Source organism: Lemur catta, chromosome 8 (genome assembly GCF_020740605.2).
Source record: "Lemur catta isolate mLemCat1 chromosome 8, mLemCat1.pri, whole genome shotgun sequence".
NCBI lineage: Eukaryota > Metazoa > Chordata > Mammalia > Primates > Lemuridae > Lemur > Lemur catta.
The window spans coordinates 16,881,751-16,936,983 of record NC_059135.1 but is presented as its reverse complement, the minus strand read 5'-3'; the positions used below and the strand labels follow the sequence as shown (position 1 = coordinate 16,936,983).

General features: G+C 55.4%; 3 protein-coding genes across 9 annotated transcripts; all 3 read right to left on the bottom strand.

Annotated features, from left to right (window-relative positions):
- Nucleotides 1-388: 388 nt before the first annotated feature.
- Nucleotides 389-3,876, bottom strand: FEV (FEV transcription factor, ETS family member). The gene is made up of 3 exons (XM_045560051.1): nt 3,684-3,876; nt 2,881-2,955; nt 389-981 (listed from the first exon to the last, which is right to left on the bottom strand). The coding sequence occupies exons 1-3, from the start codon at nt 3,733-3,735 to the stop codon at nt 389-391; spliced, it is 720 nt and encodes a 239-aa protein (XP_045416007.1). The 5' UTR covers nt 3,736-3,876.
- A 4,496-nt stretch (nt 3,877-8,372) lies between these two features.
- CRYBA2 (crystallin beta A2) lies at nt 8,373-11,630 on the bottom strand. Its single transcript, XM_045560050.1, has 5 exons — nt 11,588-11,630; nt 11,243-11,407; nt 10,328-10,469; nt 9,040-9,182; nt 8,373-8,582 (listed from the first exon to the last, which is right to left on the bottom strand). The coding sequence occupies exons 2-5, from the start codon at nt 11,401-11,403 to the stop codon at nt 8,435-8,437; spliced, it is 594 nt and encodes a 197-aa protein (XP_045416006.1). The 5' UTR covers nt 11,404-11,407; nt 11,588-11,630; the 3' UTR covers nt 8,373-8,434.
- Nucleotides 11,631-20,920: 9,290 nt separating this feature from the next.
- Nucleotides 20,921-54,502, bottom strand: CFAP65 (cilia and flagella associated protein 65). Of its 7 annotated transcripts, none has more exons than XM_045560043.1 (34): nt 54,410-54,502; nt 53,119-53,257; nt 52,580-52,812; nt 50,571-50,755; nt 46,633-46,735; nt 45,981-46,147; nt 45,595-45,794; nt 45,168-45,313; nt 44,447-44,669; nt 43,810-44,078; nt 42,724-42,924; nt 42,151-42,510; nt 40,543-40,680; nt 38,937-39,182; nt 38,122-38,346; nt 37,097-37,255; nt 36,756-36,906; nt 36,220-36,348; nt 34,904-35,117; nt 34,460-34,588; nt 30,217-30,393; nt 29,866-29,932; nt 29,578-29,688; nt 27,549-27,740; nt 27,291-27,449; nt 25,950-26,093; nt 25,657-25,770; nt 25,367-25,474; nt 24,085-24,129; nt 23,662-23,864; nt 23,083-23,211; nt 22,051-22,557; nt 21,194-21,331; nt 20,921-21,098 (listed from the first exon to the last, which is right to left on the bottom strand). In XM_045560043.1, the coding sequence occupies exons 3-34, from the start codon at nt 52,733-52,735 to the stop codon at nt 20,978-20,980; spliced, it is 5,616 nt and encodes a 1,871-aa protein (XP_045415999.1). In that variant the 5' UTR covers nt 52,736-52,812; nt 53,119-53,257; nt 54,410-54,502; the 3' UTR covers nt 20,921-20,977. The 7 variants fall into 7 exon arrangements, with proteins under 7 accessions (XP_045415999.1, XP_045416001.1, XP_045416000.1 ...); XM_045560045.1 differs by having other exon boundaries at nt 54,461-54,500; XM_045560044.1 differs by lacking the exon at nt 54,410-54,502 and adding an exon at nt 53,506-53,548.
- Nucleotides 54,503-55,233: the final 731 nt, after the last annotated feature.

Sequence of the window (55,233 nt, the reverse complement as noted above, 5' to 3'; positions counted from 1 at the left end):
CAGTTCCGGGGAGGAGAGAAAAAGTGAGAAAAGATTTGGAATTCAAAGAAGAGGGGTCATAATGAAGGGGGCTTTGGGAGCCAGACCAAGGTGCCAGTGGAGGGGAGAAAAGGCAGAGGAGGTCCCAGAACCCCTTTCCGGGATCTGGAGACCTAGAGGAAGGTAAAGTTAAGGGGTGGGGACAATCGCACTCCTCCAGGGATCAGAGGGTGAGACGGGGGCAAATCTAGTGTTAGAGGGGGATTGCGGAGGCTTCCGGTCCCTTACCCCGGGGCTGGGTGCTGCAGGTGGAGTAAAATCTGGGGTAAAGTTTGGGGGAGACGCCAGGCCTCCTCCTGGGAATGTGGCCCGGCTGGGCGTGGCTCTGGCCTGCGGGAGGCCGCCCCGTCTAGTGGTAATGCCCCCCCAAGTGCGAAGCGGCGGCCACTGAGCCGAAGGGCCCGGGCGGGGGCTGCAAGCCCGGGCTGGGGTAGAGCGCAGCGGTGGTGGCGGCGGCGGCGGTGGCGGCGGGGCCCGGGCCAGGCCAGTAGGAGAAGCCGGCGGGCGCTACGCCGGCGGAGGCGGCCATGAGGTTGAGTTTGGAGAGGCCAGGGAAGGGCAGCGGGGCGAGGCCGGCCGGCAGCTTGTAGAGCGCGCCGTCCTGGGCAGCAGCTGCAGCGGCGGCGGCGGCGGCCGCGGCGTGGGCGTGTGCAGGCGGCGGCTGGCAGGCCTGCGCCAGGCCCTGGAAGTCGAAGCGATAGGCGTAGCGCTTGCCGTGCACCTTGCTCATGATGTTTTTGTCATAGTAGTAGCGAAGTGCGCGGCTCAGCTTGTCATAGTTCATGTTGGGTTTGCTCTTGCGCTCGCCCCAGCGCCGCGCCACCTCGTCGGGGTCGGTGAGCTTGAACTCGCCGTGGCCGCCCTCCCACGCGATGCAGCCGGCGTTCGCGCGGTCCGCCAGCAGCTCCAGCAGAAACTGCCACAGCTGGATCTGCCCGCTGCCTGTGGGGAGGAGACGGTCAGCCACAGGCAGGAGGGGGAGGCTGAAACTAGGGAAACGGAGTCGGGCAGGGAAAGGGCGCGTCCAGCTGGAGCGGCCGGACAGGGAGTCACCGATCAGTAGAGCGTCGCTAGCCACTACTGCACTTTTGCACAATGGAAGCTCGGCTTCCACTGAGGAGGATGCAGCCGCTTGACACATGGTGTTGTGGGAACTAGGGGGAGAGGGGGAAGAAACGTTGCCTCCTCCACCTGAATGCACCTAGGCATTCGGCTATCCAAGGTGAGCAAGGGCCAGGTGTCAGCCCCTACTGCCACCTCGGTGGGGCACCCTTATTCAGGAGACAGCAACCGCTGGACCACCACGCCCAGAGATCCGGAGGGGAAGGGGCAGGTCTACAGTATGACAACCCCGGCCACTCCTGGATGAGGCCCAGCCAGTTCCCGGTCCCTAAATGCATACAGTTGGACAGGCCCCGCCTGAGGTGGGGTGGCGGCTGACTTCCTTGCCATACCACATCGGACAGGAGTAGGGACAGTACCACCCTGTACGTGAGAAATGGGGCAGGCTCCCAGAGGCTCCCCATCCTAGCCGCCTTCAGGTGCGCAGAGCTCTGCACTGGCGCTGCTCGCGTTCGGTCTTTTTTCTCTTTTTTCGGAACAGGCGGGATTCCCTGTGTGCAAAGGTGCCACGATTCCCTGGGGCCTGATGAACAGCTCCGAGGAGGGGAGATAGGACGGAGAAGCCTTTGTGCTTGGCTTCCGGCCTCCTCCCGGCCTTGGCTGATATTCCTCCGGATTTTGGGGTTGCTGGAGGCGGCAAGGAGGTTTTTCTCCGATATTGGAGTGGTGAGAGAGTGAGGTCCCCAGAATTCCCTCTCCACTGTCTTGGAGCTTCAAGCAGACAGGCAGAGAAAAATCTTGATACAAATACCCCCACTCCCTTTCAGATGAAAACAGGTTTTCCTCAAAGTTGTCTGGTTACTGCCTCAAATCGAGCCTAGTGAATCCCACTCCCTTTTCCAACCACTAGTTTAGAACCCAGACGCAAGCTACCCTCTTCCATAATTACAATCCCAATCTCTCCAAGCCAGCCCAGCAAGGAGCTGCATGGCTCCAGGTCACCAGCCCTTCAGTTGGGTCAGAAGCTAGGGAAAATTTGGGTACAAATGTGCACCTGGCGCTGACGGGGATGTGACATCATAGGCTGGGAAACCTGTTCCTGTTGGGCCTCCTTGTTTCCTTCTGGATAAAGCAGTTGCCGATCTCGCTTTTTTTTTCTTTTGTGGTTACTGTAACTTGGTAAGATCTAGGGTACCCACTGGTGGGGCTGTGAGGAGGCGTTGCCTGGAGGGCCAGCCTCTAAGAGAGTAATTCAGCGACCCTCCAGCACCGGGCGGTGAACCTGGGAATAAACTATAATCGCTGCGCAGACTTGGCCGGCAGAGTTGGCCAGCGCAGGAGGGTGCAGCAGAAGGCACTATATCGGGTCTAGTAGTCGGGCAGCCTCGCGTGGCTAGGGAGTAATTTTCTGGGTCCTCTTGCCGGGTGGCGCGTACTTGCGTTCCTATTGCCCGCAGGGAAAGGACGCCAAGCACCTCAGCCTCGGCCCCAAAGCCTGGAAAACCACATGCTGCAGAAAAAGGGATGGGATCCTCTCCCTCTGCCTTGGACTGCAAGTTCAGCCCTGGGACTCGGGAGATGCAGTAGCCCAAAGCCAAGTGAATGTCTCCCCAGGGCCTCCCCACAATCAGGCCAGGACCCTACGCTTCCCAGAACCGGGGCTGCATATCACTCCCATTTTCTGCCCGGGTGGTGGTGGTGCCCATCTTATTAGGATCTGTGCCCCGGACCCCATCCACTGCCCTCACCTCCGCCTGCCCAGTGCGACCGCCTGCTCACCTTTCTGCACCGCAGGGCTCAGCGGCCCCCAGCCCGGGCTCTTCCCTTCCTTGAAGAGGCTGTCTCCAACAGGATCTGCGGCAGCAGAAGAACACGGTCAGGCGGACCCAGGCGGAAGTTATGGATTTGACCGAAAGGGCCCGGGGCCAAGGCTCGAAGGGGGTGCCAGGGTCCCCAGGCGCGAGGCTGGGGGCCCGGGCCACCCGGCTCCTCCTCCCGGAGTCCGGCCCCGGCGCGCGCCTCACGGAGCCCCTCGATAGCGCCCAAGTCAGGAAACGCGTCCAGGAAAAAGGAAATCCGCTTTCCGAAGGGGCCGGCTGGAGCCTTATAAAGCCGAGCGGGGATCGCGCCAGCCGAGCCGGAGCGTGCGGAGCCATCGGAGAGAAGAGGAGGGCGCCTGGAGGGCCGGGCGGATGCGAATGCTCGGCGCACGAAGGTGAGGGGCGGCTAGAGCGCAGGGGCGACGCCCGGCTGACCACAGCCTCCCCGCAAGGCCGAGCACCGAGTCCCCCACCACGCCTAAGACCACTGCTACCCCTACCAGGCTTTTTCAGGTCCCTGAGCCCCGGCTCTTGGCCTCCCAGGCCCCAATCTGCTCACTTCGAATCCCTTAAAATCCACTCTGAAACCCAGAGCTCTCTATCTGCCTTTAAGTTCCCCCTAAATTGTAATCAGTTTTCCCCGGCAATCCAAATCTCTGGACCGCGTCCCCTTCCTTTGGACCCCAGCACCCCTTTGCCATGCCCGAGCCAGACTTCCCGCCCCAGGTCCTGGTGCCTCCAGCCCCCGCTGGTCCCTGGTACCTGGCAGGTACATGTTGATCAGCAGGGGCTGGGAGGCGCCGCTCTGTCTCATCGCCGCCGGGGACTGGGCGGTGGGAGTTGGGGGGGACCGGGAGGGGGGCGCGTCAGGCTTTGCGCTCCGGGGCACCGATCCCCGCCCGAGAGGACCGCGGGTGACAGAGAGGAGAAGACGGCGCCCGGTCGGCAGGGCCCGGCGGGAGGGGGCAGTCCGGGTGTGGCGGGGGATGAAGGGGGGTCCTGGAGCAACGCTCCCAGCTACCCCGCTGCTTGGAACCCTCCGGCCCCGGCGCGGGCAGGGGCCGCAATTTCCGTTTTAATTAAAGCGCGGCCGCCTCGGCCTCCGGGACCCCGCCCCCGCCCCTCTTATCGTCCCATCGCAATAAAGTCTCCAACGCGCCGCGCCACAGCCAAGCGCACCCAGCAGCCCCCCGCGCCCCGCAGCCGGGGAGACGCGCGGGGGATGGGCCCGGGCCGAGCGCTCGGATGGGGGCCGGAGCTTGTTTCTTTTCCGCCTCCCTGACTCTCTGCAAACAGTGACAGGGCGGGTGTACCCGGCCCCACCTCGGACCCCAGCGGCCCCAGCCTCCTCCCCAGAGCCCTTTCCGTCCGCTTCGGCTCCCCTTGCCGCTCACTCTCCTCCCCTTCTTCCCCCCACCCCACCCCCACCCGGGTTGCCGTCTCTAGGCTGCGTTATCTGCATCTTCACTTTTAAATTTCCGCTTCCCTCCCTCTCTCCTGTCGCTGCGCTCCGGGCCCTGCAGCCGTTGCTCCCTTTATCTCTGCCCACCCCCACCCCGCATCGCGCCTTCTCCCTCCTCCCCTTCTCCCACTCTCTGCTCGTCCCTAGAGACCCGAATCTCCTGCTTCCTGCCTTTCTACAGCCCCCAAGCCTCAGGCGGGGTGCTGGGGCATCACCCCCGGCAACTTTTCTAGGGTGGCCCCCCTCTTCTGGCCTCCCCACCCCTTTCTAGGTTTCTCCTTATGCCTAGTCTCAGCCTCTTTTCTCTCCTACTCCCATCTCCCTCCCCACCAGCTTCCTCTCTCCTTCTCCCTCTCCCTCCACTCCTTTTGTCACTCATTCAGTCTCCACAGGTTAGTAGTGGCCCGGCCAGCTGCCATGCTCTGAGGACATTGAGAGTCTGTCCTGGCTTTTCCTGGTGGCCACTTCCACTTCCCCTCCGTCTATCCTGCCTGTCCTTCCCCATCCCTATGATCCCAGTCTGCCACCCAGCCTCACAAGCACTCCTGTCCTGGCTCTCCCTGAGCCAGGGAAAAGGGTTAAGACAGGACTGTGTACCATACAAGGCTGAAATCCACTCCAAGAAAGGTGCACCTTTTCATTACTCATGCAAAGATGTTGATGTCCCAAGGTGGCCTAGAGTCTCTGGGTACCTGTGGGACTTCCTGGCTCTGAAGAGGCAGCCTAAGGAGGGATGCTAGCTGAAAATGAGGCCCTGGGCCAGCACCTGGTGGCTGCTGTCAGGACTCTATTCCCAAGGTCTTGCTGTCTCACTGCTTGAGCCCAGGGGTTGAGGAGGCCTGGGAACGGGCAAGTCTCCTGCAAGGTCTCTGGTCCTGGGGTACCTGATAGAGGATGGCTGGAAAATCCTACTCCTGGGGGTCTGCAGGGCCCTGTCCACCCTCATTTGCTGTAACTGCTGGAGTGTTCATCTTTGCTGGTGGAGGGTGCGAAGGAGCAAGGAGCAGCGGTGGGGGGCAGGATGTGGGAGGCAGAGTCGTGGGTGGGGGGAGGATGGGCATTCCCCAGAGGACCCTAGAGGCACAGAGCTGGGAGCTTCAGGATGTGGACATGGAACCTGGTGGGAGCAAAGACAAGAGGTTGGGATATTCCCTGGAGACCAAATTCAGGGCTCCGCAGGAGGGGAGGGCTTAAGTGTGGGGCCAAATCCTAATCATCCTCATTTCTCTTCCTGCTACTCCAAGGTGCTATCAACAGAAAACAAGGAGTAGGAGGTAAGAACTGGGAGAGCTGGGAGGCATTGAAATTCACCCAATTAATGCTCTCAGCAGGAGGCTGAGGCAGAAGGGACAGGTACTCTGAGAGGGGATGTACCCAGACATCCCAGCTCTGAGCTGGCCAAGGGTGGACAGCGCAGGCTTTGTGCCCCAGCCTTACCGAGAACTCGGTTGCTGAAGGGATGAGGCACAAAGAAATGTTTGCATGGGGTAGGAGGAGTCCCCCACCCCACCTGGTTCTTGACCTTCTCCATCCCCTCCTGCTGCCAGTGCTGCCAGGGAGGCCAGTGGGAGAGTCCTTGGCAGTTTCCCCTTCATCTCCCTACTACCCAGCTGCGTGCTGGTCATGGTCCCATGGCAGCCTTCCCAGAATGGAAGGATGGGAAGGTGAAATCATTCAGGCCCAAACTGGCTGGTGATGCCCACTCCCCAGCTGCGGATGGGTGTGGCAGCAGAACCTGGCCCCTAGGTCTAGGAAAACCTAAAAGGTTCATGCTGACAATGACTGTCCTCGACTTCCTTGTACAGATGGGGAAACTGAGACCCAGACACCCATGCCCTTGTCAGGGTCACATTTCTAGTTGCTGAAGCCATCTTGCCAACTCTTCCCAGTGACCAGAGATCCTCCTGAAGGGAGGGCAGCTCAGCCAAGGGCAGACACCAGATCTCCCTTTGTCCCTTGCCTGCTCTCCAAAGCAGAAGGTGGGGAGATGGGCTATGGGCTCTGAAGTCAGTCTGTCTTGGTTCTAGGTTCAACATCTGGCTCCCTCACTTCCTAGTTGTGTGACTTTCAGGGAAGTTACAGAACCTCTGGGGCCCACAGAAGGCTCTGCTGAGGCTTGAGCTTTTAGCCACAGCTCTGGCCAGCCTCCACTTAGCCTGGCTTTGGGGCCAGGAGCCCTGGGTTCAAATCCTGGCTTTGTCAACAATTAAGTGGGTGACCTCATAAAGGCTTCTCCTCAGAGCCCCAGTTTGATCACTGGTAAAGTAGACGAGAAACTGAGGGTATTAGGATCAAATGCAACAGACCCCATGGGCTCTAGAGCTCATTTAAGTGTGAAATAGAATTCATACCCCACCTAGAACTCCATCCATTGGTCCCCGACCCAACCCTAAGGTCCATGGGGGGAGATTGGGTGGGAGGAGAAAGGGAGGAGAGAGGAGAAGGAGGGCCCTACATTGACTGTCCCAATACTTTTCCATAACACCACAAACAGTTTCAGAAGTTTCTCACTGAATCTTCCCAATAACCCTGTGAGACAGACAAGGCAGGAATCAATAGCTCCAATCTACAGGTGAGAGAATTGAGGCTCAGGGATGCTGTGATTTGGTCCCAGGTATTCTGATGTATGGCCCAGGGCTCTTCCCAAAGGAACAGCTGCCTGGCTTTGCACAGCTGGACCCCTGGGGACTTCCCAGGTCCAAGTCTGACTGTTCTCCAACATTGCCCTGCCTTGCCTGGGCTAGGGCAATGATCTAGGCCATGCTTCCACACTGATATGTCCATTGGGGGCTTGAAAACACAAGAACTCCTGAAGGACAGACAGGGTGGGGGGTCTCAAGGGCCTTGGGAGGATCCACCTATATAAGAGTAGGGGTATCAGTAACTAGGCCAAAGAGGAAACTGGGAAAAACTACACAAATGCCAGGGGCTCTGATCGCTGCTACCATACTCAGCCCCACCATGGCTGTGGGCCTCTGCCACCTGCCTCAGAATCCAGGCTCACTCTGTCAGTGGCTGAGAGGTGGCTTCTACAGCTCACCAGTCCTCTGAAAAGTAGGGAGAGAGAGGAAGAGTGAAGACGGGTGTGTTTGGAGCAGCAGAGAGTAGGGGTATGACAATGCTTTGTACACCACTCAAGGGATTATTATTCAGGCAAAGGCGCTGGGCTCAGAGAGAGGAAGTCTCCCCCTTGGAAGGCCCTGGGAGGCAGTGGGACTTCCCACCAATGTCCCTCTTGGGAATGGAGGAAAGGGGCCTATTCAAAGAGGCTCACAGGCTTCCCTGGCTGGGTAGGGAACCAGGGGGAAGATAAATGCTAAAAATGCTCTGGGGGTTAGAGAGGAACACAACAAAGCTTCTGCCTAGGGTTAAAGAAGTTTTGGCTGTTCCAGTGGTAGTGGGTTATCAGAACTTATTAACATTAGTGTCACTAAAGCTGGTATACAACCCCACTGCTAAATTTGGCTTTAAAAAAAAAGTTTTGCCCTGCATTATGGTACCTGGTCCAGAGGGTGTGTGGAGATTGAAATCCAGATAGAGCCCTGCTGTGGGGGCGTCCACCCACCTAGAGGATGGCAAAGGTGCAATCAGGGCTAGCAGTACCTCTGGCCCATGTTGGTGGCCCTTTACCAAGGAGAGGGCCTTTACCAAGAAGTGTGAGACTGGTGGTATTTAACAGGATCCACAAGATTTTTCGGGGTCTCTCTCTGTCACCCAGGCTGGAGTACAGTGGCGCAATCATAGCTCTCTGTGACCTCGAATTCCTGTGCTCAAGTGACCCTCCTGTCTCCTCTGCCTCTAGGATCCCCAAGATTCTTACCAGCAGTTTCCTCCCAGCCACACCAGAGCCCACCTACATATATCCTAAGCCAGTTTTTGCTTGATAGTCAAGGGTCCTGGAGCCTGAGGGGAGGGTCAGGCTGGCAGAGAGGGTCCCTCAGAAGGATGAGGACGGAGATCACAAAGCAAGACACCAAGGAGGCAAGAAGGGCAGGCATGTTCAGGAGCCTTTATTGAGGGTTCTCAGGGGAGGTGTCTGGGGCCGTGGAACCTAGTGCTGGACTCTCCGAATGGACTGCAGCTGTCCTGTGTGGGCCTGCGTGCCAAACTCGCTGTAGGTGCGGAACTCCCCGCTGTGCCGGTCCCGCTCCAACACATACTGGTAGCCTCGGTAGCCTGGGTACTGGTAGGCCACCCACCTAGGCCAGCAAGGGCACAGGGGTGATGAGTAGGCTCTGTCCCCACCGGCACCTATGTCCTCATTAGTGGCCCCTTTTCTCACCACCCAATCCCAGCTCCAAAACCATTACTTCAACTTTTCCTCTGTGGGTATCTCTCTGCCCTGCCTACTGCTCCCAGTCTTCCTGTCACCCTCCTTATCTTGTCTCCTATTCCCACCCTTCATAGCCCCCTTACCCATGTTTTCAATCCTTTCCTCTATCCCCAAATTGTCCCCCTGCCTCCCCTTCTATCACCTCCTCCCTTTCTCCCCCCCAGTCTTTCTCCATCATCTCACTTCCCCTGGCCTCCAAGTCCCCAGTATCTCTCTTCACCATGTCCCTTAGCACCCCTCCATCATTTCTCTCCACGCTCCTCCTTGGTCCCCACTACTTTGCCCACTCTTCTCATCACCCCTGTTCCAATCCCAAGACTCACGCTCCAGAGCTGACTTTGAGGGAACCCACATCCTTGCTGGCCCAGCCCATGGAAGGCAGGGATGGGTAGTCATCACTGAGTTCAAACTTGCAGCCCTGGAAGTTGTCACCCTCAAACAGTGTCACACGGCTGTCACTGTGGTTCTGAGGCACAGGAAGGTGAGGGTGGAGAGGTCAGGCCCTCCAAAGGGGTGTTAATGGATACATACTCAGCCTCACTTCCCCTGTCCCACTGCCTAACACAAGCTGTACAGCCACTTAAGCCCCACATGCACTCCCAGAATTCGCCCCATCAAATCCCTGGCAGTCTGAGAAGCTGAAATTCTCAGAGTCTCCACTACCCAGACCCTCCCATGGCTTTGGGCTGAGGTAGTGAGACTAGGGGGTTCCAGCCACCCTTTCAGGACAGGGCTAGAGGGCATCTTTTGACGTGGGCCTGATTTGTAGGAGGAAAATTAGAGGCCCTTAGAGAAATCTGGCCCATTAACCAAGATGGTTTCCTTAAGGGCCTCAATGACTACCCAATCTCCTGCCCAGTACCCTGGGCACAGCCTCTCACAGGGTAGGACCCAGCTAAGGGGTACTGCATGGCAAAATCAGAATAGACATGTCAGGGCATCAGTATTGGTTGCATCTTGTCTTCCTAGTCCCAGGGACTTCCTTCTGAAGCCTTCCCCAGCTCCTTGGAATGGAGAAGCTGGGCTGGACTGGCTCCTTTGCCCTCCAACCCCCAGCCCAAGTACCTAAGTCAGCACAAATGGAACGAGAGATTCTCCCCTCCACATTGATTCATTTAATTCATTACCAACTCACCCCACATAACACACAAACACACACTGAGACTGACACTTTCTCAGCCATGCTCCTTGGACTGAGTTCTAGTCTCATCTGTGTTAACCCTTGTGACCCCAGACAAGCTACTTTGTCCTTCTGAATCCCATTACAACACCTGCATATGGGGCTAATAGCAGTTGCCCTGACCTCACAGGGCTGTGTAATGACAGAGGTGCTCACTCACACGTGTGGACGACTGGATTTGAGTGGCTGGTGGGCACGCAGGAGTGGCACAGGTTTGGCGCTGTCCGTGGTGCTGATTCCCAGGGTTCCTGCCCTGTACCCACAATCCCAACTTTCGGAGACCCCCTGGTTCTGGGAGGTAATGCCACCACCACCTTCCTAGGAGTTTGTTACTGACCCCATGGAGTGGCTGGGGGGCCTTTCCAGGGCATGGTGGTGGGGCCAGGGCCTGGAGCTAGGAGGCAGAGGAGGAGGAAGAGGAGGCTGCTCACCGCACAGAGCACTGGCCGGAAAGACAGCAGCTGGTTGCTGTTGTGGCCACTGCTGCCACTCCAGGCACTCCAGCGAGGATAGTCCCCCTTCTCTAGAATGAACTGCTGTCCCTGGAAGTCGGGATACTCAAAGGCCACCCAGCTGGAAAAAGAGAAAGCTGGGAAGTATCTGTCTGCCCCAAGGCTCACTCCCTCTCCCTCCCTCTTTGTTTGCTGTGTTTGAAAAGACTGAGAAACACAATCTTTTTCTCCAACCTCAGGCCCTTCCCTGACACACCCATTGCATGGCAATCCAGGCCCTCTAGTGGCTAAACACCCCAAACCTACTGCTATCCTGGGTCTGAGGTGCTCAGGCTTTCTGCTCAGGGGCCCTAAGTTGGAAAGAATTTTCTAGGTTACAAAGACCACCTGAAGATCACCTAACAAGTGGCTCCTACCTCAAGGATTTAGGAGCCTGCAAAGGGAAGCATCTGGGACCACCTGCCTGCTATAGCAGCTGTGGGGACCTCAGGTCTCCTCAGGGCTACAGGCTGGGCTCTAGGATACCAGGCTGGGGCCAGTGGGAGGGGTTTGGCTTTTTTTTGTTGTTGTTAAGCAAATTGTAGAGCCTTCTAACTTCACACAGAGAAAAACTTTGGGAAGGACATAACTACACGGGAAATCCCTTTAGGGGTCCCATGGGGACCCACAGGGGTCTCTTCTCGCCTTTGTCTCCTTAGCTCTGCAGGCTACATTCTTTTCCATGATTCGTCTTTGCTATAGGTGGGAAGTTTGGGAGAGGCAGAGGGGTTTCCCATGTTGGAGGTTCTGTCTCAGGGCTCACAGGGCTGGGAGCTGAGATCTCAGGCTCTAAATTGGGCTGAGCAAGCCCACTGTCGCTCAACCTAGCCCAGCCGCGGCCAAGAGACCACTCACACGCCACTTTCCACCTTGACCGAGCGCACCCTGCGCAGGGCTCCCCGCTCGCAGACGTTCGCAGAGTCGCTCAGCAGCCGACAGCGACGGCCCTGGAAGTCCTCCTCATCCCAGAGCGTGAGACAGGCGGGCGCTGGGCCCGGTGCGGGTGCGCTGCTCATGCCGCTGGGGACAGGAAGGGCGAGACCACACGCTTAACGTCTGAGAGGCCCCTTTCGAGCCAAAGCCTGCCCAACCCGGGTAGGGGGTGAAGGACCCGGGGCCTGGACCCGACCTGGCTTTCTACCCAGGCTGCCATGGGCTGACCCTCAGCTCGCCCTCCCCCGCCCGGCACCGGGTACTCACCAGGTGGGTGAGCGTGGCACGCAAGGAAAACGGAGAGGCTGCGCGCGGGCTGGGCGTGCGGGGCTTTATACCCAGGCCTCGCCCCACGCCCCGCACCCTCTCCAGCTAGGATGGGGGAGCTGAGTCAGCAGGCAGGCTGCAGCCTGCTCTGGTCTCCCTGGGGAGCTGAGGCCTTTCCCACTGCCGCCGATCTGGCCCCAGCCCGCGGGGATTACAACAGAAAGTGCTGAGGCGCACATCCCGCGCCAGCCGCAGGCCAGGCTGACTCCGCGCTTTCTTTCTTTCTTTCGAGCCTGAGCCAGGCTGGGCGCACCGGGCCTCGGGGCAGAACGCGCCCTCCATGGCCCAGACCCTCTGGGATGGAGGTAGGTACCAAGGTACCAGGCCTCCCTGAGGCCTCCGGCTAGGGCTGCGCGTTACTGACTTGCAGGGCAGTTCTTCCCAAAGTCTGAACTGCATCTCTTCTGCAGCTCTAGGTCCTTTGGGCGACTTTAGGGCGGCGATAGAGAAGGCTCTTCGCAAACGACTCTCCTCACGCCCCTCAGTCCTCTTTTCTCTGGAGGATCGGTCCATCGAGGCCCCTTTCCCCCCAAACTTGAGTTCCCAGATCCCGCGCCACGCTCCTGAAGTTTTCTGGGGTCCACGGGCTATGACCAGGACTCGCCACAAGGCGGCACTAGGAGCTGCAAACAAGAACGCCCGAGGGAGCGCGCGGGATTACAAAGCGTTTAGGAATAATAGTAACCAAGGTAGGTGGCAAGTACGTCTCCACTTTAATTCCGCGGGACCGGTGACGCGGTTGGGTCCCCCACAGAGCTCCAGAGGCTAGGACCTCCCGTCCAGACGTCTGAGCCCCTGAAGATGAAGCGCTGAGCTCAGGCCGGGCTCTCTGCTCAGGCTTTCATTCACCTGCATGATCTCAACTGATTCTAACACCGACCTGGTGAGGTAGGCGCTGTTATTGTCTTGCATTTCTCAGATGAACAAGCGGAGGCCCAGAAGGGTTGCAGTTGGTGGTCCGGCGTCACATCTGAGAAGCCAGCCCAGCTGAGATGTGAACCTGGGCTTCTGTTATGGTCCCAGACTCTTACCCCCACAATCCCAGTGTCACCTGTGGTGGTGGGAGAAGGATGGGGAGCAGAGGGGGGAAAGCTTGGAGCTGAAAAAGGGTAGCTCCAAGGAGGAAATTTCTTCTCCTCTTGCAGCAGAATTTCCTAACCATGGTAGATGTCAATGAGACACAAAGGCTTCTTGCAAAATGTTGAGTTTTAATGGGGGGGGGGGGTGGCTATGCCAGCAGAAGTGTGAGGAGGGAGTGAGAAGGGAACTAACATTTTGTTGCTCCCATGAGCCAAATGCTTTCCCTCATGGGCTCTCACAACAGCCCAGTGAGTTAGGCTTGTGTGTACAGATGTGGAAGCAGGCTCAAGGAGGGGCAGGTCTTGTCCAGACTCACAGAACTAGCCAGTTTTGGAGCAAGAATAGAGCTCAGACCTTTGAAACCCAAAGCCAGTGCTCTGCACTACCCATCCAAGCTCCTGTGCCAAAAAGGGCTCACAGGCCAGATGTGGCCACCCCAGCTCCTCGAAGCCCAGCCACACTGGCCTTCTTGCCTCCCTCCCACCATCCTGTGTGCATCCCACCTCAGGGCCTTTGCACGCACTGTTCCAGTTACCTGGAGTGTCTTAGTCACGAGGTCATGGCATGGCTGGCTCCTGTGTCACCTCCTTGGTGACAGACACTCTTCCATCCATCACATCAGCCTATTCTCTTTATGGCATTTATCACTCTGTAAAGTTATCTTTTTCATCCCATGTATATGGGTGTAAAATGACTCCCTTACTAGAGTGTCAGCTCCATTTAAAGGAGCAGGGACTGTGTCTGTCTTGTTCTCAGCTGTTGTCCTCAAACCTAGCACAGTGCTGGGTACATAGTAGGCACTCAATAAAACTTCTTGAACTAATGAGTGAACAAGGTGGTTGGGTGTGGGCCAAAGTCCATGGGGAAAGGAGTATAGAGGAATTTCTCCAGTGGGAGTGGGAGGAGATGATTTGCCATTCCCACCCCTGAAGTTCTGGGCTGCTGAGAGCAGGCGCTGGGGATTGGCAGAGCCTCCCTTGGACCTCTCTCTTCCCTGGTGAGGAATTGCTGTTGGACTCACAGTGTGTGTGAAGGTGAGTGTCAAAAGTACAGGGCCCTGGAACTGGGCCTTGAGTCCAAGTTGGGATATGAGTCAGAGATGGGACAAGAGCATCCAGGTTTGGTTGGGGGAGGTGTCAGAACCATGCCCAGTCCCCTGATTCCCTACCCTAGAGGGAGTTTGAACAAACACAAATAGGGTATAATTCCTCAAAACCACAAGGGGGGATCCAACCTATAGAGTAGGGCAAGAGCCATTCTGGGCCCCTTGGTGTCCTGGCCTTTGCTCTTGGTTTCACCTGTCGAGGCTGTGGCAGGGGTGAGGGGTGAGGGATGAGGCATCAGGTCCGGCCTTCCCTCGCTCTCCCATCTCCATCCGACAATTCTGAATTCGGCCACGAGGGGGCGCGGGCAGGCCGCGCTGTCCGGAGAGCTGGAGCGGCCGGGCGGGGAGGAAGGGGAGGTTGAGGACGGGAGGGGCTGCGAGTGGCGAGTGCGTCAGGCTGTGCGTCTGTGCTGTCCCTGACGCGGGCGCCTGTGTTAGTCCGAAGGGTGCCGAGGTGTCTGTCGGAGACTGGATGCTGTGTTTGCACGGGGCTGAGGCTGGGGTCTGGGCATGTTCCCTGGGACAGGCTCCGCGTGTTGGTCAGATGACGGTATTCCCTAGGAGAGGTGCGCGCGTGTGCGCGCGTTTTCCAGGGTTCGGGGAGGGAGGGAGAGGTTGTACAGCTGAGATCCAGGTTAGAATTAAGAGTGAGACTGGGATTTGGGGTGGAGACCCTCTATATGAGAAGGGCCTCCGCTCCTCTTCCAGCGAGTAGTTTTGAACTTGGCATCAGCCAGCCTCTCCCCTTCTCTGTACCTCGGTTTCCTCATCAGGAAAATGGTATGTAGGTCCCACCAGCCCGACCCACGGGCTGTCTGCGACCAGCTGTCTCAGAAATGGGCACAGCCACCAACACCACCAATAGCCACTGGCCCAGATCACTAGGCCTCTCAGGGGCCCCATATCCCCCCAGACCGCTCCCTGGCTTTTGGCCTCATAGTCACCAAGAAAGGTACTATTGACCCCCTCCCTCCTGGTGCCCTCCTTTCCCCACCAGGCTGGTCCAGCTCTGCCCCACCCCCAGCTTCCCCCTCTGGTCCCCTCCCTCCCCCCAGCAGCTGTTCCTGTTTGTTTTCCCAGATCAGCTGCGTTCAGAGCTTCCTGAAGGATGGATGCCCAGGTGGCTTTGTTTGCCAGCTCAGTGTGGTCACCCCTACCCCCTCCACATGCACAGTCTGGCCTTTGGGCATGGAGAGTTAGGAAGACAAAGACTCAGCATCCCCAATCTGTACCTCAGAGTTCTCAAGATCTCATAGGGATCTCATCACCCAGGGGGGACCCCAACCCTGACCACATCTAGTTATTATCTCATATAGGGACCTTTAGATCCCACCGAGAAATCCTCAGGACCTCCTCCCCACTCCCACCTCACCCAATCCCCTGCCCCCAATTCTACCAAAACACCCATCCCATATGGACCCATAAGAACCCACAGAGAAATCCTCAGACTCAAGCCAGAGTCCCCTCAGTGAGGCCTTCAGATCCCAACCAGAGCCCCCATCCCATGTGGAGACACATGGTCCTGCAAAGAAACCCTCAACCCCAGTGCTGAGCTCCCACCCAGGTCTCCATCACAGGTAAAGGCCCCGAGAATTGCCAGAGAAGTGGCGCCTCCCTCACATAGAGCCCATCCCACGAGCAGCCTGACTTCTCAGTACTGCTGTGTACCCGAGAGGGGCTGGTGGCCACTGTCCTCTCCTCAAGTTGGCTTGCTCCCAGCCCTCACCCCTCATTTCACTGGGAAATCATCCAGGGTTTTGGTGGCTGAAGATGCAAATTCTGTGAATGGTGCCCTCCCCCACCAGCTACCATCACCAGCAGCCTCTCCTTTCCAGCCCTGCTGCTCCAGTCCCCTGCCCCTACCCCAGGTCTGCAGGCAGGAGCAGGCAGAGCACCTTCCCTGGGGCTGTGCAGGGCTGGTCTCCTGGGAGACAGAGATAACGGTGCACACCAGAGAGCAGCCCAACTCAGGCAGGGTTGGGAGCCCCACCCACACAGACCCACTGTCCTATCCCACTAGAAACAGAGCCCCTCTCTGGCCCTCTGTGGGGTTGGAGAACTGGCCACCATCCAGGGAGATGGGAGGTAGATTTCACGACCACTCGGTTACGGAGACACAATGCCACAGGTCTCGCACAGGGTGGCAGAGAGAGGGCACACAAAAACATGCGTTCATCAGATGGAGACAGAGCCATCCAGAGTTACAGGCACACGGACGTGATCCCATGAGCTTTACACGGGAACCTTGTTGTTCTAGGATTCAATAGACACCTCAGTGTCATACTCACTTACAGGCAGACACTTGCTCACTCACTTATTCCTCAAATATTTAATAAGATGTACTGTGTGCCAGGGACTATGCTGGGTGTTGGACTCACACACGAGTATGCTGTCGTGCACTTTCACGTGTGTACATACCCACCCCAAGGCCACCCAGAGAGGCATCATCTCAGCCACCCACCCGCGATCGTACAGACAATGAAGGGTTAAGAGAGTGGGTTCTGTAGTCACTGCTGCTGCCTGGGTTCAAATCCAAGCTCCACTTGGATTTGTTTATAGTTGGATGAACTCTACTTCTCATTTTTTCCTCTCTGTAAATGGGAATAATTTTCTTCAAGACTGTCGTAAAGATTTAAATGCATGTAAACACAGAACTGGCCTGCAGTATGCACACAATAAATGTTAGCAGTTGTGGTTGTGGTTCTCACTGTGTAGCATGGTTCTCCCCACCACCTCTGGGGCCCGGCTGGGCTGGGGGCAGCGGTCAGCAAGCATGGCTCTGGGATCTGAATTTCCCGTCCCACCCTGGCCCTGTGGAAGCCAGCCCAGTACCTATGATGGGTGCCTTCCTGCCTCATCCCATCTGAGCCACTCAGTTCATGACCTCAGTTTGGGAGGGTTGTGAGGGTCAGAGGGGGGTGGGCTCAGGCCCCTGCTCTCCAGGAAAGAACACTTGGGAGTGGAGCCGAGGACCTGGCTTCTGGTCTCTGTGCTCTTCCTGGCTCCATCTGTGGCCTTTGGCCAGTCAGTCGCCCTCTCAGGGCCTCAGTTTTTTACCTGAAACCAAGCAGGCTGCTGATTCTGAAGGAGCCTCTCAGCCCTGACTACAGTGATCCTGTGATGCTTCAGGAAGGTTCTCTCTCCTCCCCAACCAGCCTCTGTCTGCCCCACCCACCTGCCCACCTGGCCTGGCCACAGTGAGGGGGCAGCTGCTGTGGTCTCCATGGGGACTAATCTCCAAGAAGGTCAGCGAGGCTCTGGTACTGCCTTGGCCGGATGGGGATTAGCACCTGGGTGCGAGCCCTCCTCCCCAGTGCTTGCACTCCCAGGTCCTACCACTCTCACACAGACCCTGGGTGGCCTCCAAGCCCAGAAGTTCCAAGGCTGAGCCAGAATCAGCAGGGTGGGTGGGGGCAGGGCAGCTGCTACAACTGTTGGCCTATCCAGCTGTGGCCAAGAGGGAAATGGGAGAGATGAAGTCAGAGCTATGCCCCTCCCTGCTCATGGCCCCCAGTATCCAGCCAAGCCTGAGCCTTGCCCCTCTTCACCTTCTGTCCTTGAATAGGAGGAAATGGGTTTCCCAGATAGGGGCATCCCCCTGCCCCCTGCCCCTAGCACTGGCTGTGGCCATTTGCAGCCCACCTAGAAGCTACCTCTTTACCATCTGTTGGGGGTACTTTCCCCACTCTAGTGTAGGGTGGGTGGGGGCTGTCTTCACAGCTTCCCCCTTCCCCTACACACGCTGTGCCTTCCACTTTGGCTACCCCGACTTCTAACCCCAGGTCTCCAATCCCTCCATCTCTACAGTGCACTTCTCATTATCTCACACTGCCTCTGTTCCTCTTCTCTGATTTCTCTCTGATTGTCTCTGTCTCTGGTCTCGCTCTCACTGTGTCACTGTCTGGGGCATCTGCAGTGCCCTAGGATCTCAGTGGTTCTCATGCTGCTCTGGGCCGCACTCCCTGTCCTTCCACCTATGTCCTCTGGTCTCTTTCTTATCGTTCTCCTCCTGTTTCTCTCGGGCTGTTTCCTAGTCCCACCACTGCAGCTCTCCAACTGTTCAGTCCCTTTTCCACTTCCCCCACTACCTGTTCCCTCCCCCACACAGGGTGGTGACAGGGACGACAGGAAGCAGGCTCCAGCTTTGGGCAGGACGGGGGGAGGGCCCGCCTCGCACACCAGCTGCTGAGTACCCCCCCTTGCAGCCCCGCACCTGCAGGCCTGCCAGGCGCCTGCAGACTCCGCCCACTGCCCGCCAGGGGAGGAGGGACCTGGCTGAGAGGCCTCATCCCTGGTAATGGCCAGGAAATGCAGGTCTTCGGGATGAGTCGGGGTGGAGGCCTGCGGAAATTAGGCCTTGGGGGAAGGGCAGGGGCTCTCAGTCACCTGGACAGACCCCAGCCCATGGAGTGACCTTATTCTTCTCACCACCCTCCCCCTAAGGACGGCTCTGAGTATGTGCTTTGGGGGGCTTACTCTAGGGGGAGACCCCTTTGTTGTGCAACCTAGGATCTGGAACCTGGCAAGAGGGGAGCTCTAGCCCCCTGCCATCATTACGGGAGGGGAGAGGAAGCCCTCAAAGATTCAGGGAAGGTATACCAGTGCCATGCCAGGCCGCTGACAGGTAACTTGTTCAGTGTCAGGCAAGGAGCAAAGGGCTGGGGGCAGGACAGAAGCCTGGTCAAGGAGGCCAGGATGGGGGCTGCACACACCCCAGCCTGGGACCCATGCACCTTCCCCCTGCCCTGGGGCTGCTCCACACAGAGCCCGCCTGCAGGCCACCCTCTCCCCAGACCTGCCTGGGATCTGTCAAATCCATCTCATCCCCTCCCCCCTCCTCTCTCTGGGCCAAGGACGCAGCAGATCCTGCTGGGGCCTCTGGGTAGTTGGGTGAGGGGGCCGTTGGGAGTGGAATAGGTGGCAGTGGAGGGGACAAGCCAGCACCCTCAAGAACATCCAATTTGGAGTGACTCTGACCCTGGTCCCCATCTCCCTGAGGGTTGCTTCTGTCTGAGCCGAGGGCTACTTAGACCTGCCAACCCCAGCGAACTGAAACACAAGGACATAGGGTTATGAAGTTTGGGAAAGGCAACCCTGCCCAGCCTGGGACCCTGTCAGGGCAAGGGCTGCCAGACTGTCCTTTCAATCAGTCTGTCTCCGAGGTGGCTAGACTGGAAGAGGGACCAGAGAGGTGGCAGAGGGTGAAATCTCAGGATGTCAGCAGCACCAGAGAAATCTGAGGAGTGGATCTGAGTCTCCATGTGGCTCTCAGCTCCCTCCACCCAGATTTTCCACACCTCACAGCTTCAGCTTGGGGCCGACCCCTTGAGGGCCTCCATCCTCCGGGTCAGGGGGTTCAAAAGTGTGGCTAGGAGCCCAGGAAACAAGATCCAGAGGCGAGGGGGCGGGGGCTAGCCCCTGCGAGAGGCCAGACCAGCCCTTTCATTGTGCAAGGGGGAAAACCAAGAGGCCGGGGAAATGACTTGCCCAAGGCCACAGAAGTCGCCAGGAAGGAGGCAGACTAGAATCCGGGTTTCTACCTCAAGAAGGGCTTCCGTTCCGGGCCACAGTCCCCTCCGCCGCCCGGTGGAGCCTGCTCAGCCCGTGCTACCCGGAACGGAGCCGGGCTGCCCAGAAGCTGCGGGCAGGGCAAGGCAGGGCGGGCGGGGCAGGATGGGAGCCGGATCTCCACTGGAGCGGCGCACCGCCTCCCGACCCGTATGGTGGCTGTGGCTGCGGCGGCGGCAGGTGTCTTCGTGGCGACCGGGCCGGGCCCCCGGGCGGATGCTGAGAGGCCGCCCCTGCCTCACGCGAGCCGAACGAACAAAACGCTCAGGTCCGGTTTGTGCGAGGGGCTCGTCGCGGGGCGGGAGCGGAGGGCCCGGGGCCTGGCGGTGGCCCTCGGAGATCTGGTCCCGGTCTTCCGCTAGCGCACGGCCGCACAGCGCTCTGCTAGCCGCCTCCCTCTCCTGAGCGCATCTGCTGCTGACACGTCGGCGGCCGCGGCGGCCGCCACAGGTGCACACCTGGCCCTCCCCTCCCTTCCCAGCCGCCCTCCACCCAGCTCTCCCGGCCCCTGCGCCCTGCCCTGCCCGGCTTGGCTTCGTCCCCAGCCCACGCCCTGGAGCTTGTGCCCGAGCTTGGGTCAGTGTGCTCTTATACCGCCTGTTCAGTCCCCGCCCCTAGACACACACACACACACACACACACACACACACACACACACTCTCACACACACTCACACTCACACCTGTCCCGGCGCCCGTTTGCTCGGGACAAATATTGACTCACGGAGGCGGAGCGCCCCCCTCCCGTCCCCTGCCCAGGGCTCTGAGACCGGAGCTCCTCGGAGGCCTTGGCGGAGGGGGTGAAGGGGAGGGTGCCGGGGACCTGGGTGCCTCTGGAACAACACCAGATGTCACTTTTCCACCCACCTGCTTCTGGGAGGGAGGAGCCAGGGGCATAGGACATAGGATCCGGCGGGGGTGGGTGCGGCGGGTGGTAGAGAGAACAGAGAGGTAGGTACCCTAGGGAAGGCAGACCATCCCCTGGTCTGGAGGTTGAGTCACAGTAGGAGTCGCTTAGTAGGGTCTGTGGTCCGCTGTCTACTGGTGACCTCGACCGCTCCACAACGCCTAGTTCCTGGCCCTCGGCGGCGTGCCTCAATTTTCCTTCTTTCCCCACCTCCTCCAGGAGCCGGGCAAACGCTAAAAGGCTGGCCCTCGGGGTGCCTAGCCTAGGAGCAAACGCATCGGGGAAAAGGGAGGGGTAGCCACCCCAGCTCGTGGCCACCTGCTTCTCTCACCAGGCCTGGCGCTCAGTTCCCGTCCACCAAGCTACGCTGGGCAAAGGCCAGCCAGACCTCGCCTCGAGCGCCCTCCGCTGGCCAGACCGGGTCCCGCTCCCCGCAGCGAGCGGTGAGCACTCTGCCCCAGCTGCGGTGTGCAGAGGAGAGGTGCATCGTCCCGGGCCCTAAGTCCCCGTCCCCGCCGTATCGCTGCGGTCCATTCGGGCCGCTCCCATGATCCGTCCCTCTCAGAGAGCGCTCGCGTTTTCCCCCTCGTCGGGTAAATAAGTCAAGCTAGACATAGAAAAAAGGCTAGATGCTTTACTGGCGGGGCGGTGGAGAGAGGGCCGGGCGGAGCCTAGGGCGGCATTTCGGAGGGGCTGGTCACGTGCATTTGCCAATGGTCAGTAGGAGGTGGCATCACTGGGTCAAGTACCTCCGCTCGCTGCTCTGGCAGCAACATGTCCGGGGTCAGAATCCTGGAAGACAGAAAGCCCCAGGTAGGAGTGTGGGCGAGGCTTCCCTGCCGTCCCTCCCGGGCTGTCCGCGGGGCGGGTGGACCCGGGGCCCCCACCTGGGTATGTTAAGCGGCGGCAGAGCGATGACGCGCGGCCGCGAGGTGAGCACCACCTCCCCGCGGCTGGCCTCCACCAGGATGTTCTGGATCATGTTCTCCAGCAGCGCCTCCCGCAGGTTGGCGAAAGACGGGAGCCTGCGAGGGGGACGGGGGCGCAGGCGTTAGCGCGGCCACAGACTCCGCCTGGGGTCTCCGCTCACATCCTCTGTGCGGTCCAGTGTGCCACGTGCTCTGGTAGATGCTCATTTAACTGCCGCTCCCTACACACACACACACACACACACACACACACACACACACACACACCTCATGGGGCATCCTTGTTTCAATTTTACAGATGCTCAAAGTGTGGCTAAAAGAGAATAAGTTGCCAAATGTCATGCTGCTGGTAGAAGTGGGATTGGAACCCAGGCAATGTGGTCGGCATCCCAGGGCCCATTGTGGAGAAAGCTAATGAGTGATGAGAGAGTGCAGAAAGGACTGAGTGTGGCCTAGGGATCCCAACAAGGGCAGAAAGCATCCACAGAGCAGCGCCAGGGGGAGGCAGCACAAGAGATGGTGCTTCTCTTCTGGCTCTAGAAACCCATTTAAGAGACTTTGAAGACTAGGACCCCTCTCCTGGTAGCGGGTTGCTGATAAATGTCACAAGCTAGCTCTTGGAGAAAAAAATAAAGCTCAGGGTTGTTCTGTCAATTCTCCCATGGAGGCCTTAAGCTACCAACAAGATGTCACTGAACGCTGAGTTCAAAGGCGATGCGCAGTCGGGCAGTGGCCAGCCTCAGCATACCGCTGCCTCCTAGGAACCTTCTGCACACGTCCCCTCCTGACCCTGGCACCTGGGCCTGGCTGCTCACCTGCTGATGGCCTCCTTCTCATCCTGTTCTTGCTCCTCCTTGATCATGACTTTGAGCTGCTGCAGCCATTGCCATTGCTGGGATGACTCCGGGGACTCCAGTGGCAGCCTGGGCTCAGTCTCTGTCAAGATCACCTTCTCTCCCTTCTCCTCCCACTCCTCCTGCTCTATCTCCTTCTTGCCCAACTCCTTCTTCTCTTCTATCTCCTCCTCTTCCTCCTCTTCCTCCTCTAACTCCTCTTCTTCCTCTATGACCTTCTCCTTTTCCTCCCCCTCCTTCTTCCCCAGCCTTGATTTGTCCTCCTCTGGTATGTCCTCCTCCTGCTGCTTGCCTTTCTCTTCCTCCCAGCCGCCGGTGGGTAGAGACAGGGTTTGCATTACGTGCAGGCTGTTCTTCTGGGCCATGAACCTGGCTGACTGCTCACTCCAGAACTGGCGGAAGTACAGCACCTGCTCCACCAAGCTTCGGTTCACAGCCTCATGGAAGTTCTTGTCCTCTAGCAGGCCCCTAGGTGGCAGGGAGGAGGAGAAGGCCCTTCCTGAGGGGCCCTGCAGCCCCCTGGGGAGCCCTGGCTTCAAGGCTAGGTGTTAGGTTGGGGGGGTGCTAGGTGGAGGAGAGGAGCCCTTGATTACTTGCCCCTCCCATCCCTTCTTTTGGGCCCCATAGAGTCTTAGAGGTGAACATGATATGGTGCAGGCAGAGCCAACAGGTCAGAACTACAGAGATGAAGGGCAGGAGCCATGGAGAGACAGTGCGCTGGCTCCAGACCTCACCTACCAGCCATGGAACAGGGCACAACTCAGGACCCAGCCCTGAGGATCCCTCCAGCCAGCTCCATTAGAGCTGCATTGTCCTGGGATGGGGGTGCCTGGGGCCATCAATGGAGAGATTTTGCAAGAAAGTTGTTTCTCAAGAAGGAAAATGCTAGAACTCAGGGGGCTTTGGCCAAATGAACTGGAGGGATGGGAAGGTGGGGTGAGGGCCCAGGGTGTGGGGGCCCAGGGTGTGGGGGCCCAGGGTGTGGGCCAGTACCTGATGATGGTAGTGAGACAATCGACTAGCAGCTGCTTCGTCTGCTTAGAGACAGGGCCCCACTTGTTGGGGGACTCTTCCTCAGAAGTCTCTGGCTCTTCTCTGGGGGCCTTCCTTTTTGGCAGCTCCCTGGGGAAGGCCATGACATTCTGAGTGGCCTGGGCAAGCCACCTTGCTGGGGTTGGGGGCACAAGCAATGATGGTAGCTGCCCAGCCACGAGGACATAAATGAGTTTGAGGCATCCCCGGCCCTAACACAAATATAGCACCACTGCATTCCGGGAAATAGCCCAACCTCAGGGTCAGTGCAAGAGTGAGAGAGGCCCAAGGTGGGAAAGGAACAAGAAGGGTAAGGAGGGGGTGGGGAGGCCTAGGTGGGCTCCCCAAGGGGCTCTGGCTGCTCTGTCCGCCTCCTCATAATAGCCTAAGCAGTAACAGGGCAGCAGTGCCCGGCCGGTCCCACTGCCATTGCACATACTCCAGCCCCACACCAGGGTTGGGTCTGGGCAGCCCCTGCTCTGGAGTGAGCTTGGGGACAAAGAGAAGAGGAAGGAGACACCCATCACCCCGAGAGTTCACCAGTGCAAGAAGTGGCAGGAAAAGTCGGAGAAGAAGTTGGCCAGGAAGTAGTCGGTGGCGTGGGCTCTGGCGGTGAGGCCCAGGCAGAGCATGCCCGGTGGGGGCGGCTGCGGGCGTGGCCAGAACGGCTGCTCCCGTGGGATCTGCATTTTCCAGCTGACAGGCCCACGGAGAGACTGCTGGTTCTTGATGGGGGGCAGTGTCTTTGGAAAGGGGAAGGAATGGATGACAGGGGTTCGGGGACCTCTCTCCCAACACAAATGTGTCCCTAGCCCCCTAACCAGGCCTTTTGGGCCACATAGGAATATGGGCCACCCACTGGCACTTTCATCCCTCTCTTCTGGGAGGCTGGACCCAGGTTTGGAGCAAGCAAGGACCTTCTCAAATTATCCCAAGAAGATGTGCCTGGGCTTGTGGCCTTACCTTGTACTTCCTCGCAGGCACACTGGTTGTACCACATGTGCTGTTCTGTGGAAACAGAGAGACCTTTGCTTAAGATGCAAGAGGCCTAGAGAGAGTCCCCGCCTCTGACCTCTCACTGACCCACAGAGGGCCTGGAACCAATGCCAGGGGCTCTGCTGCCCTCTTGGTCCTGCCCAACTCCCAATCACATTTTCTCCCAGAACCTTCCCAAGGGAAGTGCTACCTACAGACAAGGAAAATCTGGTACCCAAGTGAAGAAAAGAGAAGGAGATTCCATCCTTCATGGGCAGGCTGCTGTGTGCCCTGGAGCTTGTGGTTTGGTGAGACAGGGAAGCAGCCTTCTTTATAAAGATTTAATTCAGAAATTCCTTCTCCCAAGCCTCCAAGGGCTTCATGGTTGGCCCAGAGCTTCAGAGGGGAGCATGCCTCCCTGGGGGTTCAGTGTGGTGGACACAGAGGTGATTGAGGAGTGAGGAAACCAGCATGGGGGACTGTAAGACTGGGGAGGGACTAGGACGGAAGTGTCCTCTCAGGCTCACTGTTGGTCTTCCCCCAACCCCCACGTACTAACGGCTCACGATCAGTGAATGCTTATTGGGGGGCCAGGCACCATTCTAGGCCCTTTGCCTGTATTAACTCATTTAATCCTCACAACAACACTGCAAAGCAGATATCTAACTGGCACTAAAAGCATTTTTAAACTTTTATTTTTAACCTTTCTAATATGGACAATCTCAAACGTATACAACAGGGGAGAGAATGCTACAAATAATCCCCCACTGCCTGTCACTGTCACCCAGACCCAGCAGTTATGTCTGGTCTCATCTATACCTCACCTCTGGATTATCTTGAAGCAGATCCAAGATGTCATATCTCCCCCCTCTTACAGTTGAAGGAACTGAGAGGTTAAATAACTTGACCAAGATCACAGAGCTAGAAATCATCAGGGCCAGGAAACAGACCCGGGGATCTGTTTCCAGAGCCTGTGCCTGATGCCTTCAGAGGGTGAGCTCTGTCCTGTTTCCCTGGTGCCCAGCACACAGTAGGCACTCACCAAATACCGGCTCCATGAAGCAGGGAGTAGCCAGCCAGCCTGTTCTACCCAGAGCGTCTCTTGGGATGCTATGAGGGTGCTATGCTGAGTCCAGTGAATGGAATCTAATCTCTTAGGGCAGGCTGGCCAGTTCCACATGGAGGGCCACCTTGGCCCGTCACCTCTGCCCCCTCTGGTGGTGCCAGTCAGAAATATCTGGGTGTCTGAAGCCAGCTCAGCCCTCCTCACCTTCACTTTCCTGTCTGTGATGGTGAACTCCACTTCCTGCCGCACCTTCTCGTCCTTCCACTCCTGCAGCTCCTTGTGGTACTGCCTCATGAGTTTCTGTGGGTACACCTATGGCCCAGGACAAGGAGAGAGAGGCCAAAGGCTAGAGGGCCTGTGGCCAGCACTTGCTCTGGACCTGTGCTGTGGCCCCCACACTCCCAAGGGCCTCTCTGTGAGATCTCAGAGCCCACCCCACCCCCAGAACTGGGAACTGTGCCTCCATCCCACTTTATCCCTGGGGCTGTTCCTACCTTGCATACCAGGTCTATACTGTAGAAGCTTGCATGCACTGAGGCCGTCAGGGTCACCGTAATTGGGACCATGTCTTCAGGAGCCACCTCTCCTACCATGGGACTCACAGATACCTGTTGATTTATGGAAGGAACCTCTGAAGTTTCACAGGAATGGGATGGGATGGGATGGGATGGGATGGGACAAGATGGGAGAGGACAGAACAAGATGAGATAGGGTGGGACAGGAGGGGATGGGATGAGTCTGGAGCCCTGCTGGAGGTTCTAATTCTGTGGTCACAGGGCACTCTCACCTCCCCAAATTCTAGAGGCCTTGACTGCCAGGTGAAGACAATTGCCTCATTCTTGGAGACATTGTTGAGGAAGAGCAGGCGGCTGCACTTGCTCTGCACAGGGATGTTTCCCAGGGAGATATGAGACTGGGACAGAAAGACCTTCTGTTGGTGCAGACAACATAACAGCAAGTTTGGGAGGTGAAAAAATAATAACCACACAACTACTACCAGTTACTTAGTGCTTTCCACAGGTCAGGTGCTGTGTAGGTGCCTTACATGCATTTGATCCTCGCAACTATGACACAGGTACTGCTACTGTCCCTGTTTTACAGGTGTGCTTCTAAGGCTCAAACAGTACAAATGATTTTTCCAACAATCTCTCACATGTGTAGCTGGGATAAACCCAGACAGTTATACTCTAAAGCCTATGATTTCAACAATTAAAATAGGTTTGGAGGGGCTGAATCAGAGTCAGCTTAGAGAAGCAGAAATGAAGCCAACATAATTTGGCCTCTGATGGACAGTTGTAAATGAATGGGTGATCAGCCATTGGCATCTTCGCTGGGCACAGAATAGGAGCTGTGTTGTAGGGTTCCAGAAAAGACTGATGCGACATGGAAGGGGCACTTTTTCTTTGTCCAGGCCCCAAGTGCTTCCAGGAAAGGACTTTGTCTGGCTCTTCTGTGTCCTCAGGACCTTGACAGTGCTCATCCTGGAGTAGGAGTCCAAAGAGGGTCTGAGTGGAAGAGTGGATGGGATATATAGGTGGATAGTGATTGGATGGATGGGTATATGAATGGGGGGATGGATGGATAGATGGATGGATGGATACATAGATGAGTAAATGGGTTTGTGGGTCAGTGGGTAGATGGATGAATGCATGAATGGGTAGGTGGATGGATGGGCCAGACTTCCCAACAATGAGGAGTGTGTGAACTAAAGATAGTGTTATTGACCCTAGATATCTTCAGGAAAATACACCTAGGTCCATGGGAGGGATAGTTTTGCATGAAGATAATTAAGATGTAGAATGGAAGATAATACCTAGAATGCTTTCTACACCTTCAAACAGCCCCATCCCTATGCCCGGAGAGAAGGGTGGGATGAAGGGCCCTGCAGCAGGTGGAGCGGCTTGAGTAGGAACACCTGCAGGCGCTAGGTGGCAGGGTAAGCCTCTCATAGAGCTGGTGCTGCCTCCTGAAATCTGGAAGAGGGCTGGTTCCAGGCCCCACCTTTGCATCCATCCCTCCTCAACGCCATCTCATTTCCCTCCTGCCTCCCCATCGTTCTGGACTGGCCCCCCTGGGCTCTAAGGCTCTCCTCCAAGGCCTCAGGCCTTCCCAGCTCCCTTTCCCCCACCTGTCCAGGAATCATCAGCCTAGAGTGTATGGAGCTGTTGTCCCACGAAGAGATGTTGTGGAAGGGGGCTGTGTTCCCCATGACATGGGGGTCATAGCCCACTCCCTGGAAGTGGATGAGGGCTGAGTTCCAGCCCAGGATGTGGATGGGCACGTCCACCTGGGAAGTCAGGAGGGTGGGGGCAGGCACTGGTCAGAGGGAGGCCTGCCAAGGAAGCCACTCAACCCCTGCCCTGTATCATCCCAGGCCACTGCTCACCGTGTAGGTCTTGGCCTCGATGGGTGAGAAGATCCACAAGACCCGAGCAGTGGTGCCTGGCTGGATCTCCCCTTTGGGGTTGAGGCAGCAGAAGATGGGGTGATCGAAATTTTTCTCTTGAACTTCTGACAGGATGTCGGTCTGGACCTCATATGTCACTGGCACTGAGCCACCATTATACAGCTCATAAATCTGCAAGCGGCAAGAATAGAAAAATCACCATGCCAGGCCAGGACTGCAAACCAGAGAGCCTAGGACTCTGTGTCCATTGTGAGAGGGCAGATTGATCTCCAGGATGTCACCCTGAGAGTCCCAGAGCTCCCCTAAATCCGATTTTCCATATGGCTTGATCACCGGAAAAGTATGTATTTTCAGCCTGTGACATTTAGGATACTATGTAATCCTATTTGTAAAGGAGCAGCTTAGTTTATTTCCCCTCAATTTACCTTTGCCAAGTTGTAAGGGGACCCTCATGCTAGTGTCCCTACTGTTGAGATTTAGGGGAATGTCCGTGTGCGCATCATTTTATAGGTGCTCATCCTAATCACCTGGGGGCCACTTCCCATGTCTGCCATTAGAGGCAGCTCCGCTTCAAGGCAGGTTTGGGGGCAGAAAGGTATGGCGTACTCAAGACTCACCCCAAAGGTAGGGAATCATGAATGTCCTGGAAGAAACCAGAATCTTCTTGTCCAATCCTTCTTTTTAGTTATGAGAAAACTGAATCCAACAGAATAAAGTGGATTCACCTGGACTTAGTCCCGGACCTTTCTCATCTTTCTTGGCACTTGCTCCTGAGCATGCTGGCTTTCCTTCTCCAGCCTGGATCACCCCTTTGAGCTCCAGACCTCATGCTAGGGGCTGAATGTTTGTGTCACCCTAAATCCTTATGTTGAAACCTAATCCCCAATACCATAGTACTAAGAGGTCTTCAGGAGATGAGTAGGTCACAAGGGTGGAGCCCTCAGGGATGGGATTAGTGCCTTTATCAAAGAGGCTTGAGAGAAATTGTCTGCCCGTTCCACCCTGTGAAGACACAGAAGCCGATATCTATGAACCGGGAAGGGGGTCTTTACTAGACACTGAATCTGCCCGTCTTGGACTTCCAAGCCTTTATAACTAAAAGAAATAAATTTCTGTTCATTTTGTTTTGCTTTAGGTTTTGTGGAGTATTTTTGTGTCTTGACAAGTTTTTACCCTTTTGCCTGGGCTAGAGTACAGTCATCCATAGTTCACTGCAACCTCAAACTCCTGGGCTCAAGCAATCCTCCTACCTCAGCTGCCTGAGTAGCTGGGACTACAGGTATGGGCCACCATGCTCAGCTAATTTTTTTTCTATTTTTTGTAGAGATGGGATCTTGCTATGATGCCCAGGCTGGTCTTGAACTCCTGGCTTCGACTTATCTTCCCACCTTAGCCTTCCAAAGTTCTAGGATTATAGGCACAAGCCACTGCCCCTGACCTCTTTGTTTCTTTATGAGACAGGGTCTTGCTCTGTCTCCCAGGCTGTAGTGCAGTGGCATGATCATAGCTCACTGCAACCTCAAACTCCTGGGTTCCAGTGATCCTCCTGCCTCAGCCTCTCAAGTAGCTAGGACTATAGGCACCCACCACAACACCTGGATAATGTTTTTATTTTGTATTTTGTAGAGATACAGTCTCAATATATTGCCCAAGCTAATTTCTGTTCTTTCTAAGCCACCCAGTCTATGGTAGCTTGTTTTAGCAGCCAGAATGGACTACAACACCTGGTATCCAACTTCTACCTGATAAGCCCTCTTGGTTGTCTCATAAGCATCTCAAACTTGGCCAAAACTGGGCTTGAGAAAGGGCTTAGTACCAGGCCCCAGGAAACTGAAGCCTCTTGCCTCCAATCTCTCCTAGTCACACAGGATAGGGGTTCAACCTGTTGGCCCCACCTCTTAGGTGCTTCTAGAGGGCAGCGTCTTTGTCACCCTGTCTGGGGCTGACACAGATATGCAAAGGTCAATGCTTAGGACTCTTGGTCAACAGAACAACGTGGACCACTGACCTGCCGTGGGGGCAGCGTATCACCGATGGGGACAGGGATGAACTGGTGGCTGGTGGAGGTAAAGTGCACATACTTCTGCTCCAGCTTCACTGTCACGCCTATGAAATTTAGCTGGAAATAAAAGGCCCCTAGGTAGCATCCTTCCCTGGAAGGAACCGAAACACCTAGCAGAGAGATCTCAGCTCAAGCTCCCCAGGGTATCATTGTTCCCTGCTCCTGTCTTGGTTGTCCAGTGAGCCCCTCCTCCAGCCTGGGACCCAGGGCAGGGCCAGGGTACTGGGGCCTCACCAGGATCTCCCGGCCGTGGGACACCTTGAAGAGCACTGGGAGGCGATCAGTGCCGACGAACAGGTGGCTAGAAAGGGGGAGACAAGTTAGGGAGTGAGTTCTTGAGCCCTGATACAAGTGGGAGAACCTGTGGACATGGCACCCCTGTGGCTTTGAGCCAGCTAACCCCTGGGAGCAATTCACCACTGAGTTGGGATAGGGTGAGAAGGAAATCAGACCTCCCCTGCAGGTGGGAAGGCAGCCCTCCCCGGGCGATGGCCATTTGAGATGCCCTGGAGTCCCACAGTGAAAGGCCAGGGGAAGGGGTCTCCAGGACTGTAAGTGCAGGGTGGGTGGAGGGTAGGGGAGCACCTGTATTTGAACTCCACCATCTGCTCCTGCCCGGGACTCAGGCTCCCAGCCTTGGGGCTGATGGAGAAGATGCAGTTGTCCTGCACACGCATTTGGTGGAGCTCAGTGCAGTTAAACTCTACTTGCTCTGCCCACAGCTCCAGGTCGATCTGCTGGTCACTTGGAAAGAGGAAGGCCCTGGGAGAGCGGTGTGAAGCCATACAAAGGATCCATCAGACGGAACAGAGAGGCAAGAGCTCTGAGCCCCCAAGGGACAGATGGAGGCCTCCCCATGCCTCCTACACTTCATGCCCCCATTTGGCAAACTGTCCCACGTGTGGCTGAGTAAATGTGGCTCTTGTGGCTTCTCATTTCACAGTGGCCCCGAACTCAGGAGCAGAGGCAGGACCATGGGGACTAAAGGAGAAGTGAAGATTGAGGCTCCCATTGTAGACGTCAGGGGCTGAAAGGGTTGCTTGTATATAGGGGCCACTTTGGGCTGGCCCTTCTGTGACAAGGCTTCTAGGAAGGGGCAATTTGGGGCTCCTAGGAATGCTGGCAGCACCAACTAGGGGCCCCTTCGATGGAGGGTGTCCAGGCCAGGGAGGAGAACAGATGCCCAAGCAGGGCTGGCACTCTTGAAACAGAAGCAAGTCTGTGTGTGGAGTTAATGTCCCGAAATACCTTGAGCTATAGTAAAGCAAACACTGCACTCGAAATAGCTGACAAAACTAGTGGCAAAGGGTTCCCGAGGTCACAATCCGAAAGGAGAGCCCCTTCAGAGAGATGGCACAGAACCGGCCCCAGCAGCAAACCAGGCAGAGGACACTAGCAGGAGGCATCCAGAGAGGGAAGAGAAAGCACACAGCCATGTCTGCAAAGCTTTTGTGGGAGTCAGGGAAATGCAAACCAAAACTCCCACAAGGAATCAGTCTGAGATTTTCTTACATCTGAATTGCGAGGGAAAGTTACATCCAATGCCAGTAAGTTTAGAACAGACACCATCAAACATAGGTAGGGAGAGAAGGAACTGCTGCAACCATTTAGAAAGAATTTTGGCAGCCTCTGTTAGAATAAAAAATGCAGATGCCTTTTGACCTAGAAATCTCATTTTGGGGAGCTAGCCTGCAGGGAGAAAAGCACATACACACACACACACACACACACACACACACGCGCGCGCGCGCACGCACGGTGTCTATTATAACTTTCTTTGTAGTAACAGAAAAAAAAGTAGCTGGGAACAATTAAAGTTTCCAATAAAGGAGGGGTTTAGTGACTTAAAGTCCATCCACATGATGGAATATTATGCAACTATTAAAAAGAACGTGTTAGATCAATATGTATTGATCTGAAGGAAATGTTATTGATATAATGCTGAGTGAAAATATTTTCCAGGAAGTAACATGTACAGTATTATTGTGCCATTACTGTAAAAAATGGAAGAGAAAGAGAATGACTGTAAATGTGTGAATGTGTCTGTGTGTCGTGCAAAGGCTGAGGGTGGAAAGCTCGCTCCAGACCATGGTCTCCCCTGGACAGTGGACTTGGAGAGGGAGCTGGGGAGTTTCCTGCTTTTCTGCCATCACCCCTGTATCATCTGACTTGCTACAAGTCAATAAACTGCTGTTGTCATTTTTTGGGGGGATATTGAGCAGCAGCAAAAGTGAAACTCTTGCTATGTGAGGGTCCTGTGCATAGTTTGAGCCTCTCCTTAGCCCTAATTGCCCTCATCCAGTCTCCCTCCTAAATAATTCCAACCCCTGCCCTGCCAGTCCTCTAGTGTGGGCTTCCTCCCACCCCGCCAATCTGGAGGACTGCCACAGCCTTCCTCCTGCCTCAACATCCTTCTCCCCCAGAGACCACAGTGACAGGTCTCGAAAGCTGATCATGTCTGGGCTTCCATGCTCAGTGTACACCCCCTTGATGCCCTCAGAAAAAAGTCCAGACTCTGAAGGAGGACTCCAGGGCTCTGCCCACCTTGGCCCCTGCCTCACTGGAGACCCCTACCCCCTACTCACTGCTCAGCCACACTGTGTCCTTGCCAAGCCCTCTGTCTCTTTGCAGCCTCTCTGTCTCTGTCTCCTCCTGCCAGGCTGCAGGTCTAGCTTAGTTGTAGCTTTCTCCACGAAGCCTTCCTGAAGTGCTGCACATACCTCCCTCACAGCACACGTGGCCCTGCACCGGGAGGCTGGTCTGTCCGAGGCCCCTGCAGCGCTGGGAGGGCAGGGACTGGGCTCATCCACATTTCTACTCTGAGAACAGCCCAGAGCCTGTGCCTAGGAAGCACCCAGTAAAGATCTGGCCAATGAATTAAGGAGCGGATGAGTGAACAAATGACATTAACCAGCATATTTGCCATCTGCAACAGATCTCCCCTTAAATGCAAGACCCTACAAACCCCAGGGCCAAGCAAAGCAGAGGCACCAGGAGGAGGAGGCTGGGAGGGACGGACGGCTGTATGGCTCCCCACCTGGTCCGGTCTCCCCTCCCACGTGGGGTTCTCACTCCGTCCTATGCCACTGCCTCCTGGGCCCTTCTGACTGGCATGGCAGGAATAAAACCCTCTGTCTGTTCTTTATGAGCTCAGCAGAGACGGGCTAGAATTTCCAAAAATAGCCTTCTAAGAAATTAAAAGGAAACGTAACGACACCAAAAGCATAGGGGAGTCAAGCTGCTAATCCTGGAGGAAGCACGGACTGCCTTCCTGCACCTCAAATGATCTCTCGATGGATGGGCCCCGTGCGGCAGGCACTCGGCCCAGGTCTCTCCCGCCTCGGCTTCCAGCAGCCTGGACCCTCTCCACAGAGAGTGCGGGCTGGGTCGCTCCTGCACAAACACTCGCGCGCAGTCCACCAACATACCCTGCTCCACTCCAGGACACGGGCCAACGTCGCTTTTTCTTCTCCCACCCACACCCCGTAGCCCTGGCTCCTGGCCCAAAGAGCCCAGAGAGCAGCAGATCTGGAGCTCAAGGTGAGCCCTGGGCCTTCCAGACCAAGCCAGCGGCCCTGGCAAGCCTCCCAGTCACTCGGGGCCGGGAGCCCACAGTTACTCGCAGTCCGGCCCTTCTCAGACATGACCCACCTAAAGAGCCAGCTTCCCCATCTCACTCCACTGCAGAGGAGAGGGGACAACCGGAGAGTCAGGGGCTGCCACTGCACACCTCACGATGCAGCCCCCCCTTCACCCCACACACCCCAAAACTCTTTCTGCCAGCTGGGCAGGCTCCTGACCATAGATGCCCCCACCTGTTTATCTTCGTCCTCATTCACCCCGCCATGCCCTGCTGGGCCCCCAGGTCCCTCTCTCATGCCTGACCCAGTTGGGGACACTTGTTTTTCATCTCTCTTTAGCCAAGCCAAGCTGGAAGTCATCAAAAGGAAGTTTACCAGGAAGTCAAGGCACACGGTGGAAGCAGGGAGGGAGAACAAGATAAAGCCCTGGCACGGGCACAGGATGTTTGCTGGGCACAGGTTCTGGGCCCTGATGGGACGAAAGCCAAGCATGGGAAAGGCCAAGCTTGGTGGGCTCAGGTCTCCCAGCCTGGGCTCCATGTGACTGAGAGGTGCAGCCTGCTCTGCAGCCAGCCTCGGCCCTCCCGCGGCCACGCTCCTCAGAGGCGGATCCACCCGGGGCAGCAGCTGCCTGTCCTTCCCCACACGGACCCTAGGCTCGCCTCATTCAGGCCCAGCTCTCACTGAACTGGGGCTCTGCCAGGCGCCTGGACAGTGCCTGGCGTGCAGAAGCCACTAGAAGCCTTTTTGCAGACTAACCAGAGCAGGCAGGGGCGCTGGAGCTGGACAAACCCAGCTTTGAACCTGGCTCTGTCCATTAAGAGCTGAGTGGCCTTGGCCGAGTCCTTACCCTGGCTGACTCTCAGCTCCCTGTCTGTGAGAGCTGGGAGAGGAGGACTTTCTCACAGGATTGGTGTGAGGATTAGAGGAGAAAAGGCTTGTGATGCGCAGGGCAGATGGTCAAGGACTGCTTCTCATTCATTAAGCTATGAGGCCACCGTGCCCAGTCTCCACCAGGCAGTTCCACCACTTCTGAGCCTGCTTCCATGTCTCAGCCAGCAATAGGTCCTGAGTCCTGCGGGGTGACCCCAGCCCCCCTGGCCTCTGCACCCACCAATGGCAGGCCTGCTCTTCACAGACGCCAGGCAGCCAGGTCCACCCCCAGCAAGAGGAGGCAGTTCTCCCTCCCTTCCAGCCTCCAGGCACCTGTCTCCTGGCCCCCCGTGGCCCCCTCAAGCCAGCCGTACCAGTCCAGGGGCACCACTCCGCTGTTCTTCAGCACCAGGAGAACCACTGAGGGGGGCGCGCTGAATGGTGCTGCCCCGAAATTGAAGTCAAGCTTCAAGGGGGTGAAGACGGGGGGGATCTGGCTCATGCTGTGTAGAGCAGAGAAAGAGGCTCAGAGACTGGGGACAGGGCAGGGTCCTCCCAAGGTGGCTGGCTGGGCCACTTCTCTCCCTCCAGGTGGGAATTATAGAATCTGGGATTCAGGGGCAGGGGTGGGTGAGCTCTTCAGACCTCAAGCCAACCCTTGCCTTCTCCAAGCCCCTCCAGGGACAGGCAAGAATTTGGGGCCCTCCCACAAAGAGATGGGAAGCAGCTTCTTGGACAGGGAGGCTGCTTGGGATGTAGGCAGAAAGCGCTGCAAACATCCCTAGATAGGCCCTGCCCCCATTCTCAGCCCAGCTCACCTGTGCCGTGTGGGCACCTTGTAGGTGAGCTCCCAGGGGGTGGGGTCGTGCTCCAAGTAACTGTTGAGCAGGTCCAGGGAGAAGAGGCGCCACAGGTGCTGCCGGCTGATGCCCTCAGTGCTGCCCTTGGAGCTGACGCCCAGGATGGAGAGTAAGGGGAACACGGCCACCAGGGAGACGTGACACAGCTCCTGCTTTTCCCCAGCCTTGTTATCTGGGGGAGGGGAAGAGAGGAATAGGGTCGCCTCACAGCTGCCCCGGGGTGGGGTGTGCAGGCCCAGGGCTGCTGGCCCCAGGACCCTCGCCAGGAGCAGTGGACGGCCCTTGGGCTCTGGGACATTTCCAACAGCAGCAACCGTTGTCCGACGCTTTCTGTACCTGGCACTGTCCTAGGTGCTTTACACACCTGCATTTAATGTGCTTTGTTACTTGTTTTCAAATGAATTTTTAATAACAGCTTTATTGATACATAATTTATATACCATAAAATGCACCCTCTTAACATCATATTCAGTGATTTTGTATATTCACAGAGCTGTATAACCATCACTGCTATCTCATTTTAGAAAATTTTCATCACCCCAAAAAGAAACCAAGTACCAATTAGCCATCACTCCCCGTTCACCTGTCCCCCTCCCCCAGGAACCACTAATCTGCTTTCTGCATCTCTCTGTCTATCCCGGACAGTTCATACAAATGGAGTCGTTCCACAGGTGGCCTTTGTGACAGCTTACTTCATTTAGCATGTTTTCAAGGTGCATGCATGTAGTGGTATCAGTACTTCATTCCCTTTTCTGGCCCATGTGCGATTCTTATTCCCGTTTTAGAGAAGAGGAAACTGAGGCACAGGGAGGTGAAACAAGTTGCTGAGATTCTAAGCCTAGGCTAACAAGTGCCGGAGCCCAGATCCAGCCCCAGACAGCCTGGCTCCAGTCCACACTCCTCACTGCACTGCCGTGCCGCCCGGGCTCCTGCCAGCCTGCCAGGGACCGGCTAGTAACAGCCCCACTTTACAGAGGCCAAAGCTGAGGCCCAGGGAGGCTGAGGATTTGTCTAAGAGTCCACAGTAACTCAACATAGCTCCCAACTCTTCATACTGAGTCTTCCAGGGCTCAGGTACACACACGCACAGATGCCCACAGATAGCTGTGGCCGGCATGCGGCGTTCACCCCAGACACCCAAAAGTACGCTCTGGCACGCCCCACTCGCTCTGCTAGCTCTGCCTTCACCCTCAGCACCCCCGCCCCCAGCCCTGCTGTCACAGAGCTCCGCACTTCCTCCCAGCCCTGCTTCTCCTTACTAGGCGGCCAGGTACCTCTGTGGGAGAGGAGAGAGTAGCTGACGGTCCAGGAGCATTGGGTCCGGTGTTTGGGACAGGCAGTCAGGCAGATGGTGTCCTGGGACCGGGGCGGCACGCTCCCCTCTGTCCGGTCCATCCGCAGAGCTGCTCAGGGACACACAGGTGGGCCAGTGGGCACAGGAGGCCTGGCCTCCTCTCCTGCTCCTTCTCAGAGACTCTTCCCTGGGCCAGCAGAGCACTGGCTGGAGAGGCTCTGAGTCAGGAAACGGGAGCAGAGTCCCTCCTCCCAGCCTAGGACAGAGGGGACTGCACATCTGGGTGTCATTGGCACCTGCTAAGCACTTTTCCCCACCCAGCAGCCCTGTGAGGTGGTGCCCCCTGCAGCCCCATTTTACAGACGAGGACAGTCATCCACCCACTGCTGCATAGCTATGGAGTGGAAGTGCCAGGTTTTAAGCACTGCTCCGCCTGACCCAAACCAGGTGTGGCTAACCAGTCTGAACCAGTACCCCTGCCTCCCCCAGCCCCAGTCCCAGCCCAGGTCCGAGTACCGAGGGGTTGGTCGTCGACGACCTCGGGGCTGCACTGCTCCAGGTGGAGGCGGTAATAGAGGGTGCAGTTGCCCTCGTTCAGGAGGACCAGAAACCTGGACTGCTCGCTGTTCACAAGCACATTGCCAAAGTCCAGCTCCTTCTCCTTTGCCTGAGGGCCACAGTCAGCCAGCTGGGGGCAGGGGGCTCCCCCAGGCCCGCAGCCTCACTCTCCAGTCCCCATCCTCAGAGCATCCCCTAAGGAAGGGCAGGCCCAGGGGTGTGGGTTCCTACCCGCTGCCCTCTCGGAGCTGGGTTCCCTCCCACCCTGGCCCCCCACCCCCCAGGGCTCTGCCACTCACAGAGAGGCTGCTGGTGACGCCCACACCCACCAGCCGCAGCATGTAGTGGGTGGTGGTGGGGTGACTGACACGTAGGGGCAGGCCAGCTTCCCAGACCCACAGCCCCCCTCGGAACAGGTATTTGGTCTCCTCCAAAGGGCTGAAGGTCCATGTCAGCGTCTGGGGTCACAGAGATGATCGCTGCATAGGAGCCTCTGGAACCCCCTCCCCTGGGTTCCTGGCTGTCTGAGGTCCCATTGCTGGGTGTCAAGCTATGGCAACCCTTTCTGAGTATTTCCCCTGTGCCAGGCACTCTACAGGGCATATAGTATGTCATCTCTCTAAGCTCCTCAATCCTACATCCCTACAAGCACAATTATTTTTGTGCTTTATTTTCTGATGAGAAACTAGAGGCTCAGAGACGTGAGGTCACTTGCCCAGGGGCAGACAGCTAGTGAGGGTGGGCGGTGGGGCGTGAACACTGGAGGCCCCGCTCCAGAGTCTGTGTGAGCTCTCACCTCCCTGGTGACTGTCCCCTGGGCTCCTACAGATGCCTGTGTTGGTTGTTCTTGTTCCAAGTTGGGCCTCCCCAACTAGTCTGTAGGGCCCTAGACTAGGGACAGGGGGCTGCTATTTTGGGTCCCAGTCAGCCCTCCCTTGGGACTGTGGAGTCCCCTTCCACACATTGCTGATAGCCGGCCACTGGAACCCAAATCCAACTGCTGCAAACCACCCTCCCAACAACCTCACAGCTTTGGGGACCAAGGATGGAGGGTGGACATGCCCCAGGCCGTGGGTTCCTGTCCCAGCTCCGTACCTCCTAATTTATAATCTTAGTAAATGGCTTCCCCCCTTTGAGTCTCAATTTTCTCTGTAAAATGGGGGTGATGATGAGGGCGATGATAATTTCTCCTCACGAGGGGGAGGGGGCTATGGACTCATGGGTGGGTGCACATGGCAAGCCTGGCCCACGGTAGGCATGGTTGAGAGATGATGGTGATGGCACCCTTCCCCCACCCTCGCAAGGCAACGTCAAGGCCACTCACAAGGCTTTCATTGGGCTGGATGAGTCCCCTGGAGGGCTGGACGGCCAGCATCTTCTGGTACTGCTGGGAGACCCTCCATTCAAACTGCAGCGGCAGACGCGAGGGGTTGCGGAAGGTGAAGGGGCTGGTGGAGGAGCAGCCCACCAAGGTGGGCTTGAAGTAGAGGGTCTTGCAGGAGTCCAGCTTCAGCTGCAGCGGCTCCTCCCGGCTATGCATGCTCACCTCCTGGGGCCAGACGAAGGAGGGAGCGCCCTGACCTCAGCCACAGTCCTGGCTCCCGCCCATGTTCAGGAAGCCATGGGTAGGCAGCTTTCCCCCTTGGAGAGGGCAGTGGAAGCCCCTCTGCCAGCCTGGGCACAGGCAGTTTCTGCTGATGCAGAGTCAATGCTGACTGACCCAGGAGATGATTCTTGAAAGTAACTCAGGGACCAAGAGAGGATATAAAGACCATTTCATGGGGCCAGACATGGGTCCACCACCCCAGACCCTGTCCCTGGCCTGGCCCCAAATATCCCTCTACTGCCTGCAGATGTGAGTCCTTTCTTGCCCCCAGATCCTTCCTCTGGATTCTCTGTACCCTCTTTCTTGGTTCCAGACCCCATGAAGTGGCCAGGCAGGGCCCTGAGGAGTGGGACAGTTGTTCACAGATGTAGCCAAAGAGTTTCCTCCCTATTATGCTACTTCCTGGAGGAGGAGCGGCCCCCAGGCTACTTTAGGGGAGCCTTAGGGACCAACCTCAGAATGTGGCTTTGAAAAGGGAAGTCCCAGACTATGGCTCACTCCCAAGGACCCAGGTCCCTAGCCCTGCCTCCTACCTTGAGATACCGGGGGCAAAAGTTGAACTGCAGGTAGAAAATGTGCTGCTTCCAGGAGTTGCCCTTGGGGTAGGTAGAGATGAGGAAGATCTGGTGGGCCCCAGGTGCCACGAGGCCCGAGGTGGGCCGCAGGGTGATGTCTGAGCTGCTGTGGGGGGCCAGGCTGAAGGTCAGCAGCATGGAGCCTTGGTTGACCAGGAGCAGGCTGCGGCAGGCAGGCTCGCAGGCGGGCACCGCAGGAAACAGCTAGGATGGGGGAAAAAAGCAGAAAAGAGGGACCCTTGCTCTCTGATCTCCACTCCCAAGACACCAGGGACATAGAGGTAGGCTTGGGAGGGACTGTCTCCAGGAGATCCAAGATGCCACCGTGCAGCCTATTTGACACCCTGGGAATAGAGAATTGAGGGAGGTCCCCACATGGCACCAAATAATGCTTTTGTTCTGCAGAGACTCCTGACAGGGAAACAGGGTGGCCACAGGCCCCTGAGAAACTCAGGCCTCCAAGTCCTCTCCTCACGGTTAAAGTAGAAATTTTCATTTCAGGGTGCCCTCGAATCACCCTTTGGAGAGCCCATTTTCAGAGAGCCCTTTCCAGGGGCTCTGCAGTGAGCAGCCCCTTCTAGATGATTCTCATGCAGACAGCTGAGGGGAACCAACCTGAGTAATCCCAGCTCCCAGATACTCTTTAGGCATCTAGGGTGTGGCCGGCACCAGCTAAGAGCTGAGCAGGCTACAAAACACAAGACACTCACTGCCCGACCAAAGCGCCCCAGGCAGCTGGGGCCACAGGGCACGTGCGGGAGCCAGCGAGGGAGCAAGGACACCAGGAATCTGCGGGAATGCAGCAAAGGCCACACACCACTGGGAGGAACCAGCCACACCCGGAGGACAACCTGTGAGTCAGGGAGGGCTTTGGGAAGGGGTGGCCCCTGAACTGAATCTGGGGGTGGTGTAGGTTTACGACTGAAGGGCAGAAGTGTAACTGATGGGGGAACAGGATTGTTCCCAAGCACATTGTCCCAAAGGGGCATCTTTCCAGCAACAAGAAGACTAATGTAAAAGCTGACGACGGCAGTGGAAACCAGAAGAGGCCTCAAAGGTGGAAGCAGAGTTGGAAGCGGGAGGTCTGGCCCCAGGCTCCATGCTTTTCAGCCCTGTGTGTCGTCCTGCCCCTCAGGTCAGCAGGGTGCCAAGGGCCCCAGGGGGAGACCTGGGAATTATGACCACTCAGGCAAGGGGCTGGCTTTGCCTCCCCCATAGGGCTGGGTGCCCCCCAGGGCTGTCATATCCCTAGGGCCTAGCCCAGGGCTTGGCACAGCAGGTGCTCGGTAAATAGGGCATGAACAAATGAAGGAGCTGGAGAGTTTTCAACCTGAGAGTGAGAGGACGAGGGGACTATTTCAGCCGGAGCAGGGAAGGGCCAGATGTCCAATTCCCAGACTCTCTCTGGTCCCAGTCCAAGTGCTACGGTCCAGGGGAGCCCTGGTCATAGAAGGTGCAGGGATGCGTTTCTGAGGCCATCAGAGAGGGGAAGAGGGATCTGCAGGCCAAGGCAGAAGCCAGGGCTCCCCTGTCCCCCTCCCACTGCTGTTGGGGCCACGCTCACCTTGGGGGCATCCAGGGAATAGTGGGGGATGTGGTGCTCGGAGGCAGCACAATAGCTGTGGCCTCGCGCCCGCACCGTCATGCACCAGGACGGGCACATGGTGCAGTCCTCCTCGATGTTGTTGTAGCTCCGCAGGACCTGCAGGGGGGCCGGACCCATGGAAGAGCTCAGAGTCCTGTGTCTGCCCTGTGGGGCGCCCCACCTTGCCCCCTCCCTGGCCCTGTGCGGCAGGAGCCCTTGGTGGGCACAGGAGGAAGACGGTGCCAAGAACCAGAGTCACAACCCAGCCCCTCCCGCCAGGAGCCCGGCCCTGGACAGAGCACTCAGCAAACACGCTCCTTAGGGCTCGCAGGGGCGGAGGCGGGTGGGGTGGGACGTGAAAGCAGCATTCATTCTGCAGGAACCAGCCTGGGGAAGTGCTGGCCAATAGAAATATCACGTGAGCCACAAATGCCAGCCACAAATATAATACTAAATGTTCCAGTAGCCACATTAAAAAAGTGAAACATATGAAATTAATTTCAATAGTATGTTTTATTTAGCTCAATAGAATGAAAATCTTATCACTTCAACATATAACCAATATAAAACTATTAACGAGATACTTTACATTCTTTTCATACTGTCTTTGAAATCCAGTGTGTATTTTATACTCACAGCACATCTCAATTTGGACCAGCCACATATCAAGTGCTCAACAGCCACGTGTGGCTGGCAGTGGCCGCTTCGGACAGCCCAGGTCTAGATCCTGTAACCTCAAAATCTGCTGGGCTAAGCCTCAGCAGGGCTAGGCGTCCACAGCCTCATTCCTGCAAACATCCACTTTCCCCCACCGCCAAGACATTCGACTGAAGGCAATGAAAGACCCCACCTTGGCAGGCTTTCTCAAAAGTCTGGACATGGCCCCAAGGAGGGAAATGAAAAGACCAGGACTCAGAGACATTAGGAACTTGCCCAAGGTCATGTAGCTGGTAAGTGACTCTGCTCTTGACTGCGTGGCCCCACTCTGGGCCCCAGCACCCTGGCCATGGCAGAGCCGAGACACAGGGAAAGGCAGGACTGGGGGGCCAAGGAGGGAGTGCCACGCTTCTGGGACTGAGAGTTCCTGGCTGGAGGATTAGGGCTGGGGACAGCCCGTGCTCTGAGTTCCCCAACCAGGGGAAGCTGTGCTAGAAGCCCCTTCACTGACACAATTATCCAGCACCCCTGACGCTGTCCCCAGGCCCTGGCTCCTGCTGGCCACAGACCCTTTAGAGGGAACATTTCCTACTTCATGGACCACTAGAGACGCTGGGAAGGCCCCTAGCTGAGCCCCAGGGAGTTACTCCTTGTGAACCAAATTTTCCCAAAGAGTTTGATCCCAGCTGAGTTCTGCCTGAGAGAGGAGGGGAGCAGAGGGGGGCTACGTCTGGGTAAGACAGAGTCAGATGGGCCAAGTCCCATGTGAGCCTGGGAGGAGACAAGCCAGTAGGGGCTGCTGTCTTGCCAAGGAGAGAGGGAGAAGCTTGGCACTGAGAGGATGGAGCCCTCTGTGACCCCCACCAAGCCCCCTGCTGTTCAGGCTTCAGCAAAGACCCCTCCCTGCCCCTGTCATCTCCGTACACACACCTTATAGACAGCGAAGGCTTCAAGCTCCACCGCGTAGAGGCAGTTGGGGTAAGTCGGCTGGAAGTGCAGGCGCATGGCCGTGGACTTGAGTGGGGGCACGTCGCAGGTTTCGGGGGTTACCCAGAAGGGGCAGTCAGATCTGCGTGTCCAGACCACTGTGATATTGCCCTTGGTGTGGTTCATCAGGCACAGGGGGACAGGGTTGGGGGCCTCAGGCCCAGGGCAGGCACCAAAATCTACCTCAACAGGCTCTATACTGACGGGCGGGGGGAAGATAGCCATGTCCCTGGTGCCGTCGAAGAAGTACTCAGTCACTGGGGGGATGTAGGGGTACCGTGGGGCTGGCATGTCCCCCAGGTCCTGCATGGGAAAAGACAGGTGAACAGGGCCCAACCACCATTCCTCCTGCCGCTGGCTGTCTTACGCGCTCCTGTCTGGAAAAGGCTGCAAGAGCTCCACCCAGCTCACCCACAGGGCTCTAGGGGCACAGGACTGCCCAAGAATCACTAGAGAAGGAGGCAGCCTGCCCCCGGGTGGGGCTGGAGTGTCTGGGCCCAGAGGGGTTCACCCTACCTCCATGGGAATCATGAGGGCCCCATCCTTGTCCCGCTGCAGCTTCTTCTCCTTCAGCATGACACCCAGGATGTCAGGCGGGTACAGTGTTAGCCCCCGGGCCAGGTGTGTGCGGTACCAGGCAAGGTGGTGAGGCTTCAGGATGGCCGGCTTGGTGCTGTCCGAGTGGCACGTCCCAATCAAGTCCAGGAAGAGCGGGTCCTGCGCCATTAGTCCATGTGCAACAGTGCATGGGAGGGGCAATGGGGCAAGGAGGGTGCTGGGGGCTGAACTGAGGACAGAAGCTGGGCAGGCAGGATGACAGAGGTGGCGAAACATGAGCTCCAGGGTGGCAGGTGGGGTGGGCACCCCACAGCAGCCAGGAACAGTGGGGATCCCGGGAAGGTTGGGACTAGAGCACCCCAGCCCCTGGGACGCTCGGCCTTTGTCCACCCTTCTCTTTCCCCTCTGCCATGGCCCCTGGGCATTCTACTGCCCATCCTACTGCCAGCCAGGAGACCTGGAAGACCAGAATTCAGGCCCTCCCTAGGGGAGGAGAACACAGAAATGGCCTCATCAGGCCTCCCTCTGTGCTTCTGTTCTTCTCCCTCCCCAAGGCCTCCCCTAGCCCATCCTGTACCTGCACAAGGTAGACAGATACACCCCAGAGCCTGGGCACCAGGTCAGGGAGGAATTGTAGGCTAGATTTCAGCCCCTACTTGCCATGTTGGCCAGGTGATGGTGTGACCTTGTCCAGGGGCCTGGGGTCAGGGTCTAATTTCAAAGCTCTCTGCCCTACACATGCCCCTGGCAGCAGTCAGGACAGGATGGACACAGAGTGAGCACTCATGTGCCCTGACACTTTAGCCCCCCAACCTCCTGGACATAGTGCTTCAGCCAGAGCCCTCCCGTGTCCTGGTCATGCTCCAAAACCAGGAGCTGGGGCCTTGGAGGAGGAGACAACCCTGGCAGACAGCCCCAGAAGTTCCAGAATACAGGGGAGGTGCCCACCAAGCCTTGTCTTCATCACTGGGCCTCATATGGGCCCTGGATCAGCCTTAGGGGAGCCCCTATTCCCCTCAGCCTCGGCCCTCCCCCGCTGCTCACCTGGTGGTGGATGAGACAGGCCACCCGCCGAAAGCAGATGATGGGGTGAGTGGGCTGGAAGGCGCAGTGCAGGGTCATGCGAGCCTTGCCCACTAGGGTCCCGTAGGCAGGCCTGATGCTGAAGACGCTCTCCTGGCAGTCGATGGCAAACTGGAAGTGGGCCGTACAGTCCGACTTGTTCTCAATCCACAGGGACTGCTCTGAGGAGTGCTCCCCAAGGTTCACCCAGCCGAAGTTGACACAGTAGTACTCCAGGGACACAGCAGGACCTGGGCATAGAGATGGGGTCCCTGTGAGTAGGTCCTGCCCCCTGAGTAGGGCTGGGGTTTCAGCCTCCTCAATGATGTCTCAGAAAGGGTCCCACTGATGGGAGGTGGTGCCACCTGGAGACAGAGGCCAGACTGGAAAGGCCCAGAGCCCTGGCAGCCTGAGCAGAACTCCAGCACCCTGGGGTGATGGTGGGACTGCTACCTCCAGGTGTCCACAAATGATTACCCAGCAGGCCACCAGGGGGCAGCAGACACCAGGCTGAGGGGTGAGGTGGCCCTGGCTCTTCGGAGCTGGGAAGGAGTTCTTCAGAATCCTCTGGGCTGCTCCTGTCCCCAGGAGAAGTGCAGCATCCTGGGGTCACCAGTACCTCTACAGAAACCAACGACTTTGAGCTGGGTTTGCGAGCCACAGCCAGAAGGCATGATGGAGAAGTAGTCCATAGTTCTGGTGTCCAAAGTCTTGGGGTGGAAGAACACAGACACGCATTTCTTCTCTCCTGGGGGCACGATGCCATGAGCCATGGAGCATGAGAAGGCCTGGTCTTTAGCCAGCAGGTCTGGGGAGATTTCAATCCTGAAGGGGGCATTCACCTGTGGGGCCAGGTTGGGGTGATGGGTCAGGAGCAAGGTGTGCATTGTACTGAGGTGCCCAGCCAAGGGGATGAGGGCAGCTGGCACCCAAGCTGTGCCCCGCTGGCCAGCTGTGGGCATGGGGCAAGGCTACCTCCAGCAGGAGGAAGGAAGGGGCCAAGCCATTTGCCCTGAACTGGGCCTGCCCAGATGGGACACCTTTTTCTTCTCCCAAAGGTGCCATCACAGCTAACTGTGGGCCTGGGGTCAGGATAGTCTCAGGGCTGCCGCTTGGATTGCACTGGGGGGTCAGGGTATACCCCGGCACAGCCCCCAGCTGAGAGGAGAAGGGGACACCTGTTGACAGCTGTTGACACACATGTGTATCAACAGACATGGGTTATATGAAGCTTGGGGCCAAATATGTGGAGAGAAAGGAGGACATTCTATAAAGGGAATGCATTTTAGGAAAACCCAGTCCTGGGGTCCTGCCTCTTCCCCTCCTCACCCCAGGCTTACCACCGATGGGTTATGTAGCTTGATCTGCCTCTCAACAGTGCAGCCCACAGCAACAGAGCCAAAGTGCAACACTTTCTGGAAGCCCTCTGCATCCTGGTCCTCTGGTCGCTTATGCTTTATGCTCACCAGCACCTGGGCGCATTTGGCTGGGGAGAATTGGGCGAGTCTTGGGGGAAACCCACCAGGGCCCCTGTGGCCTCAGGTGAACAGTTCCTCAAAGGAAGCAGGTGTCCCCAGGGAAAAATCAGTCTGCAACATCACGGAGGGCGAAGAAAAGGCAAAGCCAGCAGGGCCATGGGGAGGGCAGGAGGCTGGTGGAGGCCCCGTGGGGTCCTGGCCAGGGCAGGAGGTGGGGGCCACACTGAGGCCTTGAGCCCAGGGGAGGTGCAGCAGGCGGGCTTGGGGACAGGTGGGGGCCGGGCCTCACCCACAGCCTGCAGCTGGATGATGCTTTTCTGTCGGCTGCCCGCCCCGTACCAACACGTGGCCTGAACTTCATGGATGACAGCTATAAGGGGCTGAAAGGTCACCTTGATCCTACAGGCTAGGCCTGGCTCCAGCAGCCCCGTGGTGGGCAGCATCTGGAATGGGCTGGGGACCTCCCAGGTGAAGAAGGTCGGCAGGTCCCTGGGGGATAGGAGGCAGGTCAGGGCCACAGGGCCCCTTCTGACCACTGTTGCTACTTTAGCAAGGCAGGGGTGTGGGGCCACCCTGTTAACTCCTCCACCAAGATACGCTGGTCTCTCCTGCTTCCAGGTACTCTCCTCACAGCTCTTGCTCTCCCCACCTCTGTGCCTCAGTCTCTGCCCTCACCCCACATTGTCCAGGCAGAACCAGGCCTCCGCCATGTCCCCGACGGCACACATGGGCAGCTGCAGGAACGGTGGGCAGGTCAGCTCATGGCAAGGCAGCGTGGCCCGCAGGTCCACACAGAACATCCCCTCTGCCTTCTCAAACCACACTTGGTCCACGTACTCCTTCTGCAGCGTGGGGGCGGTGGCAGAGGCAGTCATTGTCAGTGGCCTGGGTGGTACTCAGGGACCAGATATCCCACCCTCCCTCGGCACCCCCAACAGCCGCTGAAGGCTGGGCAGGGCCCTGCTCCGCCACTGCAGACTCTGAGGAGTGGGTCAGCTGCCCACGCCCCTACATCGTCTTCGTCTCAGAGATTAGTGTCTGTTTCGTAGGGTAAGTAATTTGAGGAAATTTGGAGGGAGCAGGAAAAGGCCAAGGAACCTGGGGCGTTCTGCTGGCTAATATAGTGTCCCCACCTTTGCCCCCCAGTATCCAATGGGGAACATGCCTCTGCCTGATACGATTAGGGTCTGAGCCCTTTTGGGCTTTTGCTATAGCTGGCAGGACGCGCATGTGGTGGGGGAGCACCTTCCCGCTCTGTCCTGCTTGCTGTTCTGAGGTCCCTGTTCCCGGGTTCCCCGCCCGCCTTGCTCTCTGTGGCAGAGCTTACCTTCTCCAGAGGCCGGAAGACGATGGGGAGTGTGAGGGTTATGCCCGGGCTCAGGAAGATGGGCTGAGGGATGACCGTGAAGAAGAACTTGGTCTTGGGAGGTCTGCAGGAGAGAGGGGGTGGACACTTCAGATCAGGGCTCAGAACAACAAGAAGAGGCAGGAAGACTAGGAAGACCCTGGAGCTGAAGGGCTTGAGTCCTTGGGGCCACAGAGGAAGAGACGTGGGGGTGAGTGTGTGGAGGGGGACACACAAGGGTTTGGTCAGAAGAGGACCTGTCTCCCTCCTCCTCTTCCTCCTATTGTCACAGCCCTTCACTCTGAAGGAAAAGGAGGCAGCATTTGTAGCTGTGGTGTGTGTGGCAGGGGTGTAGGGAAGGACGCCCTGACTTGACAGAGCCCCTGAGCACTCAGCTGGGGAAGGCTGGGAAGGGGGGTGCCAGGGATGCTTTTCCAAACAGAGGCCTCGGCAGGGCTGTAGCCTCCGGGGGGGTGGGGTCAAAACTGTAGATGCTGCAGGCTTTTAAAATATTAATAAGATGATGACAACAACAACTCTACAGCAATAAATGTTTAAGTTTAGATGCAATAAATGCATTCCTAGGGAAAATATAACTTACCAAAACTGACTCAAGAATTATACAATAAATTTTATGGCCATCCTACCTAAAATCGTCAAAGAAATGGAACATGTAGTCAAAACTCTTCCCACAAAGCAAACACTAGGCCAGATGGCTTCATGACAAGTCCTGCCAAGCATGTGAGGAAAAATAATTCTGGTCTTAAAGTCTTCCAGTTAATATAAAATGAGGAAAACACTCATCAACGCAGTCTATAAAGCCATCATAATGTTGTTACCCAAACCTGACAGAGGCAGGAGAAAAACGGAAAATGACAGGCCAGTCTTACTCATAAACAAAATATTGGCAAAAAGAATTTAGCAATGTATTAGAAAGAATACTCAGTCATTACCAATTGTGTTCATTCCAGGAATATATGGTTGGCTTAACATAGAAAATCAATTAATATAATCTACCATATAAATAAATTAAGAGAGAAAAAAAACCAAATGATCATCTCAATATAGAAAAATATTAGATGTGGCGGGCACAGTGGCTCACACCTATAATCATAGCACTCTGGGAGGCCAAGGAGGGAGGATCACTTGAGGTCAGGAGTTCAAGACCAACCTGAGCAAGAGTGAGACCCCATCTTTACTAAAAATGGAAAAATTAGCCGGGCATGGTGGGGCATGCCTGTATTCCCAGCTACTTGGGAGGCTGAGGCAGGAGGATTGCTTGAACCCAGGAGTTTGAGGTTGCAGTGAGCTGTGATGCATTCTACCTGGGGTAACAGAGTGAGACTCTGTCTCAAAAAAAAATTAAAAAAAGGATTAGAAAGAGGAAAAAGGCCATTTTCCATATAAAATATAAATGTGTGCATGGAAAAAAACAAAAGGATTACCAAATAAATTATTAGAATTAATAAGAGGATTTACTGAGGTCTCTAGACATATAATTTTCATACCCATATACCCATTTTATACCCATATAAAAAATAAATGACATTCAAAAATTATCAACAAACAAAAACAACTTTAAAATATGTCATATATAAAATCTACAAAAATATAAAATGCTTAGGAATAAATCTAACTATGTGCAAGATGTCTATGGAGAAAACTTTTAACTTTATTGACAGACATGAAAGAAGACCTAATAAATGTAGAAATATAGAAATACACCAACTTCATGGATCGAAAGAATCAATATCATGATGTCCATTCTCCCCAAATTGATCTGTAGGTTCAATTATATACCAATCAACATATTAAAATGTTTATGTGTATGTATGCTAAGCTAATTTGAATATTTATATAAAAGTTCAAAGGGTCAAGAATAGCCAAAACAATCTTAAAGAAGAATGAAGTTGAAGGACTTACACTACCAGATATTAAGATTTACTAAAAGTTTTAATAATTAATTCAGGTTAGTATTGGCCCAGGGATAGACAAGTAGATCAAGGGAACAAAACAGAGTCCAGAAATGGACCTGTACACATAGGAACACTCTATATGCGTCAGTGGTATGGGAGATCATCAGAGAAAGTATGAACTTGTCAGTAAATGGTGTTGAGACAACTGGACATTTCATTGAGGAAAAACATGTCATCAGATCCCTAGTTTAAACCGTTCACAAAAATCAGTTCCATATAGATAAAAGACAAATATGCAAGGCCAAAACTATAAATATAAAGTCTTTAAAGGATATTGTAGGAGAATATCTTCATGACCTAGGGTAGAGAAGGACTTCTTAGGCAAGACACAAAAAAGCATTAACAATGAAAGAAAAAAATGATAAATTTTATTCCTTTAAAATTAAGAACCTCTATTCTTCAAAAGATACAATAAAGAGAGGAAAAGACAAGTCATAAGGTGAGAGAAGATATCCACAACACATAACCAACAAAGGTTTAGTACTCAGGATAAGAACTTATATCAAAAAAAGAAAGAAAAGAAAAGATATTCTAAGGCTGGACGCAGTGGCTCATGCCTGTAATCCTAGCACTCTGGGAGGCCGAGGCAGGAGCATCGCTCAAGGTCAGGAGTTCAAGACCAGCCTGAGCAAGAGTGAGACTCTGTCTCTACTAAAAATAGAAAGAAATGATTTGGACAGCTAAAAATATATATAGAAAAAAATTAGCCGGGCATGGTAGCGCATGCCTGTAGTCCCAGCTACTCGGGAGGCTGAGGCAGGAGGATTGCTTGAGCCCAGGAGTCTGAGGTTGCTGTGAGCTAGGCTGACGCCATGGCACTCTAGCCCGGGCAACAGAGTGAGACTCTGTCTCAAAAAAAAAAAAAAAAGATATTCTAATAGAAAAATGGGCACACACTTGAACATAAATTTCACAAATGAAAAAATGCAAATGGTCAATTACCTAGGAAAAAACATTCACCCTCATTAATCAGTAATCAGGAAAATGCAAATTAAAACCACAACAAGTTACCATTATTGGCAAAAATTTTAAATCCTGACAATAGCAATTATCGGTAAGGATGTGAAAGAAGAACTCTCTAATATGGCTGGCAGGCATCTGAATAGATGCATGTCCTTTGGAAAACAGTTTGGCTTTGTCTACAAAAAGTGAACATATACATGTCCTAAGCTTCAGCAATTCTACTCCCATGTATATACCCCTGAAAAACTTGTGTACTTTTGCAACTGGAGATGTATACGTGAATGTTGGTAACAGTCCCAAACTGGAAACAACCCAAACATCCCTCAACAGAAGAATGGATAAATGCTTTATGGTATAGGCATACACTGGAACACTATTCCACAGTGAAAAAGGGTAAACTATAGCTGCACGTGGATGCGTATTACTAACATAATTGAGCAAAATGTAAGTTACAAAAGCATACCATATTCTTCCATTTATATAAAGTTCGTAAGAAGGTAAAGTTAATCATTTAGGGATGCAAACATAGGGGGTAAATCCATTTTAGAAAAGCAAGAAAATCATTACCATAAAATTCAGGATAGTGGTTATCTTCCCGGGTAGGGAGGGTGTTCTGATAGGGGAGAGACACACGACGGGGGAAGGCAAGCGTCAGACACCATCATTATTCCATGATTTAATCTGGTTACATGGGTTCTACTTTCTAGAATTCTTCAAACTGCACATGTTTTAAACACTCACGTGCTTTTATGTGACATACTAAAAGTTCTTTTATTTTTAAAATTTTTTTGTAGAGATGAGTCTCACTATGTTGCCCAGGCTGGTCCTGAACTCCTGGCCTCAAGTGATTGTCCCATCTCCCAAAGTACTGGCATTACAGGCATGAGCCACCACACCTGGCCTAAAGAATTTTTTTGAAAGAGAGCCTGCTTTGGGGGGTTGGGGGTTTGGGGGCTGGGTCCTTGGTCCTCGTACTGGTACCTGTATGTCATCTTCTGGATTTTCAAAGATAGATTTTTCATAACCAGATTCCTTGTGGTCTCCTTCCCTAGCTCCCAGCCTTTCCAATGCAGCTCCTCGGCCACCTCAATGCCCCAGATGACCCTCTTCTTCACTATGTCCTGCTTCTTTGGCAAGCATATTTGTATGTCTGTGGAGCTGGCTGGCTGCTCAGGTGGCAGGGGGAAGGGGGAGAAGAAAAGATGCATTAGTGGGGTTGGATGTAAAGACCCAGAGGACAGGCAAAAATCTCCCCGTCTCCAGGAGGCAATAAATTGCACCACTCCTCACCCCAGTGCGATGGCCTGGAGAAGGAAAGTGAGGTCACTGGAACAATTTTCCAACTAGAGCCCCAGCCCTTAAGCCTTCCCTGGACACCCCACCCAGCCATTCCACCCGGCACATAAACACAGTGATAACTGGCCTGCTCTGCTCCTCAGGGCACGCTCAGATAAATCTCCCTCACATCCTCCCGCCTCCTCCCCATCCTGCCCTGGCTACAGAGGCCTCTCTTAGCTGGAATGGTCTATCCCAGACCCTTTTCCAGACCACAGGGTCACTCCGCCATCCCCTGTCCTATCCCTCAACTGGCTGGTGGAGCAGAGGAAGGAGCCAATGTGCCTGCAATCAACCTCCACCCACACCCTGACTTCTGGGGCCTCTCCAAATGATGCTCCTGGTGATGCCAACGATGCCATGTGCCAGTGTCTCCTTGTCTATAGTGGAAAATCCTTCCATAAGCTGATCCATAACCCCATCTATGAGGGCAGGAAGGGGAACGGAGAACCCCCCGGGGCAGATAAGGTGGCAGGAAGATGACCTGGATGCCTCTTCCTACCAGGGTCACTGCTATGAATGCTCAACTCATTGGCATTTTCATTTATCTTTGACCAAGTATGGCCTTTATATTGCTGCATAGCAAGAGGAAGGATGTAGTCACCCATTCAATAAATACTTGTTAACTCCTACTATGCGCCACCAGACACTGTGCTAGGGGCTGCGGCTACGGTGGTGAACAAAGGCTGACAAACCCCTTCTCCCTTAGAGCTTACGTTCTCGGTTTCAACATTACATAGCACGTGAGTGGCCAGCATGGTACTTTCTTTCCCAAGGTGCCCATGGAGGACGGCGACGTGGGTGGGGGAGGGCAATTTACTATAAACATCAGCTGGGGTATCAGTCAGGGTCCAATCAGGAAAACAGAAGCTACTCTGGATCATAAAACAGGGAACTTAATGCACAACCAGGGACAGTGAAGGAATCCAGGAGTTAGAACATCGAGAAGCTGCCACCACACCTAGGTTAGGGGACGTGGTGGGCTTATTAGAGCCTGGAGGCCTGTCTGGTGGGAACTGGAGCCACAGGGGAGATGCAGCTGCTGACAGAGCCACTGTCAAAAGCAGAGAGAGAGGAAGAGAAATGCCCTGGCTCCCCCTTCCTCCCACTTTCCAATCTCCTGTCAGCTCAGAGCAGAGCGGGGAAGGGGCGTGAGAGAATCTGAGCGCAAACAGGCCCAGAATGGCACGTACAGAGGAGCGAGATGCCTTCCAACCCTCCAACCTCAGGCCACAGGGAGGCAAGGACAACCACCATCACATCTCAGGAGGCACGCGCCACCCACCCACCGCACGGACACACGCTGCATGGAACACATTCCTACCCCAGAGCCACACCCCTGGCCGGCTGCACCGCAGAGAGAACCACAAAAGTTGCCAAAAGTAAACAACATCCATACATCAGTCAAACACAAAGTCCTAGGGGTCAAGGCTGGAAGAGCTTTGTGAGAGAAGAGAGAACTCGCTCTTCCCTGGAGCCCTCCTGCCCCACAGCCTCCCACCGCACCCATTGCTCCCAGCACTCCAGTGCACTTGCTGTCCTGTCCACACAGGGGACAGTGCTGGGTGTATAGGGCAGAGTCAGGGCCTCTGCTGACTCTCCCCACTCCACTACTCTGCCACCCCATGCTCCGCCCACCCTGGCTCTGTCCTCACCCGGGCACTGATACTGCTGCAGGCACTCCTGGCCACACTGCTGCTGTTGGCGGCCATGGCCACTGTGCTGGTACTCAGGCAGGATCCACCGGAGTTCACGGTGTAGTCCACACTGTCTGTGTGCCGCATGACGCGACTTGGGGCCTGGGCGAGCATTGGGCGCCTGGGGGTGCTCCCGGGGAGCACTCTTGCTAAGCCAGGAGTTCCTGCCAGGTCCAGGTGTGAGTTTGGAGCTGGGGAGAGAGTTGAGACAGGAGGAACGTGAGAAAGAGAGGCCGATGGAAGAGTCACACTGTGGCCATCACTGTCATGAAGGAGACCTGCTTCCCAGCTCTGGCAATAGGTGTGAGGCAGCATGATGAGGAATGAGAATGGACACAAGATCCAGGGCTTTGCCTGGGAGCCCAGGGACTCGCCATTCAGGAAAGACACTTAAAAGAGGGACTTGGGGATAAGGTCCACCCAGCCATGCCCCTCCCTGGCCACACTTGGCATTTCTCAGCAAGCTCCCAGTGGGTGTCACGGAAGCACACGCTTACCTTTATCTGGCTTTTGCTCCTGCACTCGCTTCCTCTGAATGTGTCTTGCCTCCTGTGAGAGGAGGAATGAGGGGGAAAGGAGAGGAAAAGGAGGCCGGCGGCTTCTTGGGCTCCTGGGTTTCCTCTACCCGTGCACAACCTGCAGTCCAGGGTTAAGGTAAACACACACTGAAATAATAGATCAATCAAAGGATAAATGAATCAGTCTAGAGCAGAAGGATCCCCAGATGAACAGCCCCTCAAATTACATGCAAATACAAGTGATGCATATACAAATATTATATGCAAATTACATGCAAGGTGTCATGTATATGTACGTCTGTTTTCCAGGAAGAACAGTCACAGCTTTCACCAAAGGCTCAAAAGGGGCTGGGTGTGGTGACTCACATCAGTAATCCTAGCACTCTGGGTGTCTGAGGCGGGAGGACAGCTTGAGCTCAGGAGTTCAAGACCAGCCTGAACAAGAGTGAGACCCCGTCTCTATCGAAAAGAAAAAAATTGAGCCAGGCATCGTGGTGCATGCCTGTAGTCCCAGCTACCTGAGAGGCTGAGGCAGGAGGATCACTTGAGCTCAGGAGTTGGAGGTTGCAGTGAGTTCCAGTGATGCCACTGCACTCTACCCAGGGCAAAAGAGTGACATTTTGTTTCAACAATAAAAGAATAAGGAAACTGAACACCCTTCCTCACAACCCCCCACCCCTACACATTAAAAAAAAAATTTTTTAAAGGCTCAAAAGCATGCTTGGCTTTGCTCTAAGAAACACACAGTGTCTTGGACTGGCTCTGGCTTCATCACTTCAAATCCCCTCTTCCTTCAGCTGGATCCTTTAGCACACACACCGGTGTGTGACTTTGTAACCTACATAAGAGGGTAGTGATTTCCTCTCATGACACTCAAGACACCAAAACTAAGGTCGGCCCTGCCCAGGCACCTGTGGACGGGGTTTGCAGACTCTACAATGATCCATTTTGAAAGGTCCAGCTATAATTTCCCTTTACACTGGATACGGAGCTATCATTCATGAGATCGCTGAACATGGCACTACCCTCCAAAATATACGGCAAGCCACATATGTAATTTAAAAATTTAAAATTCAGATTTAGTAAACAGTTTCGTGATCACCCTTTAAAAATTTATACACTTGCATCAGACTCTCTCATCCCCTCCCACCCATCCAAGGTGAAAGATTCTGTTGATTCCATTTTCCCTGGTTGGCAACATCTCCAAACCCTCTGGAACTATCTAGATTCACTCATTCATTCATTCACAAAGCAGGTACGCAGTGCCTACCATGTACCAAGTACTATTCTAGGCACCGGATGAGTCAGCCAAGGCTCCCACCTTCAGTTGTGAAGTGGACATTCAGATGGAATCTAAGAAATCCAAGCTGGGGAGACCTCCAAGGAGGAGACCCCTTACGTTTATGCCACTGGAAGGTCTCAGAGTCCTGCCCTGACTCATTCATGTCTCTGACCTCAGGGGATTCTATAGACAGCTCCTGCTTCAGGGCTCTGAAAAAGTCTCCACTCAACACGTGAAGCTATCTCTCATTTCTTCTATGTACTCTCTGGGATAATGTGTAGAAAACTGCTCCTGCTCTGGTCAAAGGGCTTAAGGGTATGAGCACTGGTCCCAGGACACAGGAAGCTGGGTGCCAGTATCTCCTCAGACTCACTCTGGGGAAGCAAGTTTCTCCTTCTCCCTGAGCCTCTGTTTCCTTGCCTGTACAATGAGGGTTATCCTGACTGCTTCACAAAGTTGATGCGAAGCTTGAAATAGGGGATTGGAAAAAGCACTAAACAAACCTATAATTAACAATTAACAGTAACAAACTATAATTAAAAATCAAAACTTCCACACCAGCCTGCACTACCCTTCCAAAAGACTCACACATCTGCAATCGTTGTGAAGAGATTTGGGCAAGCAAAGTTTTTTGTTTTTTTCTGTTTTAAATCAAATTTTCTAACCTCGAAGACTTTTAAAAAATATATCATCAGTTTCCTTTATTCGCTTAATTTCTAACCTAAAAATTCCCAAAATGACCAGTGGAAAAAAATGATCATTGTGTAGAATCGAGGGAGGAATAATAGGTAAAATGCAGGGGGACAAAATAT

What these genes read in the sequence shown, in the direction of transcription:
- FEV (XM_045560051.1), bottom strand. Translation starts at nt 3,735, where the DNA reads ATGAGACAGAGCGGCGCCTCCCAGCCCCTGCTGATCAACATGTACCTG. An exon ending in GATCAACATGTACCTGCCAG is followed by an intron (nt 2,956 to 3,683) that starts GTACCAGGGACC and finishes CTGCTGCCGCAG; the next exon opens with ATCCTGTTGGAGACAGCCTC. An exon ending in GAGCCCTGCGGTGCAGAAAG is followed by an intron (nt 982 to 2,880) that starts GTGAGCAGGCGG and finishes TCCTCCCCACAG; the next exon opens with GCAGCGGGCAGATCCAGCTG.
- CRYBA2 (XM_045560050.1), bottom strand. Translation starts at nt 11,403, where the DNA reads ATGAGCAGCGCACCCGCACCGGGCCCAGCGCCCGCCTGTCTCACGCTC. An exon ending in GTCAAGGTGGAAAGTGGCGT is followed by an intron (nt 10,470 to 11,242) that starts GTGAGTGGTCTC and finishes CTCTTTTTCCAG; the next exon opens with CTGGGTGGCCTTTGAGTATC. An exon ending in TCCGGCCAGTGCTCTGTGCG is followed by an intron (nt 9,183 to 10,327) that starts GTGAGCAGCCTC and finishes CCTGTGCCTCAG; the next exon opens with AACCACAGTGACAGCCGTGT.
- CFAP65 (XM_045560043.1), bottom strand. Translation starts at nt 52,735, where the DNA reads ATGCTCGCCCAGGCCCCAAGTCGCGTCATGCGGCACACAGACAGTGTG. An exon ending in TCTTCCGGCCTCTGGAGAAG is followed by an intron (nt 46,148 to 46,632) that starts GTAAGCTCTGCC and finishes CCCACGCTGCAG; the next exon opens with AAGGAGTACGTGGACCAAGT. An exon ending in TCCTGCCACTTCTTGCACTG is followed by an intron (nt 23,212 to 23,661) that starts GTGAACTCTCGG and finishes GGCCTTCCCCAG; the next exon opens with GGAGCTGCCAAAAAGGAAGG.